General features: G+C 44.2%; 3 protein-coding genes across 6 annotated transcripts; 1 reads left to right on the plus strand and 2 right to left on the minus strand.

Annotated features, from left to right (window-relative positions):
- Positions 1–27,209: 27,209 nt before the first annotated feature.
- On the minus strand, positions 27,210–39,671 carry LOC142786832 (uncharacterized). The gene is made up of 7 exons (XM_075884506.1): positions 38,474–39,671; positions 38,169–38,344; positions 37,653–37,712; positions 37,522–37,581; positions 37,353–37,457; positions 37,184–37,297; positions 27,210–36,888 (listed from the first exon to the last, which is right to left on the minus strand). Exons 1-7 carry the CDS (start codon positions 38,587–38,589, stop codon positions 36,239–36,241), a joined length of 1,281 nt encoding a protein of 426 aa, XP_075740621.1. The 5' UTR covers positions 38,590–39,671; the 3' UTR covers positions 27,210–36,238.
- A 5,065-nt stretch (positions 39,672–44,736) lies between these two features.
- LOC119176369 (uncharacterized) lies at positions 44,737–48,733 on the minus strand. The gene is made up of 8 exons (XM_037427619.2): positions 48,415–48,733; positions 47,770–47,867; positions 47,346–47,682; positions 46,955–47,091; positions 46,223–46,361; positions 46,071–46,145; positions 45,194–45,314; positions 44,737–44,847 (listed from the first exon to the last, which is right to left on the minus strand). Exons 1-8 carry the CDS (start codon positions 48,599–48,601, stop codon positions 44,814–44,816), a joined length of 1,128 nt encoding a protein of 375 aa, XP_037283516.1. The 5' UTR covers positions 48,602–48,733; the 3' UTR covers positions 44,737–44,813.
- A 91-nt stretch (positions 48,734–48,824) lies between these two features.
- On the plus strand, positions 48,825–53,644 carry LOC119185548 (uncharacterized). 4 transcript variants are annotated; one of them, XM_037434523.2, is made up of 6 exons: positions 48,825–49,081; positions 49,376–49,546; positions 49,636–49,812; positions 49,886–49,960; positions 50,261–50,332; positions 50,680–53,644. In XM_037434523.2, the coding sequence occupies exons 5-6, from the start codon at positions 50,330–50,332 to the stop codon at positions 52,864–52,866; spliced, it is 2,190 nt and encodes a 729-aa protein (XP_037290420.1). In that variant the 5' UTR covers positions 48,825–49,081; positions 49,376–49,546; positions 49,636–49,812; positions 49,886–49,960; positions 50,261–50,329; the 3' UTR covers positions 52,867–53,644. The 4 variants fall into 4 exon arrangements, 3 of the variants coding, with proteins under 3 accessions (XP_037290420.1, XP_037290421.1, XP_037290422.1); XM_037434524.2 differs by having other exon boundaries at positions 50,683–53,644; XR_012889196.1 differs by lacking the exon at positions 50,261–50,332 and having other exon boundaries at positions 48,830–49,081; positions 50,680–50,845.
- Positions 53,645–71,755: the final 18,111 nt, after the last annotated feature.

Below are 71,755 nucleotides of genomic sequence, written 5' to 3' on the forward strand. Positions count from 1 at the left end.
TTCTCACACCAAGAAAAATTGTTGTTGATGCTTGATAAGGTCAAAAAAGAAAAGTACTTGCAATGTAATTATTTAATTTTTTCGTTCTTTGTTTTGAATATCTCCGCAGTGAATATAACTTTATATTGTGCATGCATACGTGCCTTGTATTGTTATGATCTTGACATCTGCATTCGTTTGCAGGTAAACTTTGCAGATTTGCACAGCATAATTTTGTACATTTTAATCGGGACATGCACATACGTTTCACACATTATACTGAGGTGTTTGTGTTATTAAAAAAAACTCATTTCTTATTGATTCCTTATTAGCACACATTAAGTATCAAAGGATGTTTATATTTTTAGACACATTACAAAATATATCATACTATTGATTTGCAGTGCATGTTTGATTACAAATTAACTGCATCGTATTTCGCAGGTATGTTTCTTGCTATAGGCCACCACTCTGTCAATGACAGAAATATTTCACTTTTCTCGGAATATTTTACATGCTCAATATTTTCGGAGTATTTTGCATGACTCAATTCTACAAATTGACTACGAATTGAGTATAAATTAGGTTACTACAAATTGACTACAAGTTTGGCAACTGTGATTCGGTTTGTGGCGGCAGCTATAAAAATCCGACGACAGAAACACTCATGAAAACATACGATTGATGACGTCACTGCTGTCTATTCTTATATTTGCTCGAATACAAGTGTTTGCTCAATACTATGCTTTGCACCATGATTCAGAAGCATAGCCTCAGAGGGACGGGACTTGGACAATGTCAGTAAAAGAAAGATACGTATAGTCTAGATAAACTGCATTTCCACTCTGAGTGATGACACCTTCCCACCTAGGATATTTTGTGTGCGCTAAGAGTTTTACTTAGCACACAGTGCTCTAGCATATGCTTCAAGGCCTTCAACGTGCACTTTGGTGACGTTCAGGATGGTAACTATATGTGATTGAGGGGGTTCTGACCCCCACCAAATTTTTTGTAATGCTTTAGCTTTTCGGGTGATACAAAAGTATCTCCACGCCTTCACATCGACCACCGTTGCCAAAGTTAGCTGATTTACACAAACCCAGGCGGGTATGCTTGAATTCTTTCAATTATTTCTTTCTTAGTATCAACTTCCAAGACAAGCACGCTCAATGAATGACGATGGCACGAACGCGAATCAAATCAGCAATTCAATTACACATAGTATAAATCTGCTTCTTCAGGTGCTTATTAGCAAAGCAAAACACATACACACACACACACACACACACACACACATATATATATATATATATATATATATATATATATATATATATATATATATATATATATATATATATATATATATATATATATATATATATATATATATATATATATATACGACGTTTCAGTAAACATTCGTAATTGAACATTTCTAGAAATCGCTTGTGAAAGTTGTGGTCACCAAGTTCCATGACCTGCACAGTACAAGCAGCATTTTAGCAGCCAGCACTACACACAACGCCCCGCCGCGGTGGTCTAGTGGCTAAGGTACTCGGCTGCTGACCCGCAGGGCGCGGGTTCGAATCCCGGCTGCGGTGGCTGCATTTCCGATGGAGGCGGAAATGTTGTAGGCCCGTGTGCTCAGATTTGGGTGCACGTTAAAGAACCCCAGGTGGTCAAAATTTCCGGAACCCTCCACTACGGCGTCTCTCATAATCATATCGTGGTTTTGGGACGTTAAATCCCACAAATCAATCAATCAAATCAGCACTACACACAACATTTTTTATTTATTTTTGCTTTTATTTTGGAGGTCGTTAATTTGTGGAGTGTGGATTCTATAAGCTTAAATGTAAGTATTTTGACTGAAGTCTGTTGGGCTCGGTAGAAGATTTAAGAGGTTGGGAAGTTCGTAGAGAGCCTCGGGTGTCAGCAATGAATTCATAACTTCCTCAAGATCTGTCTGTGTTTGTCACAAAAGCATATTCGTGTCTTGTTTTGCCAAACCTGCGGCTTCCCGCAGTGGCGTAACTAGGGGGGGGCAAGGGGGTACAAGTGCCCCGGGCGCCACTAGGGAGGGGGCGCCAAGCCGAGTCCTCGGGTTGGCGCCCCCTGGAAAGGTTGTCAATGTTTTTTTCCGTAAAACCGCCTGGAAGGGGGGAGGGGCGAGGTTGTAATGTACGACTGGAAGTGGGGATGGTGGTGAAGGAAAGGGTTGCCGCAATGGCTTTTGCATCGGGAAAAGGATCCTCTATTTTCATTTTGCTGCGCTACCTCCGTGCCTTCCCATGACCCTCGGCTAAGCTTTGTTTTGTGCTCCGCAGCACTGGGTTAGATGAGTTTCAGCGAACCCCACCAGCCTCCCAAACCACTTACTGAAAGCTTCCCTGAAACCAACCACGTACGTAAACAAAATAAAATAAAAAAGTTCGAATGCACCTTTTTTGAGTAAGAACAGAAAACTCCAACGAAATAGCCGATCGTCCAACGACTAATCGTCCACGCAGCGGCGGAAGGAAGGGCGAATATAATCCGTGACCTCGGCACCAAAGGCTAAACAAAGGCGTTTATTCGCAGAGTTCTCTGGAGGAAAGACGGAGAAAGCGTGACACGACGGCGACGTTTGTTGATTCCCTGCATCGCGGGCGCCAGCAAAGCAATAGAAGGGCGGGGGTCAACGTTTCCCACATGCCATCCACCGCCATGGGCAGGTTCATCCTTTGGCCCAAAGAACACGCACCTGCGAAAAAAGCGCAGAGCGTAGTGTACCCGACAGCATGTGCCGACTGCCCCGCTTCGTACGTTGGAGAAACCAAGAACTTCCCTGAAAGAATGCGGCCGCACAAGGATGACCTCCATCAATGGAACAGCGAACGGAGCGAAACGGCAGAACACTCCGACCAGTTTAACCCCCATACCAGACCCGAGGGCGCGGTGTCTAGCTGGTTGCTTTGTTTTGTACTCACCCTGCATTCCTTGGGATGCACAAATAGCGCGAAAGCTTAGGTACGAGAAACTTGGGCCTGGGAAGCGCCCGTGCCGTCAAGATTTTTGCAGTGTGGACTGGAAGAGAACAATGACGGGTAAGGGACTTCCGGAAGTTTGAATAAAAAAAGAAAAATACTATACAAAAACGCGGGCGTAGCTCATCGAAATCAGAACTGGTGGCCCTTGGCCTCCGAAATGGCCCGCCGCGCGCCAGTAGGCAATCGCGGAAGCCTACATTAGCGCTAATAATAATAATAATATAATAATAATAATAATATTATTTAATATTATTATTATTATTATTATTAATATTATTAATATTATTATTATTATTATAATTAATATTATTATTATTATTATTATATAATAATAATAATAATAATAATAATAATAACAAACATTATCACGGGCATAATGAGGGGCGCGGAAATATATTTGCCCTGGGCGCCGTCCTATCTAGTTACGCCACTGGCTTCCCGTTTCCGACACGTTTCAAAAGCCGTGAACGTATACTGAGTAGATTGTTACTAGAGAGCGGTTCAAGTTTGTTGGCATGTTGTAAATGTGCGAGGATTCGCGCAAGGACCTCCTTCCGAAATTCCTCTCTGTTTCTAGAACAAAAAAGCTGTAGAAATCGGTCATATGGTCGGGCTGCTGAAGGGCTCAGAAAAAGCACCGCGTTGCACTTCCGCCTTCCTGACGTCGTTTTTAAGTTGGCGTAATCTTAGCGAGTGGGCGTGAAAGTTTATTGCTGCCCGGCAAGATGCACGTTAGTGCTCAGCGGCTGACTCCCACTACTAAGTGGTTCTAAGAGAGAAACGAAGAGAAAAGTGAGCCCCGTAACTGTCTGCTTCAGCGGGTGACACCTCAACAGTAGCTCACAAGTGATGGGGGTGAGGACGGATTAAAAGGGTAGGAATAAAGGTGTAGCGAGAGAGAAAGAGGCGTGAGGTGGTAAGCCAGAGAGTGACGACATATTGAGGGAATAGGAGAGATAGGAAAGATGGAAACACGGTCACAGGAGTCCGAGGACGGGGAACCACTTGCGAGAGCTCTTGTCGGCGTCACGAGGTGGCGTAGAGCAAGTCCGGTCGGTCATAGCTACACTGTCGTCAGAGGTCGGCGTCAGGAGATGACGTAGGGCGAGCCCAGTCCGCCAGAGCTACGCTGACGTCGAAGATCGCGAAGGCACAACCGGTCCGCACGGAATCCAGCGAGCCAGTAGGGAGTTTTAGTGCTGGGTACGCAGGCGGCTTGCGTACGTAGGACGATGGGGCGGCGGTATTGCGCATGCGTGAAGCCCCAAAGAGATGCGTCGCAAGATCGCTGGGGCGATGCGTCTGTGCGGCCATAAACAACGCTGCCACCACTGGCCTCCTAGCGGAGATAAGCTGCCGTGGCGCACATGCTGGCGCATCATGTTACCTTGACGGCGAGCAAAGCTGAGGCTGGCCTGAGCCACCACTTTGACTTTTAAGTTTTAAGCGCAAATATTATAGTGGCTAGCCACTATACGAATAGCATGGCACAAAGTCGCGAAATCTCGGACAGCATGGATCGGCCGCCTTGTAAGGTCCACCTTCGCAAAAATTCACGGTATCCGCACTGCGGATACTCTTGCCGTCGAGTTAAAATAAGCCAAAGTGCGATCACTTATAGCGATTACACGGTTTCAGCCATATTTCCACAGCTACCGTATAATGCGGAATATAGGTCGAGGCGGAATATAGGTCGACCCCCTTACCTTGACCAGCAAAAAAAAAAAAGAAAAACGCGGAATCGTTCACTGCTTCACTTTAGTCAGTCCTCACAGTCCTCCGAGCTGTCGGAGCTCTCCGACGACGACGACTGCTTGTCACTAGCCGCCTCCCACAGCATGTCGTCCTCGGTGCCGTCGAGAGCGTTGCTGATGCAGCACTTCTTGAATGCGCGCACCACCATCTCTTCAGGCAGAGACCTCCATGCCTCGGAGACCCAACCACAAACTGTCGCGAGAGGTGGCCTGCGCAGCCGGCCTGTCGGGGTCCGCGGGTTGTCGCCAGCCATCCATTCGGTGTACAGCGCACGCACACGGTCTTTAAAAGGTTTATTGAGGACGACGTCCAACGGTTGAAGTGTTGATGTCATTCCTCCCGGAATGACGACAAGATCCGTCCTTCCGTCGCGAAGGCTCTCCTTCACCGATGCTGTCAAATGCCCGCGAAATGCATCCAACACGAGCATGTTCCGGCGCTGCAGGAGGGCTCCGGGCCGCCGGTTCCACACTGTGCGGATCCATTCGCGCATTAGGGCCTCGTCCATATACCCCTTCTCGTTGACGCGGACGACGACATCCCGCGGGAAGGCCTCCTTCGGCATCGTCTTCCGCTTGAAGATTATGAAGGGGGGCAACTTTCTGCCGTCGGCCGTGCAGCAAAGCATAACGGTGAAGCGCGAATGCTCGCTACCGGTCGACAAAAGCCTCACCTCTTTTGCCCCGCGTTCACAAACAGTCGTGGACGACGGCATGTCAAACCACACCGGCGTTTCGTCGGCGTTGCCGATCTGGCCTAGCATGTAGCCATGCTGCCGCCGGAGGTTGTTCACATAGAGTTGAAACTCTATCAATTTGTCCTCGTACATCTCCGGCAGCTTCTGGCATATCGACGTGCGCCGTCGAAGCGCAAATCCTTTGCGTCGCATAAAGCGACGGACCCAATAAATGGATCCCTTGAAGTCTTTCTTTGACAGGCCGGCTTCACGGGCGAGCTCGACGGCTTTTGAGCGAATGAGCTCCGCATTCACGGGAAGGGATTTGGCACGGTACTCGCGGACGAAATCCGCCACTTTGTCCTCGAGTTCCGGGTGCACAGCTCGGCGACCGCGAAACGACGTCTTCCTCGCGTTACACACTGACAGTTTGGATTTTTGGTTGCGCCAGTATCTGACGCTTTTCTCGGACACTCCAAACTGCCGCTGTGCCGCCATGTTGCCATTCACTTCCGCGAATTCTATAACTTTTCTTTTAAACGCGGCGGTGAACTGGCGCCGCGTCCCGGTATTCATAGCTGGTCGCAGAGTAAAAGTCGCCACTCTCTACGAACACGAAATGAACAAGAAAAGAAAAATGGCGTCGGCAGAGGCGTCGGCCCATGGAGGCGATGTCGATGCTGATGCCCAAAAAACATGCGACACTCCCTGTTGCCAGACGATCACTTTGTTTATGCCAAGGGCCGGTATATAGGTCGAGGGGTGACTTTTTAGCGAAATTTTTTGGAAAAAATCTCGACCTATATTCCGCACTATACGGTAGAATGGCCTGGAACATAGAACTAAAAATTTGCCATCTCCCGACCAGCTGACTAGGTGGCGCCATCTAGCGAGGTCATAGTGAAACAGACAACCACACTTTTGTTATTGCAGAAACATTGTGCATGGTACATATGGTGCAAAAACTGCGCAGCGACAATATTACAAATGAGTAACGATTTTATTCATTTTCACCTCAGAAACATTACGCGTAAGCTAACATGTTCATGACTGTGGTTGCACGAAGTGTCACAAGATGTCGACACTGCCGTTACATTAACCTTGTCTTTTCACTTTTTTGCGTATACCAGGATACTGTACACAATAAAAAGTGTCCTGATCACTATGTATGTTTAATCTAACATTTTAAATCATAAAAATACCTAAATAATACTTACGCGACAAGACGCTATGGCGCTGCGAGCGCGTGTGACCTTCGTGCGGCTTGCGTTTGCGTGCGTGCCACCGTGGTGCCAACTAAAAGGAATTCCGGTTGGGTATGGGTTGGGCACGCAACGCCGCACGCTCCCAAGCCCGCAAGGCCCCAAGAGAATGCGTACCCAGCACTAAAACTCCCTAGTGACTACCATGTCAGGAACACCAGTCCAAGCCAGTCGGCCACTCCATGGCCTTTCTGAACGGAAACATTCACTTTTGCCTACGTAGCTAGGTGGACACTCTGAACACGGCAACTTGCAGACTACTCGTTGGTGTCTGGTCGAATCAGGTGTCGAGGTGGTTCGCAAGCAGGTTTGCCAACCACCTCGACCCCCGATTTTCCGAGAATCGCGGAGAGCTCTTCACTGGTGCCCGGTACATAAGGGGTGACAATGCGCTTGGCTGGCTTCAACAATTTTTCGCCAGTGGGGTGACCAGCGAGGGAAGGTTGTCGCGTAGTGTCTTTCACGGGTCCCTCTACACGGTTCAGTGATCGTTCTCTACACATGGTGACGCCCACTCATAATAATAAAAATGGAGGCAAAAACGAAAAAAACAAACAAAGGCAATCTAAATGTACAACGCTGGGTAATATTTTTTTCAGTTTGTACCTCTCGAGGGGGCTTCACAAAAGTGTACAGAGAGAACGTTTTTGTTCGTAAATGCAAAAACTTGGTTGCTCAAATGTATTAAAAGTGGCAAGCTAACTGAAAAAAAATGTTAGGAGTGATTTATGCTGTTGCATATCATAATTGACAAAATGCCGTAGGTAGATATTGTGTTACTGTGTTGCTTTCCAGCACTAAAACTCAGCTGTTGCTCCAGTAGTTCGTCACGTACACCTAAGCACCAAGTATGTTACCCTACTATCTGTAAAGAATAATTTAATATGAGCATTTAGTGTGGCAAAAGCCGCTTAAAATTTCTATTGCTTTTCTCAAAAGCTCTGGTACTTTGCAATTACACTAGTCTTCATATTAGGACAGGCAAATTACAGGAGGCTCTGGTGACTCAGACTCAAAAGCTGACAACGACCGATTCCATGAAACAGACCTACCTATACGGTGAACAGTTTAAAAAGAAAAAAAAGGCAGGCTTATCAAAAGAATGCTATTTTAGTTCGATGATGCATTTTATTGTCGCTTCCCTTTGTAACATTTACAAACTAGACCACTTCGGGTGCTTTAGCACTGTGCGAAGAAATGTGAATTATATAGCATTAATATATTAACGAATGTTATTGCTGAGACAGTCTATCGACTCGTTAATCGCGTAGCAATAATATATATATATATATATATTCTTTGGTTCCCGTAATGAGGGACGGGCGAGAACCGGTTGAAGAGCGAAGCCATTTCTGTAGGGAACTCGTCAGCGTCATGGTGGGAGGAGAAAAGAGAGAACGAGGGGGAGGGTTCAACTTTATGCGGCACGCGGTGCACGTTTAAGGAACTAGCCCCTCATGAGCCGGAATCCTGGCCTCATGTCTTGTTCACATTGTTATAAACCTCCCTTAAGAACTGTGATGTCTGGCTTTGTTTCACATATGCAGAAATCATTTTTTCCGTGAACTGGTTTGTGACTTTATCTATGTTTGCCTATCAAATCTAAATGTCTTGTGGGTATGTATGTTCATTGTATCATCTTATATTTACTGTTCTCTTTAGTTGCTCTATTCACTTGCTTTAGCCGAGTTTCATATAACTTGCAGTTTTCTTCAAGCTTAATGCCACAATACAAACACAATTAAAATATGTTTATTGTGTAAACACTATAATATTGTGTTTATATTTCATGTTGTGTTTCGCTTTCGAGAAAATAAATGTCTTGCTTGTAAAATTAGACATTGATTGCGCAAGTCCTAAAAATAACGGTTGCCGATACCTTTACATGCATTGAGATGACGGAGAACACTGCAGAATCAAATTTGAAAACTGCACTGACGTTGCACTGGTGTCAAGCTCACGGCAAGTCACTTGATTCTCTATCTTCTAAACTTCCTAGCTGATATACTAAGAAGTGAATTGAAAGAACTAGTTTTCAGTGCCAGTACACGCTTTGCAGTGAGCCGCAGTGACAGGTAGACTTTGTTATAATCCGCAGGGTAGCGTGAAATATTTGCATCAAAAAACAGCTGATACGCAGGCGCGGGCGCAAGTAGGGGCATCTGGATAGATGGATGGATGTGGCTGTACCCTTTAGATCGAGCGGTGGCTAACGCCACCTAGCCATAGGTGGCGTTAGCCACCTATGGCTAGGTGGCTAATACTTAGTCACCTAGTACTAATACTTAGTACCTAGGCTAATACTTAGTCACCTAGTACTAATACTTAGTACCTAGGCTAATACTTAGTCACCTAGTAGCTAATACTTAGCCACCTAGCCACCTATGGCTAGGTGGCTAGGTGGCTAATACTTAGTGAACTAACCATTCGATTTATCTTTCTTTACCTTTAAATCGTGAGGTTGAGGATTCGCACTTTGCAGTGAAGGGTTTATTTTCACTCGTGCCTTGACTTTAGCCACCAATCAGATAACCTCCTTCTAGTTAATTCTACCCGCTTAAAGTCTATTTTGCCCTCTCTGTCTTTAAACCCCAGTGCTTTGAAAAACTCTGTGCCATCATCCTGAACTATAGGGTGAAGCCCTTTACAGAACATTATCAAGTGTTCGTCACCTTCCGCTTCCTCTTCACACGCACTGCACACTGTGTCTACCCCTTCGTATTTGGCCCGATATGTCTTGGTTCGCAATACTCCCGTCCTGGCCGCGACATTACATTCCAGCACCGTTGCAGACAGTGACTGCAGCGCCACGGCGAGTCATGGCGCCAACTAATACGAGTGGCCATGCCCTAGGTGCTTTTCTGGTGACCGCACGCTGCCTAGGCACCCAAATCGCGAGAACATCCTTAGGTGCTTTAGTCTCTAGCGGTGCGCCGACGTCAACTGTCAGCGCAGGTGTTCTGTGGCTTCCGAATCGCGGTGTTATTCCTTGCGAATCTGGTGATGTGGCAGTGATTCTCGGCCGACCGATCCTTCAGAGGGGGGAGATCGAGCGCCGTGGGTGTTTCGTGCAAGCGGTAGCGTTGAATGACCAACATCCCGCGTCGATGTGATATGCTCAAGTGCTGGCTGTCTTCTGTGTTCTGTGTGGTGGTTTGACAAATTTAGTTCCCTGTACATTTGATTATACCTTAGTGTTGGCTGGTTCATGCAAGCCGTAGCGTTGGATTACACCTGCGTAAGCGTGATCATGTTTGTGCAGACATACTTCCGAATGAGATTTAAGAGCAAACCTTATAAGCGCGAAAATGCACGCGACAGCGACGAGCGATGCTATGAGCGACGAAACAGGGCGTTCGCGCGACGTGTCGCGGGCTCATTTTCGCGCCATCGCTCGGTTCTCCAGATTTGGAAACCGTCGCTCATCGCCCGGAAGTGCTTGGCTCAAGCAGCCAATAGCGAAAAACCGGAAAAGACAAAGACTACATAGGTGCACATGACCGTGCCCGAGTGACGTATGTGCAACAAGAAATGACGCAATGTTTACGCATGTGCATATAAAAAAGTGCTGCAAGGCATTCATAAACACTTTCTGTTCCATTACACAACAATATATCGTATTTTTAAATTGCATACCGCTCACTACGCAGTTTTCTTGGTGCGAGTCGATGGCCTCATGCCAGCAAGAGTGGAGTTCGCTCGCCGTAGCCGTCGCGTGAATGAGGTTTGCCTGCGCGAGCGACTGATCGCGCGAAGACGATGTACGTCGCGTCGCTCGTCGCTGTCGCGTGCATTTTCGCGCTTATGAGGTTTGGCCCTTAGGGTCTTACACACTGTACTGACAACACCACTGTCACACAGGCTCTTGTTTGCTATGCCGTACCCTTTTATATCGCAGTTAGATGACGGCTGCACCGTAATTGATCCGATTAGTTTGGGCAGTTAGCGCTGACTAATACTGGTGTCACTCGAATACTTTTGATCGAGATCGACAGGTCTGTCGCTGCTGCGCCGGATCGAGTTTGGCGCAGACGCCCTAGCTGATTGCAATCAAAAGTGCCCGTGTGACACTGGTATGATCGCACGTGCGAATGCTCAAACCCTTTCTGTGCGATCTTGTGTTCTCTAGCTTATTGGCTGCTGGTTGCGTCAGTAGACGAGCATGCAAGAAAAACAGTTTACTACATATACAAAGATATTCTATCAAAATTATGCGGAAAAGGTGCATCATACTGGGTAGCTAGGTCTGTAATAATGGGACGTCCGCAAATAAGCACACACAGAAGGGCTGAAAGCTGAACCAGTTGGTGACAGTAGTTTAACATCTTTTAACACGGCGCACGACTATGCTGGCACAAGAGCGATTTGTCCCTTCTCTAGTGTCCGTGTAGTCCTGCTTTCAGTTACAATACATAGTGTGTCCGTGCGTCCGGTAGCGCCGGTTCGTCACTTCCGAAATGCGCCACCGGCCTGGGTACCTACTGACTCCGTGGCCGACCGCTGCCGTGTTGTTTATTCGTGCATGCACCAGTTCAGTTTTGCCTAACGATGCAAGTTGGATCAATTATCAGATGCTGGTGAGGCAAGTTGATATAACAGTGCACGAAGAGCGAGCAGAGCGTCAGGGTGTTCTCTTTGCCGAAAGTTATTACCTAAAATTGAGAACGCACATTGCAATTTTCCAAAAAGCACCGGCATGTTTGGCTGGCACAGATTAACAAAAACAACTTGAAGAACCGGTGAAATTTGCGTCTTCTGGTGTAACTTCATTACGAGTAAGTGCTATATCCAAGCACGTACCTGCAAACAGAGATAGGTACTGTATATACAAACTTGCCCGCGACCGCTGCGTGCACAATCAGCGTGTCAGGGAGGCGGTAAAAATTTTAAAGGCGATCGCGGGAATTCGAGTATTGCATTCAAACAAACTGTGAAAATGGATGTGAAACGCTATTCGTTCACTCGCGATTTGAAGTATAGCCGATCGGTTCGAGTTGGGGGGTCAGGTTTTTTTAAAAATTGGTCGATTGATTCCCTAAAACGGTCTGCATCATTTTCAGAGACAATACTGTATGTTAGCGCCCAACAACAAAAGTAACATACAAGGTAAAAAATGATTCAAAACATACGCGAAAAAAAGTGACCACCAGCATCAGCGCGGCACGCACCACGCGATGTCTCTACCTTGCATAATATTGGTTGTTTCCACAAATTCAATCAAAGACGCTTAACATCAGCAATGTTTAAAACACTCGGGGAGCCGTACTGCCACTTCGGTGGTGTGGGCCGCAGCAATATATTAAAATTGTTATTAATAATATATCTCCTGTAAACTTGCCTAGCTCTGCACGATGACTCGTTTTTGATGGGAGCTGTGCGCTTCGCTCATCCACATTTAAAATTGCGGCTCGAGAGACTTTGAGCTTTCACTTGTTCCTAGACCACGGAATTGGTAGTGAAAGCGAGATAATTGGCCCTCGTAGATCGTGGCGGGCAGCCGGTGTATGTGGTGGCTGGTATACGTGTCACGCGTTTTTGATATTCTGGTCTTGTATCGAGTGAGCAAGCGAGGCCTTCCTGACCCAATGAGCTCGTTAAAGCATGACAACGAAAAACCGCACGGCTTCTCTTTAAACATCGCACACCGCAACAGATGACGAGCCCTCAACAAACCGCGCTGCAGCACGCTAACTGCTAGAGGTACCCAGCGAGGTACCCGGGCATGGTGGGAGATGGCGACATCGGCGGAAGTGACATCACATGAACACTATGTATACGTTCAAGCACATGTATGTGTTTGGTCTTGCTAAACAAGTATCACATAGAAAATTGAAGGACATTTCATTCTTTAGGAAGTACAATGTCATTTTGGGTCTTATTACTAGTTTTCCTGCGTGTTATTTTTTAATCAAAAGGATGTGATGTTTACTTCACTGTCAGATTAGTACATTTGTCCACGCTTGGTTATCAGTGCACCATACAAGCTTTTGGTCTTCGTTGGTGCGTGTGCGCAATACTTAGTAGCATGAATTTACATTTCTCGGCTCCTGTATATTATAAATAACTTCATTTCTTGGGATGAGCACACTGATAAAGTAATATGCTCATTGTATTGAGCGAAATTTCTCAAAACGTTGTTGAGCCTTGTAAAAGAAAAGTCCACTTGTCAAAACGTCGTCTCCAGCACCCACCCACCGTTTACAAAATTTTCATGGCTCCCCAATGTGTAGTTTCACTAATAAATACTAATAAAACTTTATCTAGCAAAACTATCTTACGAAGTCTCCAATATAACGAAGAATTTCCATTCACGAGCAAATATCTGTAGAATGTAACAACTTCAGACCGATTTAAGGTTTCTTTAAAACGGCTATGTAAAAAATCAGTGATTTTTTAAAATAATTTTACTGTAACAGATTTGAGTATGCGCTCTGACACTACCACATTAAAGCATTTATGTGCCCTCGCTTTACTTTTATGGAGCTGCATGCCGTAAGCCTGTGCAGAAGAACAATGAATGCAGCCTTTGGCAGGGCTCTTACGTTCCAGATGGTGGCAGAGGTGACGGTGGTTGCTTTTGTTAATTCATGGCTTATGTGACAGAAGGCACTGGTCACTCCTAGCCTTTTTCTAGCTTGGAATGCTCGCACAATCACTGCATTCATTCCCCTCGTCATTGCATATCGGTAACTTGTCATAGCCACATGTCTCCCTGGTCTGCATCGCCCAGACATATGGTGTCCCTCTTCTATGTAAAATTTGCCCCTACGTATTTTAAGACACAAAGGTCAGGCTAGAAGTACTCATTGCTATTCTAATCGGTACATGTTCTTGTAGAAGCCACAAAGATATGGCTGTTTTTAATGACAAAGTAATGAGAAAAGGGGTCTAGGGGAGCTCAAAGTTTCAACAGTTTATTTATCATGTCCTGCATCAAAAATTATAGGCGCACATGTGTGGAGTAAGCTAAGCTCACATTGAGAGCATAATAACTAATCACAATCTGTGAACTTGTTCTCTACCTACCAGAAAGACAAAGTATCACTGATACCTAATGAACTTCGTGATTTTATACAGAATGCCTCCATGCATTCTCGAGTAGTTGTGTCCCTGCTTCTGCCAATAATCCAAACCTTATCCAGGTACGGCTTACACAGAATCGCAATGCATCAGAATATGTGCCCGATCTTTATCTTTTAACAAAAGCTCATGTTTCTGTGCATGCTCATTCACGCATATTCTTGCCTGGCCAATGTTCATCTTTTGCCGTAGGAGAGTGGAAATTCATAAACGACCACGTTGACACATTTTGTGCATGATTGGTGTGCCTCTTGCCGTACCCACCTTTGTTGCTTCCATCAGATAGTATACATGAGAAAGCTGAGATGATTTTCGTGGCGCAGGAAAACGAATCGGCATGCCATCTCTGTTTGCGACCATTTTAGGTTGTGTGCCGCTCGGTGCATACACGGTACAACCTCAGGTCTTGCTGTTCTGCGCTCTTGCTCTACCCCAGTACCGTGGTGTTCTCTCTTGATAGTCTGGTGGAGCAACTCAGCTACAGCGTTAAGAAGCATGTGAAGGAAACCAACCACAGACAACCTGTCCACTTAGTTTAGAAAAGTCTTCTGCATAACGTGTGAGCACGACCCTGCACATGCATACTCTGGGCATTGTTCAGCTATGGCCCTTTTCACAGTTTTGGAATGCGTCGAATCGTATGTAAGCAATTTTTCAGCACACCTAGAGAAAAAAGCCAACAGCCGTGACGACTCTGCAACGTAATGCACTAAGCCAAAAACTGCAAAAAGCCACAAGCCTTCAACTCATGTGTAAACACGTCCTTTTTCAGTCTGGGAAAGCCTGCTAGAACATTGTTAACAATGCGCTAATATGTGACGGTGGTTAGTTGCTTTAAAATAATAAAAAAATTATCGTCATACGTAAGAACTTCCAAAACCTCCCACTAATTAAAATGTCAGTGGAACGTAATAAAAGCGGTTACGGTCAAACATAAGAAATTGCACAACACAGGAGAAACATACGAGCTACCTTTAACATAAAACTTGAGAAGGGCCATAAAAACTTATACAGCCATGCCCGCGGCATTCCTGAAGGCAACCACACCACTCGTCTGTGCAACTTTTTTTGTAGAAAAACAATTCACCGTGCAGAACAGAATAAAATAAGTCTTCAACATCTACCAAGAACAAGTACCCATCGTAGGATTCATTGCCCCGCCGCGGTGGTCTAGTGGCTAAGATACTCGGCTGCTGACCCGCAGGTCGCGAGTTCGATTCCCGGCTGCGGCGGCTGCATTTTCGATGGAGGCGGAAATGTTGTAGGCCCGTGTACTCAGATTTGGGTGCACGTTAAAGAACCCCAGGTGGTCAAAATTTCCGGAGCCCTCCACTACGGCGTCTCTCATAATCAAATGGTGGTTTTGGGACGTTAAACCCCACAAATCAATCATCAATTAATCAATCATCGAAGGATTCTTTGAAAAAAGTGGATGATACATAGGAAATTCCCAGTTTAAAATGGGTCTCTCATGACAACCGAGATTAGCTGCTTCATTAAAAACTGACTAATCATGTTCTGCCAGATATCTCAATGAATCACGATTTCCCTGAATGAAACACCCAGCTTATGCGTCTTGGCCATAAAAAACACAGAAAGGGTGTTCTTTTTGCTAGCTACAGTATGCAATAGACTCTGCTAGTCGTGCAAGTTCCAAGTCCTTACTTAGAGCCACTGCCCTGCTTTTTAAAACTCTTGTTTTGATGAATTTTAACTTGACGAAGCTTATGTAGACTGCTTGTCTTGCCTTGAAGTTAAACAAATCTACATCTATTACTAAGGAGCCACTGCTTCTATCTGCTTGAAATGGGCACAAATTGTTGCACTTGAAGAATGACAACACCCACCAACGTATCCTCCTGAGAAAGAGGGTTTTTCCCCGGTTCTTTCTAGAGCATAGACACTGTTTTGTAAGCAATAGTCCCTAACTGCGACATCGACGTTTGCCGCAACTCGTTGGTGCAATGCCAGTAATTAAGAAGCCAGCAACAGAGGTTCGTGGCTAAATTTTGGGCCTTTGTTGAGTACATAGCATACACTTTCTACTATATGAACATTTCCCAGACCAGTGAGGCCTTCTCAGGTCATGCGAGCAGGCTTCTTCAGTATGAAACAGCGGGCATGCCTCACTTTCAGGTTCCAGTTTGCCTCAGTGATGTTGGCTGCTGAACGCTTGGCATCGCGAAACTTCTTCAGTGCCAGCCACTCCAGGTCTAAACTGAAGCAATGTGCATGAAGCAGGTAAAGAAAGCACACCTGCTGCCACAAATTACGATTTCACATACTTTCGTAACATGACCAAATGAAGGTGTGACTTCCCCAAAAAGAGCACTCACTTCTTGTAGAACATGGCCTTTCGGGGACGTCATGCCTTCATTTGGTTGTGTTAGCAAATATGTAAAATTTTAAAATCCGAATTGTGGTGGCAGGCGCGCTTATTTATTTAACTCCGTGCAATGTGCTTTAATTTGGAACTGGAGTGGTTGGTGCTAAAGAAGTTTTTCACTTCACTTCACTTCACTTTATTTCCTTAAAGACCCCCGAGGAGGTATTACATAAGGGGTGGGTTAACAAATAAATTTCTGTTATTTTTTTTTATTGACACGGGTTTTCATTGCGAAAGACGTGCAGACAGTTGGTCGAAAAATGTTGATGGACAGGAAATGGCCACGACGTCGTGGGGAAGATCATTCCAGTCGTTTGCAGTCCGTACAAAAAAGGACATAGAAAAAGTGGTCGTTCTAATGGGTGGACGGGCAACTTGAAGTGGATGTTTAGTGCGGTGAGATATGCGGGCTGGTGGAACAATGTAGAGATGACGGAATGGGCTGTGAAAAATTTTCTGAAACAGGCAGAGGCTGGAAATGCGACGGTGAACGTCAAGGTTTAAAAGAGCAGATTCTTTTTTGAGGGATGATACACTAATATTATACGAATACGAAGAATGAACGAACCTAGTAGCACGGTTTCAAACTGCCTCAAGTGAGTCGATGAGATACTCTTGGTGTGGGTTCCAGATTGCAGAGGCATATTCCAATTTAGAGCGAATAAGGGATTTGTAGGCCTGTAACTTGACGTCCTGCGGGGCGTGCCGAAGGTGACGTTTCAGAAAACCTAGGGATTTGTTTGCAGATGATATAATGTTGGTAACATGCAGGCGCCAGTTAAGATCATTGCACAGGGTGACACCGAGATACTTATATGATTGCACGTGTTCGAGGGCGACGTTAGCGATTGAGTAAGGGAACAAAGAGGGGTTGCTACGGCGGTGCAAAGAGACTGTTTTACATTTGTTAGGGTTAAGTTTCATAAGCAGCTTACACACCAGTCCTGCACGTGATTAAGGTAATCTTGAATAGCGGTTTGATCTGTCGGGTTTAATGATTGAGTGATAGATTACACAGTCGTCAGCAAACGAACGGATACTGGAGGAGACATGCGAAGCTAAATCATTTTTATAAATTAAGAAGAGAAGGGGACAAAGAACGGAGCCTTGGGGGACACCTGATGTTACTGGAAGGGGGTTAGAGGGCACGTCATCAACTGAAACAAACTGGGAGCGGTTAGAAATTCCTCAATCCAAGCTAAAATATCAGGATGTATATTTAAAGATCTAAGTTTCATTAGCAGTCGCTTATGAGGTACCTTGTCGAACGCTTTCGAGAAATCCAGAAATATTGCGTCAGTCGGCAGGTTAGTATCTAGACTTGTGTGCAGATCCTGGACAAAAAAGGCTAATTGGGTTTCGCAAGAGTAACCCTTACGGAACCCGTGCTGGGCAGGATGGAAGAAGTTATTGGCATCAAGAAAGTGAATGATTTGGGTGTAGATGACGTGTTCCATGATTTTACAGCTAGGGTACGCTTGTTAGAGAGATTGGGCGATAATTTAGGGGGCTGTCTTTCTTACCTGATTTGAAGACCGGAGTGACCTTCTCCACCTTCCAGTCGTCTGGTAAGATGCCTGTGCGAAGTGACTGTGAGAGTAATAATGACAAAATCACTGAAGAAATAGATTTCGTGTTTTTAAGAATTTTAGCATTGACTTCGTCCACACCTGCTGAGGAAGACAGTTTATATTTTTTGATAACAGACAATACACCCGATGGAATAAATGTGATAGGCGACATAAAAGACTGGATACAATTCGGTAACGCAGGAAACGGTATGTGGGTTTCGTTGGTAAAAACACTGCCAACTGTATCATACTTGACCAGGCACAATAACAAGTGCCTAGTCAGGCATGTGTTATCAGTCGAAACTAGTCATCTCTCAGAAGTCACGTGCTGAAAGTGCCCTGAGGAACCTTGCATCTACGGTTAAACAGGCACACATTTCAACTTGGTCACACTTGTGCAAAGCAGCCCTGAATGTCCATTAGGTCACGCGTGATGCTTGGAACACCACGTCAGAGCCCACAACTGCCGCAAGGTACCACGGATTAAGCCTGGCTGCAGATGCACAATACAGAGCCGGGGACATGGCTGTACATGGTTCTGCTAAATGTTCCAGATATGTTTCAACGTTGCTAGAAACATGTCGAAAAGCAGTTGGTAGTACAACTACAACACGTAAGCAGTAGCACTGTGATGTGAGTTGAATAACCTATTGGTATTGAAACCAACCTGCGATGTGCAACAGCTCGATAACACATGCTCTTTTTGTATATCGGCCTTTTTTTATGTCCAATGCTATACAAAGGATTCTCGCAGTTACCTATAATTTTCCCAACCCTGTGCAAGCTTAATTGATCTTATGTGTGCAAATCCCATCTAGCCTTCTGCCTTTCTCAGCTATTTTTCTCATCTTTTCGTAGCCACACAGTCTCTCTAACTGGTCACTTGTCTCTCCCTCACATTGCTTGACCTGCCCAGGTCCACCTTTTTTTTCTTAATGTCAGCTAGAATGTCATCTAGCCCTGTTTGTTCTCTATCGAGCTGTGCTTTTTTAATATCTCTATGTTATGCTAAACAATTTCTGTTTCTATTTTCTGTTCTTGGTCTGTTCTGGACTTTTTTCTTGGTTTTTTTTTTTACTATCATTCAAGTTTCTGCACTCTGCGTTAGTACTCGCAGCATACAATAGTTGACCACTTTCTGCTTTAGGGGCAGTTGTAAGTTGCCTTTTGTGATTTGTGAATGTCTGCCAGTAAAGCTTTAGCCCATCCATGTTGTTTGGTGAATTTCTTTTTCATGAGTAGTGTGTCCTGTGAATATCTGACTTAAATACATATATATTGTAAGGGTTCTAGTGTGCCGTTGCGAACTCTCGCTTTTTTGTTTAGCCTCCTAGCATTAGATCCTTGTCTTTTACTTATTTATATGTAGCCGTACTTGAACACTTTCTTGGTTTAGACCCTCAGTTCATTGTAGTTCAACGGCACCACTGCTTAAAAGCTAAATGTCATTTGCGAAGCGTAAGTACCAAGATATTCTTTGTAAATGTTTATTCATGTTTTTTATCAACATGGTGGCTAAAATGGTTCTGCTAAGCATGCTGTAAATATTGCTCAGATTTCGTCTCCTTGCCAGATCCACTTCAGGAATAAAATTTTTCTGCTCTATGACAGCTCCTCTCCCATAAGTTCATTGTCTGTCTGTCTGCTGTGGACTCTTTGTAGATGTTGGCTAGGGTATTCATGCATGCATTATGCACTAGCTACTCTAAGACTGCTGGTATCTCTACCGAGTCGAATGCCTTTTATTAGTCTCTGCAAGCCAAGTAAATGAATGTATTCCGTTTGGCAGATTTTACAGTTTGACAGTGCATGGCTATGATCCACAGTGGGACATCTGTTGATCTGTGTATAATTCTTCAAATCTTTCATCTCTTGTTTTCTGTATTTGTTTGGTATTGGCATTTTTACGGTTAGGTTGTACATTTGATTCGCCAGTACGTGAGGTATTGTGCATAAAGTGTCACAAACTTTTAAACACTAGTTCTTCATCTTTGATTGGGTCAACAACTTCGCTGCATGATTTTTCGTTGTCATGTTTTGTAGGGCTCTATTTCATTCTTTCAGGGTAGGGTATCTAAGTAAATTCGTTCCTGGTTAGGCTTCTGATTTTATGTTTCTTTCTAACGTTGTTTATATTCACTCATGGAGTTTAAGTGTTTTGTCGAGCTTTGGCTTCTTTCTCTGTTAGGTGGCTTATTCATGAGCTGTAGTAAAAGTTTTCTGCCACCTTACTATAGATGTTGAGACAGCTGATTATGTTACTCTATCCGTTGGAGTGCGCATTTGTAATTAGTTCCCTGTTGTCATGTTCTGTCCTTTCTTTGAATTTTTCATCTAATTATTTGGAACTATAAATCCCTATGTCGGCAATTTTTGTTAATTAGCTCTTTTAGCTTAGTTAATTCAACTTTAGATCTTGAGTGGGTAGCCTTTGTAGATTGTTGTTTTTTTTTCTTTTTTTGTGACTTGTGAGAGTTTGCTTACTTCTTGCCCTAGTGCTTTAACCTAACTGCAGTTGCGTTTTAGGAATCAATGTAGTTATGGTTTTGTTCATTTAATCAAGTCATAATTTTTTTCTTGTTCTAAGGCCTCGCATACGAGTGTTCTAGGGCAGTGCTGAGAATGCTTGTGACTGTGGCTCTGCTCCATTTTCAGAGGTGCCTTGTTATTTCTCTGCAAGTAATAATAATAATAATATTAATAATGACAATAAAAATAACATTTTTGGGTGCCTTGAAGTTCCGCATTCAATTTTCGCGGGCTTACTGGTGATGATGACTTTGGTATTCAAGCATGTGAAGAGATTGTTTTCGTCAAACATAAAATGACAGATTAAAAACGAAAACGTATTAGGCACAAATCACCGGTCATCGCTGCTGTGTCTGAGGTGGTAGCTGCGTTGAATCTCGCTCGCAACAACTTAGGCTTATGTTGGTTCGTTGGCACTGCGTCTGTTTTCCGTGAGAAAAAATGTCGTGGCGGCTTCCGGTTTTGTCGTTGAAACAGCGCGAAGTTCAAGCTATGTGTTTATTTGCGGCAAGCACCCTTCCTCGCGATAAATCTACTCTTGACAATAAAAACAGATCTTGACAATAAAAATAAGACGTTCACTGTTTGCCGTACTTCCGCCGTACGTGTTGTGTATTTCTCTTGTTGCGATACGTGTAATCATGATGTACATTTATTGTGTGGGTCGCTCTTCTGCTGTGTCCGATCTACAGCGGGAGCGTTTCAACCAGGTAAAACCGGCTGCGCTGACACTGAGTGACGGGCGAGTCAGCTGCTCAGTGCTGCATAACAAATTAGGGTGATACGTCACATTTGGCCCACTTTTCGAACTGTTATGCTATTTGAATTAATGAACCACTGAAAAAAATATCAGATTAGCGGGGGGGGGGGAATGTTTTTCACCTTCGCCCAGGAATGAACATTGGTTAGCCAGCACTCATGCCTCCGTCACTTGACATGCTGGTAATAAAATAAAAAGACGCAATTAATAAATATCCTAATTTCGGTGCTACAGTGTAAGAACATAATTCTTTTTGTTTCTTTCGTATTTTCAGTCTTAGTATAATACGTACTAGTCTGTAGGCGCAAGATGGCAGAAAATAAACAAATAAGAGCAATCGTTACACTAACTCAGTCAAATGATTGCTCTTAAGAAACCAAAACAATGAGTGCATTGAAAATCTACTAAAATACAGACAAAAATTAGCTATTATTAGGACTGATTATACAAGGCAGTACCAATCTCGCTATTTTTTTTTAAATCACAAGTGTCATGTTATGAAACCAAAAAACACAGAAGTTGTGAGGAAGACAACCTTAAAGAGATGAAACATTTGTGAACACGGGTTGTCGCTAGGGCCATCGTCTTAACATGCAGACTTCTTCAAGGCTGCAACTGCCAACCTATCTGAATTGTGTAGGGCAGATTTAGCAAGATGAAGGGAATGTGGGATACACTGGTGCTAACAATCAGCAAATGTCCGCAAAACATTTCACATATGTTGTACCAACAAGGCGAAAATTCATCCCTTGCCTACTTTAGTGCATTTTGTATATTCTTCATACCCTCTTCTCCAACTTAAACAAAGCAGGGAAGGCCACATGCGAAAACGGGGAAATGAAAACCAGAAGTCGGCATGCTGAATTGGGTGAGTTAAAAGCCGATCCCACGTAATGGCTTGCACCAGGGTAAAAGGGGCAATCAATCAAAAGCCCATGAAACAGAAATGAGGGGCAGGAGGGAGCAAGGGTTTTGCATGGATGGGTAGAAAAGGAAAAGACATTTTGCTGAATTATCTTTGCCTCGAGGAAGCACCACCTGACAATAGGGATAATTAGCCTTAAAAATTCCTAGAAGAATGGCTTATTTTTTATAGGTTTTCGTTGTGTATATTCATGTAAAGTTGGTTCAAGTGCCCCCTTTGAAACATTTATACTTGTTGGCTGGAATGTATTAAACTTGTGAATAAGGTGCGGCAATTTTTCTTTTTCGAAAATATGGTTACTGTGTTTAAGATTGTTGAAGATATGTCCTGCCACTATAAATTGCTGCACCATTGCTTCCAGGCATTTGCCATGCTTGCTTGATGCCTATTTAATGAAACGTTAACAGGTTGTCCTGTTTGTTCCGTAGGGTTGAGAACTGGACTAGTTGGTGAAATATCATTTTAACATGTGGCGTAGTAGCGCAACTTTGACAGGGACACGGAGGACAAGAAAAGCGAGTGTCGTGTTTTCCTGTACTCTGTATACCTGACGAAGTTGTGCTACTACACCATATTAAAATGTTGTCCTGTTTGTGACAATATGTATATTTAATCATGTGGATAATGTTTGAACTAGTTCAGGTAAAACCAAATTTTATACTATGCATAAATCAATTTTAGTGCGTTTAATTCTAACATAATCTTGAAGGTGTGTGCAAGTCCTAAATCTTAGATGACAACTAGGTATTATGTGTACAAAAAAATGCGGGTTACATTTGCATGCACTAACATGTCGGGGAACATTTTCCGAAGCGGCTTGTGGCTAATTAATGTTGGGTAATACTTGCGAAAGATATTATTTAAGTTTGGAAATGTATTTCAGTATTTGATTGCAAAGGCTAGCGGCTGGTTAGGCTGTGCTAAGGGACATGTTCAGCTAGTGATGATTTCCTCATTTTCAAGCTTCATTTTGGATTTTGTTCAGAGTGTTGTGCAGGTCATTTTGCCAAATGTCTTCTTTGGCTTGCCTAATTGGTGAGCATAGTGATCGTTGTCTCTACAGACGCTTCTTAAACGCTTTGCCTGTCTGATGAATATTTCTTCTTTGCCGTGTCACAGATGATGGCTTGTGTAGTCTATGTATTATAGCTGGCTATTCGTTTGCATCATGTAGAGTGTAACCTTTGATTTCTCTGTAAAAGAAAGAACTCCAAGACAGCCCCATTAAGATGCACATCACAAGAATTCACCACTGAAGATAAAATTGGGCCAAACATGTTAGCAGCAAGAACAACATTGTAAACCAAACCAAGATCTTTGTTTTTCTTCTTTTTGTCCGGTTCGACTGGGGGTGGAGTCCGCTTCTCCTGCACATCCTTCCTTCTCAAAATTTTACTTGGTTCTGCCCTGTTCATTTTTCTTTTATGATTGGCATTGCCTGCCATATGTTTATGATGTGGGCAAAGGATTCGTATTTTTTTCATACCTCCCATTAAAGAATGTTTCAATAGATACCGTCATATCTTGGAAGTTAATTTTGCTGAAAGGGTGGTTCATGGTAAATTTACTGCTAGGGTGAAACTACTTATAATTGCCAATTAATGCAATTGTCATGAATGCATGTCAGAAAGGAGACTAGCAGCAGAGATATTGAATCTATTTTTTAAAATGATTCTATTTTCAATAATATTAGTGTTACCTCAAGACAACTTATCCACTGAAGGATCAAAAAACAATATTTAAACCAAGAAAAATGCACGTGTTAGTCTGTGTTTGTGATAGAGTTGTAAAGAACAAGTGGAATAAATGTCATGTTTTGCCACTATTGAATTTATGTGGTTAAAACTAGCTGTGGAAGGAAACTCTGGAGGGATTTATAAGCCTCTGCTGCTGTAGTCTCGAGCAGTTTGGTTCCCTTCACTGCAGCAATGCGACATGGGTGAAATCACATTGTACCAACTCCGTACCCCCAACACCAGTTTGCTGTGCAGCTTTGCACTTGATTCACAAGTTTCTTGTGTGTATTTTACAAAAGCATTACAAGGATACTGAAGAGAAATAGTGACCTTGTTTGGATTGACAAACTGCCCTATGAGAACTCTAATGCCAATGCCATGTGTTTCACTATCCCAAGTCTATTATCAGTGTAGAAAATTGAGGTTGAAGTTTCACTATCGAAATTTGTGCCGAAATGTCCATGCGTGACGTCAAAAGTTTTTAAATGTATTATTCATAATTTTCTATTGGCTCGGTGATATATTCTAAAACTTCGTATGCTAGGTCTATGACACCCACAGATGACAATGTCCTTCATATTTATCGATTATAAGCTATGTAGAACCCAGTAAATGCCATCAAAATTAATGATGTCATGGTGTTTGGTGAGACATTTTCTTTGCGCGGTTTCGCACTTGCAAAGCGTCGTGTCGTGGTAAGAGTGGTGCAGTGAAATTATACTTCAATAGTATGCGAAAAATTATTTCGCTGTTTAGTGTCTCTTCAACACCCAAAGAAAAAAACTAACAAGAGTGATGTAGAGTAGCTGACCAGCTCATTCACCTGGCCCAAAGAGAAGTGAAAGTCAGTGTAGTTGTAATGTTAGGTGTATCACATCTCAATGCGTATAATCCTAGGAGGATGGAGGATAGGAAGCGTGACACAGAGGACTATTTATCACAACAGACACACATTACATGTACATTTAAACGAGCCCGTGCACAGCTTTTCTCAAACAAGCAAAAAAAATGCAGTCTCACAAGTCTGCAGCACTATGGTACCTCGTGAGGCGACGTTCATACGCCCGAGCAGTGCACTATGAAAATGTTTTTAAACAATTTGTTGTGCGCTCCGTTAAAAAAGGTTTGCCGTCAACATAACTGGGTCATTCGCCACTCATTGCAACAAAAAAATGACAAGTTCAGTTTTTGTGTCGGTACTCTCTTACCATTATTTACTAACTGAATTGGAACAACCAAAACAACTGCAAAACAAAGCACATCGCCTTTTGAAGGCATCTATTGGCAAACAAAAAATGAATTGTGGCCATTGGATAGGCGCTGATAAAAACAGAAGTGGGCACACTTTCTTCAGCTGTAGGTTGAGGTTGCTGTAGCCAGTAACCGCTGAGCGCAGGCCACGTGCTCAGGTTTTCCCTTTCATAAAGGACCACAGTGTATAACCATGCTGACTATGACTGGTAACGTGGAAAGTGTGTCCTCAAAAGCTCAAAGGCTACACATGGCTGAATATTGCCCTCATTCACACAACTTGTTTAATGGACATGCAACTTTCATCACGGTGAACTAAAACTTGAAACAGTATAAACGTATTAGCTATGCTGTGCTTCTTCTCTTTGCGTAGAGGTACAAGCTGCCCAGGTTCTTAGTACTTTAAAGTAACAGATACACACTGGCCCAAGCACTAACTCACACTTCATACTACTGTAAAATCCAGAGAAATCACACCCTGGACGCTGAAAGATGATCTGGAAGGGGGCCCTTGCTTGGTCTCGTACACTAATTCAATATAGAAGTGCCTTTAAGAAAAATGCACACCTGTGTTTCTAATGAAATGCTGTATTGAACACACACGCATTTACTGTTTTACAGACCCGAGGAGAATCCTTGTGTGAAATTTCAGGTGTTATGACAAAGCGGGAAAGATGTTCTACAAATGTTCAGACAATTTGTGACAACTCAGAATGCAGCCCCCAAGCATCACTTTGTAATAGTGTTAAAAAATCTTGCACATATATAAGAACTTTCAGAACTTTGCTTCCCAAGAACTGCTGCTGTAGAATTCCGTAGTGGAGAACAGGTTGAAAAATAATTGCGGGAGGGGAGGGGGCGCTTGCTCTGTATTTTACAGTGCCCACTCGCGATTGAAGTTGGAATGGAGGCACAAGCATGTTTTTTTTTCCATAGCATTGCAAGGGCTGCACAAGAGGCCCATTGAATGTGACTACCCGTACAACCAAGGAATGCTTGCCACCAATTCAGCTGCTCTATCTGCGAGTGTTCTCTTCACACTATTTTAACTGTGCGATACTTTGCAGTAAAAATTCACACCTATTTTCATATAGTGCTTCAACCAATTTTGCCTAAATATCTGCAGTCCGAACAAAGTGGACACTTATTACAGTTTCTTATGAAATTTTATGCTTTGAATTGCAGCCCGAGTCATGCAGTGAAGTTCATGCATGTACAGTTCACTCACCGCCACCTTTATTTAGGAGTGGAAAGATAGGCTGCTGCTTGAATTGTAGAGAAAAATAAAGGAGGAGGTGGGGTAATTCGCCATGTCTGTTACAGGTAGGTGTACTTGCTGCCAAGGACCTCAAAGGAGGATAAGTGACAGTGGTGGAAATGAATCTGCACTCCAGCCAAATGCACAACGAGCTAAGTCAGGAACATTATTGAAACGAACCATAAAATAAGCATTTTAAAATTGCTAATGAAGCATTGTCTTCGCTTCATCATCCAACATGTGGTCGTTTTCATAATTTCTTTATTTTTCCTGCATCAGAAACTTCAAGCTGAGTATTCTGTTGTTATTACTAGCACATATGTTTGCAGGTGCTTATTTTGCTGCAATCTTGGATAGGATATTTAGTAAAAGTGCTCAGTGGCATTAATGTTTATCTGCTCCCTCATTTGGTTTTCATAAAGGACCACAGTGTATAACCATGCTGACTATGACTGGTAACGTGGAAAGTGTGTCCTCAAAAGCTCAAAGGCTACACATGGCTGAATATTGCCCTCATTCACACAACTTGTTTAATGGACATGCAACTTTCATCACGGTGAACTAAAACTTGAAACAGTATAAACGTATTAGCTATGCTGTGCTTCTTCTCTTTGGGCTTCTTGAAGCGTCACCTACGTCATGCACCAAAACATGTGAAGTTGCTAGCATATCAGTCCCTCGTCAGATCGAAACTCGAATATGCCTCCCCCATATGGAACCCGCCCCAAACATACCTCATTAACGACCTCGAATCTGTTCAAAATCGCGCCGCTAGATTCATTCACTCCCAGTACTCATACGACATCAGTATTTCATCCTTGAAAGCACAATCCGGTTTATCACCCCTCTCTGTTCGCCGCCGTATCGCCACCCTTTCTCTCTTTCATAAATTTTTTCATTCTTCTCTCAATGCAGCTCCTTACATCCTCCCCCCGACATACATCTCACACCGCACAAGCCATCCACTTCAAGTGTCCCGTTATCGTAACAGAACTGCCGCTTTTTCCGCTTCTTTTTTTCCCCGCGCCGTCAAGGATTGGAACGACCTTCCCTGCTCCATTGCTTCAACCACCTGCCCATCATCCTTCGCGACAAATCTTACAAATCACCTATGCTGCGAAAACTAACGTGTTCAAATGTTCTCTTTTCCTGTGTATCCACCCCTTATGTAATACCCCAGAGTGGGGTCCTTAAGGAAATAAAAATGAATGAATGAAAGATGCACTTTTTTCTAGATTTTCACTTGTATCTAATTGCAGAGAATTCATATTGATTCTTGAGGTGTGTAGTAAATAACAAGCAACTTTTTAAGGCAATGTTACCTTATCATTTTCGGTGATATGTGGGGTTTAACATTCCAAAACCACCATATGATTATGACAGATGCCTAACTTTACATTTTCTTGTCAGTAACTTTTATTAAACATTTCTATTTGTCCTGAAGCGTTATTTTTTGACAGTATAGCTGCGTGACTGCTGCACAATTATATAAAATTAGTTTGCCTAATGAAGAATAAATTTTGTTGATTTGCAAAAGGTGTGTGTATGGGCCCATTTCAACATATAACCAACTGTTTCATACATCCTCCCATGCAGTAAATGTTCCCTGGTGAACTTGTCTTCTGGTTTGAACAAATTTGAAAAAAAAAAGGTCATGGCAATAGGGAAAGCCTTGAAAAATCGCACTGCTAAATAATGCCATAAATTCTGTGATGAACCACACATTCACATGAAAAAAACTGGGAGAGGAATTTCGCAAGCACTGTGCATCTATGCTAGTTTAGAGAAGAATTCAAAAAATTAAGTTCGACAGTTTCATCACGCAAAACTAAAATCTGGTTATGAGATGCACTGTTTCAAGTTAAAGCTTAATTATTTTGACCTCATAATCTCCCTGATTGCATAGAACTAGGGCACTAGTACATATCACAACAGATATGTACATATCAGAAATGAAATCTAACCTTGACCTACCCAATTTAACTGTCCGGAGGAAACTGGCGCGACTGCATTTTTTACATAAGATATTTTTTCACAATCCATCAATGAAGCGAGACCTCATTTCACAACCGTCATACCACTCATCGCGCATTGATCATCAGCATAAGGTTGCCATTCCGTTTTGCCGCACCAAATTCTTTTCAGCAGCCTTCTTACCGAAAACAGCCGCCGATTGGAACCACCTTCCCTCTTCCGTTGTATCAATAACAGACCCTTTGTTATTCAAGACTGCAATTTCTCAGCAATGCTTGTAACTATACGCAGTTTCCATTATCTATCTTTGTCTTGTATGTGCTTGAATTCTTATACATTTTTAATTGACTTATGTTGCCTTCCTGATTTGCGCATCTGATGCTTGTTTCTTTATTTTGTCTTTTTTTCTTGTGTGTTATATATGTTGTACCCACCCCCTCTGTAATGCCCTACGGGCCCTGAGGGTATTCTAATAAATAAATAAATAAATAAATAAACTATTATATAGAGACTCCTGAGGTTCGCAATCAATCCTGTGATCTTGTGCAGAACTGCACACAGTGGCGGATCTAGAAGGGGGACGCTAGAGGCGATCGCCTCCCACCCCCAAGCCTGTCAGTATCCCCTCCCCCTCTCTTCAGTGCTTGCCGTCTACCTGTTATCATCAATTAGGACAAATGACTGGGATTTCTTTAAGCAAACATTAATAGTATTCATGCTATGATAGAGTTTTTAAGCTAGTAAAAAAACAAAAAGTAATGACCATTCCCGTCTCTCATTTGTTAATTAAAGCAACCCCCTCCCCCTAAAATGATTGGGATCCAACCCTGACTGTACGGTACCATTTCCCTTTACCTTAGGGTCAGATTAGAGATACAGACTTTCTTTCTTTCAATGGACTATTTCATATATAAATAAAGACAACCGTATTTACACTGATGATTTTTAAAGCTACATGTGTAGACCAAAAAAGCATGTATATGCGACCGATGGTATAGCGTCCTGTAAAAACAAACAGTATTGCTCATATGCTCTACAGCAGAATGCTGAATAACGTCACTGCCTTGAACAATAGCTTAAACAGAAACCTCTTCGTGGTGAAAGGGAGAAGTGACATATTAATCTCTTTTTTGGCATCTAGCATCAAATACTATGCTAAGTCAGAGTGAAATATGCAAAGACAGACAATAATAACACGACACTTCCGGTTTGTTCAAATGACTATATTGAAATGCACAGGCATAAAGAAGAGGATAAATTTGGTGCTACTACATGTATATGCAACAAAGTGGAACCTCAATACTAATCACTTAAATTCAATTACCTCTATGACTATGGAGATCACCAGCAATGCTTTTACTGAATGATCTTACTCTCTTCATGAGATACAATAAAACATCACATTTGAATTATACAAGTTTTCTGTTTACTAAGTTGAGGCATTTGTTATTAGATCATTTGTGATGTGTTTGACAATCTGTGCAAATGCATAGCAATTGAAAAAGCACCTGTTAAATCATAGCAAAAAGACTTTATTCATTACAGTGACGTTCAATATGACACCATTATTAATAATCAATAATAAAACACAATATGTTCAATAAGACACCATCCTGACACACTAAAGAAAATTCAAATAAATTGTGACAATCTTGACTTCAGAAGTATTTGAATTTCTAGACATTTAATGTTCAGGTATTAGCAGTTTGTTATAAAAGGATAGGAAAGAAGCTATATAAGAGTAAACACAGAGCTTAGTATAACATTGTTCGGAGGCCAGCAAAAGAGCTTAAGACCTAGAAAAACAGTTGACTTTCCTTCGTGTTAGTGAAGGGCGTTAAAACTCTATTGCCAAAGACTAGCAAAGGCTTTTTTATTCTCAATCAAGAGGAGCCTTGCCTTGGTTTTTCTGCTAAGAAAGCATTTTCTTTTTGACCACCAAAGCCTCCTCAGGGGGTGTATAGCATCTAAAGATCATAAGTACTTTTACCTTCTCAACTAACTCTAACCAGACAAACTTCCTAGTTTAAATGTATAGCTGCAAGAGGTAAATTGAATTTTTTATTATGCTTTTAATGGAGAGCAACGTAGGTTCCTTCTACTCTGCTGTGCATGAGCCTGAAAGCACAGAAACTTATGCGAGTACAAAAGATCTGTACATGGTGACAGACTCCCAATAGTGCTGTGATCAAGTGCTCCCAGCTTATTTTTAACTGCAAATAACCTGCTTAAAGTGCTACAGCTGTTGTTTCGTACCTATTGACCACATATTTTAGACAAATACTATTACGCTGTGCTATAGTCCGTAGGCATGGAGTACCATTTGAGTGCTTTTTAAAAACAAATGAACCAGCTGTTGTCGATCGTAAGGGCATGTTTTCACAACCAAAAGATTACACAGACAAATGTTGCAACAATAGAATTTATTATGCATTAAATATGCCAAGAAGGGATCTTTGAGTTGCAGTTGAAAATCGCAATATGGTAGTGCATTATTAAAGTGTCAAGGCCCTCCATTGCCCTGGTCCTTTTATTAATGTGTGAGATGTGATCTTTTAATAAATAATTTGCATTATGAGGTGAGAAAAAGCAACAAGACCATAACTGATATTTTATGCCCAAAATAGATTACTGCTAGATCATGAAAAAAAGATGCACCGATTGAAATACACCGCACTTAACTGCACTGTGGAATGTACCATAATGTTAACGTTATCTTCTGCCATAAACATATCAAACAACACCTTCACATACAATCAACACCTATACATAGCCTTCATAGAGTACGAGAAGGTGTTTGACTCAGTCAAGACATCAGCAGTAATGCAGGCACTACTGAATCAGGGCATCGAAGAACGCTACATAAACATACTGGAAGAAATCTACAGTGGATGCACAGCCACAATAAAGAAAGCGGAGAATTCCAATAAAGAAGAGTGTAAGGCACATAGATACAATCTCTCCAGTGCTATTCATCTCGTGTTTACAGGAGGTTTTCAGAACCCTAGCTTGGGAAGAGTTAGGAATAAGAAATAATGGAAAGTATCTTAGTAACCTGCGATTCGCTGATGACATTGCCTCGATGAGTAACTTAGGAGATGAATTACAGCTCACGATTACAGAACTGAACATGGAAAGCAGAAAAGTAGGTCTGAAAATGAATGTCCACAAACTAAAGTAATGTGCTACAGTCTCGGCAGAAAACAGCACTTTGCGATAGGTGGAGAGACGCTGGAAGTTGTAAAGGAATATGTATACTTAGGACAGGTAGGAGCCGCCAAGCCGAACCATGAGAGTGAAGTAACTAGAAGAATAAAGATGGGGTTGATCACATTCAGCAAGCATTCTTTAATCATGAATGGTAGTCTGCCACTAACCCTCAAGAGGAAGGTATATAACAACTGCATCTTGCCAGTATTTACCTACGGAGCAGAAACCGGGAGGCTTACAAACAGGGTTGAATTGAGGAAGACCCAGTGAGCGAAGGAAAGGAAAATGATAGGTGTAACTTTAAAAGACAAGAAGAGAGCAGCGTGGGTCAGCGAACAAACCAGGGTTCAGGATATCATATATAAGAATAAGAAATGAACATTGGCCGGGCACATTGCACGTAGGCAGGATAACCGCTGGCCATTAAGGGTAACTGGCTGGATTCCCAGAGAAGGCAAACACATGAAGGGGAGACAGAAAGTTAAATGGGGCCATGAGATTAAAAAGTTTGCATGTATAACATGGCAACGAAAAGCACAAAACCGGGTTGATTGGCAGATCATGGGAGATGCCTTTGCCCTGCAGTTGGCCTAGTCAGGCTGATGATGACACCTTCAATGTACGACGAGGTTTAGATTTAGGTGTTAAGCAAAAAGTGAGCATGCCAAAGTTGCGCTGAAAGCAAAGCACTCGCTTTTTATGCAAATCGCAATTCACAGGTGACCACTTGACACACCAATCATACAATATATGTATAATGCGGTGGTCCACTGCGGCTCATGTCGGCAGAACCCTAACAGCAAAATTTGCCAAAAGCGTGAGCAATAAGCTTGTTTGCAAGACCGAACATGTACATGGGCTTCTTTGCAGACGTTTTATATCTTCTAGAGACTTGCCTAAGTATGATACACCATTTTTGCATAATTTTGATGTAATTAGTGGACTGTTTTTTTTCTTACATTGTCATGCAAGCAGCAGCCAAAGAAGTAGAGGCCACAAAAGTGTACAGAACTGAACCGGTTTAACTTGGTATAACCATTCACGTGTGATCACCGACAGGGTATATCGCAGTCACAGCTTTTTTTTTTTCTTTATGCTACTTGGACTATCTGTGCGAGTAGTGGAAATAATGCGATATTCATACCGCCGGTGTCACAAAGACACTTGTGACCGCGGTTAGGGCATCTGCGCCAAACTCGATGCTGTATAGCGCAGCAGCGACAAAGTTGTTGCGCGCGATCAAAATTTCTCGAGGAAAACCGGTATTAGTCACCGCTACACGGCCCGGATCAAATACAGTGCAGCGGGACCACATGCAGCAAGTACCCGTGTGACAGCGTTCACTAAAGCGCGTCAGAGCGCACCGCGCATTCAGAACTAACGTCCACACTGAACAGTCAGCACTCAAGCATCACCATATTCGCAAGGAATAATATCGCAATAATACAAACCGCCACACAACAAATAGAGGAAGCGCTGACATAACACCATAGCCAGCGGCGCCTTTACATACCCGAAGTACAGAACACCTACCACTGCCCGCACCGCTCCAGCCAGCGCGGGCGCACCTGCCACCTACTAGGACACCTACCACCTACTAGGAACTAAAGTGCCTAGGGATGTTCGCGCAATTTGGCACCAAGGCCATAGAGAAATAAAAAAAAAGGTTAAGAGTGGACACTCCCGTAGACCCCAGCGGCCCAATTGACCCTAGCACACCTGGTGGTTGGTGAGAGCAAGTGGCGTGCGCTTCCTGTTTCGGGTTCACTGGCGCAAATTTTGAATTACTTTGCGTAACCGACGTTTGGCTATGACGAAAGTTCATAATTTTAGACCACTTTTCATCGCCCAAATGGATAGTTTTTGTAGGTCGTTTTGATTGAGCGATTCCCTGTTTTGTTTCGTTCAGTGGTTCGTGCGAATTGGTCGTGACGTAATTTTTATTTCGATTAAGTTATAATAAAAAGATGCAGGTAATGATAATTCACTACGGTTTTATTCATCGCGCTTGTGTTTTTCTTTTTGAACAAGTGATCAATGTATATATCAGTCAAAGAGACAGAGTATCCGCAATGTTTTATTCAAAGGCAAGGTAGAGTCTCAGAATATAAAAAGCACAATATGACAGAGGTAGACAACAAATGCATCTCGCCTTACAAATAAATTGTAACAAATATTGTAACAAATACAGAGAGAACACAGGCAACGCACACATCGCTAGAGTTGGCAGAAGCCGAGAAGCTGGTGAAGTATGACACACCGGACCAGTGGGTAAGTAAGGATCTATGGCAAAAACACAGCGCACAATGCTGATGAAGAAGGAAGAAATGACATATACACAGCAATGAAGTCGCGAATCACGCCTGGGGTTAACCGAAATAATGCATAGAAAAAAAGAGCGCACAGAAACCACATGACACAATATAGCAGAAAGGCAAAGGTGCAGTGTGCTGGCTGTGCTCAAGAACAGCTAGCCCAAAATTAAAAAAAGCAGACTTGATGCCTGCTTGTCCTCAGAATGGTAGGGCTTTGCAGCTTGCTCACTACATGAAAAACAAACTTTATGCTACAACACTGGCAGGTCTTGTGGCTCTTCTTATGCGTCGCCTTCATCAAAAACTTAAGATCCCAAGCGATTTGCGTCTGGGTGTTGCTGTGACGCTTGCGAGCTAAAATAGATTGTAGTCATCACTTATCCAGAATTGTGGATCTTAATTGGTGCTACGAGAGCGGTATTACAGGGCTAATAAATAGCAGAAGGAAACCACTTTGGCTCATTATTTTTTACAAAGGCTCTACATCGTACGTTATCACTCACAAGCTATATAAAAATAAAATGGCAGCGTCCGCAGCCCCATCAAACGCTACAAGTTTGGGTATTCTTTTGAGAATTTTGATGGGCGAGATGAGGAGGTTGATGAGAAGCTAAAATACGAAAAGCGTGATAACGTGAACCGTGCGCACTTCATACTGTGTTCCTTACCCGCTCGAAGACATTTCAACAAGCGGTTTTGTTATCGATATATTACTTGAGCTGGAGAGATAAAGCATACACAGTGACCAAGCGACCCACAGTAAAGTGTACAGTTCGCCCGCATTTGCTACAAAAATACAGACAGGATACCCAACATTCTTTTTAAGGTTATGCAAATCACTTCGAGCGAATACACAGTGTCCCTACTCCTCATAGCGGGTAACCAAAACAATGTATGCAACGAAGGAGTGGTTAGTCCAGTTGAACAGAATATAAGTATATAAGACCATAATGAAGTCTGCTGTAACGAAGTAATAACATAGCAAAGCTATTGCAGGATTCGGCTCAACTCGACTACTTTAAGGTAAACCCGCCGCTAATTGCTAACCTTTGAACTTGTCAAGCTGTATGCCTGAGATTGAAGACTGGAACCTAACCCTATCCAAGTTTCGGTTCATAAAACGCACATGCCAACATAAACGAACCCGGCAAAACATTATCAGAAACTTCGCGCGACACACAGCAGAGCAGAAATGAAAATCGCCAACACTTGACAGATGGTGATACAAAACATCGCACACTTTCAGGTGATGTGCAGTGGCCTCAATTATGGCAAGAAAGTGAGATTCAAGTTGTTGTACGTATGCAAAAGCTGCTTCTGATGGCACAGTGAGATTCCCAAAAAGTTTGCTGGGGACGTGGTATGCTTTGAGCATTGTGAAATACTGGTGGGTGCCCTTAAGCGTCTCACTGTCGTCTTTCAGTAACTGTAGGCAACTGCAACCGTCACATGCATTCCGAAGGAAGTGTTTGATGAGAAAACCAGCTACATAATATGCAGCGGAGTCATCGATAATATGGGAGTGAATGTTGGTCGCAAGTTCAGAGAGATCGTCTAGAGCGGGAAAGTCGTCAGGCTGTGGCTGTGCACACTCTTCATATTCACAAGAGACGCACTGGTGAGGGAGAATGGCGAGAGCTGCTCCTGGAGGAGGTCACATTCATCATCCTCGACATTTCCGTATTGTGACAGCTTGAAGAGTTTTCTTATGCAGATGTGCTTCAGGCCACAAATAAATTGTGCTACATTGGGGTTGGTGTTGCAACCCTGTTTTTGCCTAATGTGACCAAATATGTTCTCCAGAGGATCCTGTTGAAGCCTGCGTGTTAACAGGTATTCAAAATTGTAATTTTTGGAGAGGTCGTCCCATAGTTGACAAATTGCTTGAATTGTAATTTGCCAACCTACGATGGTTTGTGGTTGACGTCTGCCAACAAACTGCCATGATGCAATCCAGGGAAGCTGGCCTCGGAGGAAGTCAATCAGCTCTGAATCATTTTTCATGATTGCATGTCGAAGATTTTGCGAAGTTCTTTTTTTACTCGAGCTGTTCAAGGCATCGAAAATCCTGTCCATACGATCACAAAATTGAGCTGTAGTGATGGCCGAGGCAGGCAGCACCTTCGCATACACCAATGCCGTGATAGCAATCGAAACTGATGCACTGAGGACCTGAGTTGCTCTGCTGACCTTCATATTAGAAAAAGGTTTCTGATGAACGTGCCGTTCAGTCAACTTTGGAGCCAATCGCAACCGCAACTCATGTGAGGATTGGTAAAGGCTTACAATGTGCGACCAGTTAACGATGTCATCCCCAATGTATAACTTGTGTGCTTGGACATTATAGTGCGTTGTTTTAATTAAATGCGGAACATCAAAAATGTAATACACCCGCTCACCATTAACTTCAAAGAAAGGCTTTGCTACAGTTACTCTTAGTTGGTTAGCGAGACTTACATTTGAACTGCCATGATCACAAATGACTGCTTTCACTGCAATATTAATGCTCCTTAGCTCCAAAATGAGTGACACCAGCAAGTTATGCATAACAGATGATGGTGTTGATGTGTGCAACCGGTTGAACCCACTTTCTCGAAACACCAACAAGAAGAAAAACCAGTGCTGGATCAGCGATGGTTGAAGTGCGATGAGTGCCATCATCTGTAAAACCCTGGACAACGTCTCTTGCAGCATGATAGTACAAATTCTTTTTGAGTGCTATTTCGTCGAAAACTAAAGCGCACACTCGGTCCCGTTCATTCCAAGCTTGAGTATTTGTTGCAATGGAAGAAAGGATTCCTGGAATTATGCCTGGAGTCATCTTTACATTAGCTAGCCACCTCCTTAATGAACGCCGGGAGGGCAAAGAAAAATATGGAGCCAGAAATCGGTATGCTCGCGGACCTCGGAAGTTTAAGTAAAGAGCGAATTTCTTGAACCACACGGGAAACCGCTTGCCCTTGCGTTTGGGCCTCAAGCGAACATGTGCAGAAAGAAGTTTAAAAACCTCCTCGGGGACGTGTGGTCGGATAACTCCAAGGACCTTTGAAGTCGATGACGGTGCTTGGTGAGGCTGTCTCCGCAGTCTTTTGATAGTTTTCTGCTGTGCTGCTACTTTGGCTTGCAGATGTTTAATGGTTTGCTTGTACTTCATTGATGGAGACATTGTCGCTGGCACACAGGAACGCACTGCAATAAACAAAAAATGGATGTAAAAGCGAAGAACAACTAATCCCATACGAGCACTTTCCTCGCTCTTTCAGACCCAAGGTGCACAACTTTCTGTGGTGCAAAGTTTTCGATTCCACTACCTAAAAACAAACCATTCACAATGTTGACAATGCACAAAACAAATGAAAATCACTGAGAGCCCACCCTTACATTTTGTAAGTGCACACGTAGTGTCCTTTTGAGGATAGTTTCCTCAGAATGTCCTAAACATAAAATAGCACATTAAAAACAGCTGCAATAAAAGCATAGTCACCATTTTCTCTAGGGCACTCAGGCGTGGAGCTGTTGGCGGAGACGTCTTCTGGAGGGTCTTGTGAAGCTTGTTCAGTGCCTCGGACAGTGCTGTCGGAACAATCTTGTGAGCGGCCTGCGGAAGTCTCTATATCAATCCACTCTGGTGTTGAAGTGAACATACAACTTACCGGTCACACAAGTTCCTTTTGTGACAGCTGAACGACTGGTTAAGGTTTTCTCCGGCAAGACGAAGTCAGCAGAAATTCTTTCACCAGCTACAAGGGAGTTGCCACCTGCAGAGGTTTGGTCAACAGTCAATTTGGGTAAAAAAAAAAGAAATCGCGACAGTGAACGCACCCTGCTCATCGGGGCACCGCAATGTGTAGGAGCCGCTTTTTGAAGCCTCTACCGCAGGTCCTGAAAAAATGAAATTACGACAATGTGTCAGTAAGAGACTTAAAATAACACAAACTGAAGCTCATCCGCACCTTGCAGTGCAGCTTCTGCAGCCATGTCACAGTGACTACTTGAAGCGATGCTCAGAGAACCTGCATATATGTGCAGTTGGTACAAGTTACAAAGCTTGTAGCATGGGGAAACTTAAACAGCTCTTTCAAACGCATAAATTGGTCGAACGTGGAAGAAAAGAGAAGGCGCCAACTAGGAAACAAGTAATTTGTGATTTTTGGAATTATCAACAGTGCCAGCTTTCACTGATGAAAGGTATACGTACATGTGCACTCAGGCTTGAAGATAGCGTGGAATAGTTCTTAAAGTCTTTCAAAACAAGTTGCGCAGGTCCAGAGCATCAAAAAACGACAGAAATGTAAAGCTGCTGTTAGGAAGGTAATAGCCCACAATTCACAAAATTTAAGACTTTCCAAGTGTTACTTCTATAGTGAGGTTTCTCCATCGGCTACAAAGATCTTCGCGGTTAACTGTCGCCACTGATTCAATACAAGTGGCTGCTATTGCACATATTTGAGTTTCAGTCAATCACTTACATGGTGCAGCAGGTTGCACACTGGGAACAGCCATTCTTGTAAGCCTTGTGTGCCCAGGGTCCATGAAACTTTGAGCAGTAAAATGGTCGCTACAAACCCTGTACGTTGCGTACAATAGGCTGGCCAGCTTACTAAGGAGATCATCGCGTCCAGCATACTGCATCCATGCTTTCATCCTGCATTGGCAATGAACTATCATTTGAAAGGGGAAGTGCTTGAATAGTGATTTTTTATTGTTACCCTCATTGAGCAAGTACGAACAGTAAGCCTAAAGACATGCAAACCATACAAAAGCTTTAACACACCTTCCGTCCCGTGGTATGCGGAAGAAACTCGTCCCAGGCTTCTTGTGGGTTCTGCCATTGTTGAAGCACCACGATACACAGCAGTAGCTGCCGTAGCTTGGACCGCCGGACGGCATGGCATCAGCGCGGTCTGAAAATGTTAGTAAGTGGATGCTTCGCTGTCAAATTACGAAAAAGATATGTGCACGTCATAAGTGTACCAGCAAACCCCTTTGAATGATTAGCTAATCGATGCACAATACAAAACCAGTGATACATCTCTGACCTATAAAACTCTGACTTACAAAGATAGACGTCAAGACCACGTACAAAGATCTTCAGAAGTTTCCAGGCCGCTATCCCTTGTAATGCAATGGTATCGCGGCCTGGGAACTTTAGAACACCTTCGTGCGTACGCAGTATCAGCAGTAAATTGGGAACAAAAATCGTAGTTGAAATTCGTGCGGTAAAATTATATTGGAAACGTCAAAAAAATTGTGGGCAGCTTGCACTAGTGGCACAAGGATAGCGAAGAAACGAAGATGATGGCCACTTGGCTAGTCCAGATTTGCCTCCGGCACACCAAGAATTATTCGTGTTCCGAGCCTTCGGGAAATGCGTCGTGAAGCATGCGAGGCCCAGCGAACGCTTCTCAATATTTTGCACCGAGCCACCGAGCCTATGACCTAGCTGCCAAGCTATGCTCAGCGCACAGACGCTCGCGTCCGTGGCAGACGCAGCACGCGTCGCCTCGGCTTGACGCCGTGCCGCCTTTGCTATACTGCATACGTTGCACAATGTTCCCGTCTAGCCGCCGCATAGAGCCGCAAACTTTCTTTTTAGCGAACCTCCCCATCATTACAAGCTTCAGAAAAAGGACAACTGCGTGAATGACACGCCACGTAAGAAACAAACTCGCACACACGAAGCGCAACGTGTGTGTGTGCATCTTTCTATGATTGTTGCATGGTGTCTTATTCGCGCAGGTGTAACCGTTTTCTAAAAAAAATGACCCAACAAGCCCAACAACATGTCATTCAACAAGCTTCGCTTGAAAACGTGCCTCAGCTGTTATCTCACGCACGAAAACGCCGACGCAGCCGACGTTGACGAAAGCGACGAAAGCTTCCTGCTGTCAGTCATGCATGGGCTTGTCGCTGGGTGGATGGTGTTTATGACAGTACGGCTGAAGAAAAATAATCGCGTAAAGTGTATTGAATAAATTGTTTTTATGTATAAAAAACATACCAAATTTGGGCGTATAATTATTATTTTGTAAAAACAATTCTGTTGCATACTGTTTTTTTTTTGCGCTTGCGTCCTCTGACGTTTGGTGAGAGCACTAGTTCCTTACGTAGGCGTGACGCACTTCCTGAGGCCAGGTTTCGCGGAATGTCCTCTCTTGTCTTTTCCTTTCTCTATGCCTAGGCCGCGCGTGGTCGTGAGAAAAGCACCTAGCGGGAAGCTACTCCTATTAGTTCGCGCCATAGCTCGCCGTGGCGCGGCAGTCACCTGTTTAGAAATTAAATATTAAGCAACGTGAAATAGGTAGGCTTGCCTAAGGAGCTCACGGGAATACACCAAATCAATGAGTACAAGGTGATATGGGATGGACATCATTTGAGGGCAGGGAAGCTATCAGCAAGATAAAATTTGAGAAGAGATTGAGAGAAATAGGGGAGGAGCGTTGTGCTAGGAAGGTATTCAGCTACTTGTACATGAAGAATGTCGATACAAAATGGAAAAAGCGAACCAGAAAATCGACTGGTAAATACTTGGAAAGGAGCAGGGGGCCAAACCAAAAAGAATTATCGGTTAAGAAGAAGGTGAAGGAAGCTGAGAACGATAGGTGGAGAATTGGCATGATTAAGAAAGTCCGCACTAGAGATCTAACGAACTTTTAAGCAGGAAATTGCCAAGGAAAGGATCTATGATAATACTCGGGGTAGTTCTCTACTGTTTGAGGCCAGGACAGGAGTATTGCGAACCAAGACATATCGTGAGTGAGTGAGAACTTATTAGAAGGCAGAGAGGTCGGCCTGAGCTAGTTCGCTCTAGCCTGCTACTCTACACAGGGGATAAGGGAAAGGGGAAGGAAAGAGGGATGAAGGGTGATGATGGGGACAAGAAGAGGTGGTGCGTATGTACAGTAGCCACTTAGCATAGTACCCTACAGTCTAGTTTCTAGTCCAGTGGTTTTTATAAAGTCTAGAACAGCCTTTGTAGCAGTTTTTGACACTGTTTGGTCGTTCATTGCTGACAATATGTGGCTTTCACTTAATGGTGTTCGTCCAATGCTTGCCAACGTTGCAGTTAGCATTTTTCTTTGCGCCACGTATAATGCACAGTCACAAAATATGTGAGCTATCGTTTCGAGCACTTGGCAGCGTTCACAATTTGGGCTGTCCGCACGGCCGATTAGGTGGGTGTAGTGGCGAGTGAAGGCGACGCCCAGGCGAATTCGGTGCAGTATATTAGCATGTCTTCGGCTGATTTTATCTGGAAGACGAAAAGTCATACCGGGGTCTGTTTCCCGCAGGCGCTTGTTCCAGTGATCTGGTAGCGACCAGTAAGTGGCAACGCATTCGCGCATGAGTGATCTCAACAATGTGTTGACGTCACCTCGCGAGTAGGGTACTTTGACGTACATAGGAGTGTTGTATATTGCCGCTCTTGCTTCGCTATCAGCTGTTTCGTTGCCAACCAGGCCGCAGTGTCCAGGAATCCATTGGAGTGTAATCAAGGGACCACTCCTGTGTGTTAGGCCAAATGCTTGGACGATTCCTAACGTTAACTCGTAAAATTCGCCTCTTCTTGAGTTAGAATAGATAGCTTGAAGCGCTGATTTTGAATCAGACAGAATCGTCCATTTAAGCGGTGCTTGGTCGTTCACAAATTTTATGGCTTCTTGTATAGCAACAAGTTCTGCAGCTGTCGAAGATGACATATGATCTAATTTGTACTGTCGGGAAATACCGAGTTGAGGGATCACGAAGGCTGCAGCTGAGGCGGATGAAGTTACGGATCCATCGGTGTAAATGTGTACAGAGTCGCTGTATCTGTCATCTAAATGTGCCAAAGTGAGTTGCTTGAGGGCAATATGAGAAACATGCGACTTATACGAAATTCCACGTATGTGAAGGAACACCAGTGGTTTAGTCAATGTCCATGGAGGCACTGCAGGGATTACGGCAGGTGCAAAGCCTGACGGGATCATGTGCCTATGCATATCGAGGCATCGCGAATAGGTACAGCTTGGTCGGTCCACTTGTAGCGAAGACAAAGGGTGCTGTGCATGTCGGGTCAGTAGACGAAGGTGCACTCGAAGAGGCTCACAGGACGTGTAGACCTGTATAGGGTAGGTGCGTGACTCCTCTATAGTGCCAGAGGTAGATGTGCACCGTGGCAGGACAAGACATATTCTAAGTGCTCGTGCCTGAAGGCTCTCTAAAGTACGAAGGCACGTTGCCCGCATGCTGGAAAGCACAGGTGAGCTGTACCTTATATAGCCCACAAATAATGCCTTGTATAACTGCAGAAGACTTTTCTCCGAAGGGCCCCATCTCAGTCCTGCTATAACACGAAGGACATACACAAAACTGATTAGTTTGTTTCGCAGCACAGTCACATGCTTTGACCAGGACAGGTTGCGATCAATGACGACCCCTAAATAGCGGTGGTGCTTAACCACGGGAATCACTGCTCCGTGAGCGAAGATTGGGTACCGCGACATTGATTTCTTCGTAAATGCCAATGCAGCACATTTTGCTATTGAAAGTTCCAGGCCTTGACGACGTAAGTACTTAGATGTTATTGATGTGCCTTGTAGCCTTGCTCGCAGTTGTGGTCGCGTTGCTCCAGATGCCCATATGCATATGTCGTCCGCATATCGGACAAGACATATCGGGCCAAAATACGAAGGTGTAGACACGATATGCAGCGCGTGTGCAGAGGAAGAAGAAACTGCCGAACACTTGATAATGTTCTGTAAAGGGCTTCACCCTATTGTTCAGGGTGATGGCGCAGAGTTTTTCGAATCACTGGTGTTTAGGGACAGGGAAGGCAAAATAGACGTTAAGCGGGTAGAATTAACTAGAAGTAGGTTATCTGATTGGTGGCTAAAGTCAACGCACGAGTGAAATAAAGTACGAGTCCTCAACCTCAACAAAGTACGAGTCCTCAACCTCAACATTTAAAAGAAAAAAATAAATAAAGTTTTTGGTTCATTAGGTATTACGGCTTGGTTGCGCTAGCCACCGCCCGATCTAAGGGTACAGCCATATCCATCCATTCATCCTTCCGGGACGGTGCTGGAATGTAATGTCGCGTCCTGGCCTCAAACAGTAGAGAACTACCCCAAGTATTATCGTATATCCTTTCCTTGGCAATTTTCTGCCTAAAAGTTCGATAGATCTCTAGTGCGGACTTCTTAATCATGCCAATTCTCCACATGTCAGTCTCCATTTCCTTCACTTTCTTCTTAACTATGCATGGAGATGACGAAAGCGACCGCAGCGCTACCGAAAGATCTCGAAAGCGACCGCAGCGCCACAGCATCTTGATTGATTCTTGCTGCTTCTCTGGCCGCCGATGCTGACACCTCTACTTCTAGCCACCATATCTAATGGTAGCATATACAGTAACTCTAATCCAAGATGCGCAGGGGGGGAAACAGCGGTGACCAAAACGGGGCACGTCCCAAAACACAGACTGGCCCAGTGGTGGCTAGAGGTGTGCGCCGACCCAGTCAAAAATATTCAATGGGTCCAACTGGAAAATTTCCATTTAAAATCAATGGGTGTTGGACCAGTAGGATTTTCGCCACCCATTGAACATTATCCCGTTCGAATCAATGGGTAAACCCTTATATTCCAAAGGGGGATCCAAGTGGCTCACCACTTCAATGCAACTGGTTCAACAGGGGACCCCATTGGCTACCAGTTAAGTGTGGCTGGTGCTGAGCAATTGCCAGTTAGTTGCAATGGTGCGCACCATTTGAAATTGGTTGGTGACAAACTGGTAGCCCCTTTGGCCTCACATGGCCAGCCCATGAAAACGAAATGGTACGCTGGTGGTTGTCCAATTGGTGTGAATTGGCTAACCCGTTGAATCTAACTGGTGGTCAATTAAATATCCCGTTGATTTCAAATGGTCAACCCATTAAGACTAAATGGTACGCAGGTGGTTGTCCACCTGGTGTGAATTGGCTGACCTGTTGAAGCTAACTGGTGGTCAATTGGAAACCCCATTGACCTCAAATGGTCAACCCATTAATACTAAATGGTATGCAGGTGGTTGTCCACCTGGTGTGAATTGGCTGACCTGTTGAAGCTAACTGGTGGTCAATAGGAAACCCCATTGACCTAAAATGGTCAACCCATTTATACTAAATGGTATACTGGTGGTTGTCCACTTGGTGTGAATAGGCTGACCTGTTGAAGCCAACTGGTGGTGAATAGAAAACCCGTTGACCTGAAATGGTCAACCCATTGAAAATTAATGGTAGGCACGTGGTTGCCCGGCAGGTCTCAGTAGACTAACCCGTTGAAGCTAACTGGTAATCCTGTGGTTCCAGATGTTTGGCCCACTGATCGTAACTGGCATTCCAAACAGCCCCCAATTCATTCTAGTTGGTAAGCAAATTCAATGTGGCTGGTAACCACATGACTTCCCACATTGTTGCAAATGGTCAGCACTTTGATGGTAATTGAGACTCCAATGATTCCATATGTTTCAATAAAAGGTTGAGTTGGGCTAGTTGATACATACTTGGATACATGCAGCGCGAACTTAGACAAAGAACACAGACAAGCGCTCGTCTGCGTTGTGACTCTCTGGTCTTCGACCAAGCTGCACTGCATGTATCCAGATGATTGGCCCAGTGACAAAAGCTGGTGTTTAGCCAGTCACCATTCTACCTGGTAAGCCAATTTAATATGGCTGGCCATTAGTTTCTGGTAAGCACTTGGTTGACGCTAAATTGCTAACTGCATTTCAGCCAGCCAGTGGTTGGTATACAGAGAGAGCCAACTGAAGCTAAGTAGTAGTGTAGTAATTGCAGTCTCTTGGCTGACCTATAAACATGATTATCACATTTCTGCGGATGCAAGTAGAAAATGACAATCCTGTAGAAGGCTGGCTGTCATCACACTGCACTTCATTAATTGCAATTTCACAACACAGTGGAAACAGCACAGGCTGGATTACCTAGTGTGAATGTGACATTAATGCACACTCAAATGCATGCACATACAAGATAAAAACAATGGTAGAGAAAAAAAAAATATGAAAGAATGAAAATTTATTCACACATTCCATAATATTTACACTATTTAGAAAATGCACCAATGGTCCTCCTCTGTTAAACTTCCGCAACGCCCTGGTTGTCCTTCGCCCTGCAAATGTTTTGCAGAATTTATACATTTAGTCAGCCACACAATGGCTTACATTCTTCCAAGTCTAGATGTGATTTAACATAAAAACATTAACATAAAAATAGCTATGCATGTTGAAGGGGTACAACAGCTGTGCCAATTACGCGAATTTGATACAATTCCCCGCTTTTGCGCCGAGCTGCCAAAACCATATTGCGCCACGCTGCGCCAAAATGCCAGACGAGCCTCCAAATTTTCTCAGTCTCTTTCTGTACATGCATGTTGCAAGCAGATGAATATGGCCAAGTTTCTCTTAAAAAAAGGGGGGGGGGGGAGTCCTTTGACACAAAGAACACACTTATCTTACCGCTTGGCAAGCTTCTCAATATCTGAAAGCTTCTCAACAATGAAGTGGTTCATCTGTTTGACTGCCAACGGCAGTACTCCTGCAGGCACGCCTTGATGCTCCAGACGTGCTCTGTAGCAGTCTGAAACAACAAAAATTATCAATAAATAGCCTTGAAGAAACCAGCTGCTTAAAGAACTAATAGCATCGATATTACTTTAAGAACACAAAAGTTCAAAATTGAACTTTTAGTCATATTTCTTGATGCAATGAAGTGTTATATGCTGAATGGCCTAGAATATGCCTTAGCAGCACAGGCTTGAACAATACAGAAAGCATTCTCCAGTTAGCAAAAGTGTTCCGTTCCAGCATTTATTAGAAAAAGGAAACTGCGAACTTAGCGTGCACATGCACAAAAATAATCTAAAAAAGTAACATTTCACAGCTCTCCACTCGCACCATGTAACTGTGTGGATTTATATAGTGCAGGAAGAAAGCAGAGAACACTATTTCTTTTTTTGTCATTTTTTATGAAAGAGATATAAGTTATGATGAAAAAAATGCTGGCAGTCTACACACTAGCTCTATTGTTGGCTTTTCTTTTTTTCGACTATCTTTTTGAACTACCAGTGCATTTAAGAGACTTAAGACTTTCACCTGCCTGCACTCCTGACTAAAACAAATGAATTTAATAGTAAGTAAGAGGCAAGGTGTTGGGTCACATTTTTACAACTACATAGTTTATGTAAAATTGTGTTCATAACTGAAGTCAAAGCAGACAGTAAAGTTTGTAGTGGCTTCAAAATAGACTCAATTGCAACCGAGCTTTGCTGTGATTTCATGTACTAAGAATAAGATTGGTTCAATATGCATTCCAAGAGACTGTCTGCACACTTACCACGCATTACGTCCAACTTCCACGGTGTTAGGGGAGCCTTGCGTGGACGGTTAGGGTACCGTGGACAATGTTTTCCTGCATAACAGATATCCACAACAACGAATTCCCCCGTTACCAACTGACACACACTATGCTTTTGTATTATAACCAACCATGCAGGGAGCGCTCCTTAAGGTTGTCTTTCGACCAGATGGTGACTAGCAGGTCCTTGACAAATAAGGAATCCTTATGATGGGACTGCACATGTTCCCATGCACCTTTCTTGACCATAAGCCCTCGTCCAATGTCCACCTGCACGGAACATATGCATTCTGAAGGCATCCATGTGCAGTGCAACCTGTATTGCATATCATAAACAACAAAGGTCTATTCATTTCACCAGCACTTTGTCAGCCAGTTTTGTGGTGCTGCACTCTAGCATTCTTTCTATGAACTGCACATGGTGGTGTCAGCACCACAGTATTCATTGAGAGAAAGTGCAGCCTTTGTGCAAGACCAGTTTACAAAGTGCCTGCACCTTCTCAGTGAGGTTGTGCTGAATCCGCGCAGCACGAGATGGCTAAAACAGCAGCAGACAAGGCCAAGTGTATTCCTTAATATTTCTGTCCAACAAGTACGTTAGTGAAGTTGTTTTAGTAAGTTGTGTTGCTGACAACGAAATTCATTTTTTTTGGTTGTTCATAAGTTCTGCTTAAAATTTACACATATCTATAATGATCACTGAACTCTTTTTGGAATGTCTTGCTCAGCTGTGCAGAGACAAACTTCTATGACAAGTAATCTATAATGCTCAATCTTGCTTTATATTATTTTAACATGCTTTCAAAAGAACAGTTGTTTGTAATTTGGACAGCTGCACATTATTGACATTCCAGATAGAATACCATTGTTTCACTGTCATTCGGTTGCGGATTGGATGAACCTGGGCGAAGGGCTCGCTCTGTCAAGGTGTCTTGTAGATCCTCAGACACGGAGGGGCTCGACTGGCTGCCATCCATGATCCTTTTCATAATTCTGCAGCCTGCATTTATACATGAGGTGCCGTGCTGTTTGCATTGCCCAGAGAGGAAAAAGAGCTGACAAAATATTTTCATTAAATTTCATCAAACAGCTGTAAACAATAGCCATTTGCAGTCTAAACTCGAAATATCTTCACTTAAAGACTGCCGAACGTTTTATGGTAACAAGCTGTACACACTGCTAAATGTCAGAAGAATGGCATTAATGCTTTCACAGCACAAAATCAGTACAATGAAGACATTTTCTGCTTCATACCTTTCATGTCTTCCAGTGCAGAAATAACCTTGTCCTGAAGCTCCATGTTCAGTCTTCTGAGTTGAGCCATCTCCCTGTCTTTTTCTTCATTTTGTTTTCGCAGTTGGCGAATGATGGTAGATTTTTTCTCTACCTGCTCTTCAAGGTTATCAATGGTTTCATGAGCCCCCTGAAGGCGCCCACTGTCCATTGCTTCTTTGTGGTGCTTTTTAGAATGTGGCCCATCTTGATTTTTCGCCTGCCTCTTCATATTTTCTTTCTTGCTTTTTAAAAGCTGAAGCAGGCGTGCCTCTGCACCACTTGTTGTTTTGTTTTTCGTTTTTTCTTTGATAGGGCTCTGGGCGAAAATAGAAAATAACTTGTTACACACTGTTTACACAAGTGTTGACAGGACCTTTTGTAGGAGGTTTAGATAATAATTTACCTCCGCTTCATTCTCGTAGTCCGAAGACGCCGGCGAATAAACCCTCTTCGGAATACGCGTTCTCTCTCTGGCCTCTGTCTCCGCGAAGTCCTCCGATTCTGGAAAACGTGAGGGCGGATTGCAACATTAACATTTACTGAGTTAGTGTCACATCATCCTCTGACGCGTGCACATTTCACGATCTCTAGCATGCACTTTTATTAGTTTTATTGCATTGTAAATTAACCATCGAACCTCGTGTGAATGCTTAAGTACCGTTGTAACACAACGTCATATGCCGCGAGCGAAATAGTAGCGTATAGACCTTGTCATTAGGTATAAAAGCTGCAGTGCCACAAACAAAGGCGCGTCCTACCGCAAAAGGGCCTTATATACTCCAGGCTGATATACCCGACGCTGTTGGTATCTCTCTGCGGCCAGGTAAATACCAGCGTCATCTCCGTAGAGTTTTCAGGTATATGCATAAATTAATAATGACACCATACTTATTTGCGATTGCACGCGGTAAATTAACAAAATGAACTATGCTAGTGGAGATTATCGATAAAATACTTTGTAGTTACTAACGGTGAACAGTGCTTAGCAGTCAGCCAGGCCAAAGAGAATGCATTTCGCCGGCAACATATCAAACAAAAGCAGGCTTACCTCCCAGTGCCAGAATCCGGGCCCTATAGTAATCGCTGTCTCCACTGTCGTCCGTCCATTTGACTAAATAGAGGGATTTGGACTTGAAGTCTTGCTGGTGACGGGGGAAGAAATCTTTAACGTCTTCTATTGGCACCGTTCCAATTTTTTTATCATCTTCGTACCGGACTCGAACGTGGGTAATCATCTTGCAATGCTGAAGAAAACATCTACACACGTGCGCTACAGCTGGTCAAACGCTGGTCGCACACAGCAAGCAACAAGGGTCGACCGCAGCTGCGGATCTGATAGTTTGTCAATGAAAATGTTATTCTTCATTATAAGTAAACAAAAAATCAGAATAATTTTAAAAGTATTTTTTTACTTTTATAATGTTTGTTTAACGCTACGCTGTTTCAATCAATTCACATGCAGACTGCTGGCTGCAGGGTGTCTATGCAATATGGCAGCCGCTGTGGCCGCAGGCAGCCGGTGCACATTGTCCTATCGCTTACATCGCCGTTTCTGTACTTCGTGTCCCGGAGTGAAATAAGCCGTCTTGTTGCTTCAAGACCTCGCGATGGAGCGCGGTCCGAAGAAAAGAAAGAGAGGACCCTACAAGACTTATTTAAATCCCAAGTCTCAGTTCCAGCTACCAAGGAGCACCGCACGCGCTTGCCCGCCGACCGTAAGTTCTGATCATTTTCAACATGGATGGGCACTTTCGATCGGGGTTTTAGCTTGATCCGGGCCCTGCTGGTATCAGATCAGCGGTTGTCCACAACATTAATCTGCATGTTGCTCAACGACTTCGATCGTTGCGCCGTGTTTTACGGTCTTCCTTTTTACCACCCTTTATAGTTCTGCCCGCGAATGATCGAATGTGCTCGGCCGTGTTAAATTGCTATTTTTTATCAGTGCATTTTCTTTTTCATTAATTTAGCGCAGCAATTTAAGTCCAAATCTCATTATTTTCTTCTAGGGTGCCAGCCCTAGCATGCCTTCTTCGAGTGATGAGGCAGACAGCGACACTGAAAGGGCAGATCCACCAAGTCGAACAACATCACTGAAGAGCCGGAATAGTCACATAGCTAGTCCGGGCTCCGAACGTCCGGAAAGTGAAGAAGATTTCCCCGAGTCCGATAATGAGCCGGTAAATTGAGCTGGTAGTAGAATGCTACGAGAACTATTGTTTCTATACGATAAACCGTTTACTATATCGGCGCACTTGTTCTATCACAGGTAACGTCAAGTGGAGGCCGGTTAGGCTCGTCAGCTGGCAGTGCTATGGAAGCTCCTGCTGCAGCCCCTGAAGCACAAGAGCAGAGGAACAGCGCTGATCCGTCACAGAAATTTCCTGCACGCGAGCCTCACGCCCCAGCAGATGAAGTTATTTTACTAAGGCTTATCAGTTAATTAGTAAGCATACACATGCTATTTTATGCTTATGTATTACGATGGGAAATTATAAATTTTGGTTGGTTTTTTTTAGGACTCTCCACTTCAAGACGGCATTGCAAGCCTTTCTGACGCAGATGATTCGTCACTGTTTGATAAGGATGAAGAGGTAACTTTTACACACTAGTTGCACTCTACAAATATGTGCAGCTGGAAGATTCACATCCACTAGAATAGCCTTGAGCAAGTGCATTGGCACTGTGGTTTTCTCTTGCATAATCAGTTCAAGACGAGTTATCACTTGGGACAATAAACTCTGGGAACAACCTGCAACAGGTTTTCAGACCATGTTCTTAACACTGTCTGTTGTCATGTAATTTACGTGCTATGAGTGAACTAGCACAGCTAACTAGAATAGGCAGATTGGGTTACTGTGGCACTAAATGCTTCTTTTTTTTTTTCTTCACAGGAAGCTTTTTCAAGTGACCATGCTTCACAGCAAGGTTTCCCTGGAGATTTTCTCACATTAGATGATGACATGGTGTGTTTGTTTTCACTGGAAATAACTAGATTTATGGTCAGGTTTTAAGGGCACTACTTTCACAGGCTCTTTTATGTACTGGAAAATGTCTGTGTAAATTGGGCACTGTTAAGAGGGACACGTAGCGGTGATTTGGTGAATGATTCATTTCAAGATCACTGGCTCTTTCATTTTAAAGAATATCTCACCAGTTGGTCTGTAAAAAGTTATCAGCCTAGCAGGCATGATATTTTGTACTGATCAATAACAGAGTTGTTTGCTCATATTCATTGGGCTTATCACGGTTCACTATAACTGAATTCTGTGATAGCTTCATTGACGAAAGCTTTTTTTTTTTTTACTTTCAGCAGCCTGCTGCAGATCCAGTGACAGAGCCTGATCCATCTTGCAAGGCACGCTTTGGAGACCTTTTTACACAACTTGTCACTGAGAAAGTGGTTCTTTCGAAGGGAGATATTCTCCTAATGGCACTAAAGCATGCTGTGAAGAATAATTTGACTCTTTTGGGTTTAACTAGCTTAATAGATTTAATTAACAGAATTTTTGATAAACCTATATTACCTCACTCACAGTATCACCTACATAAACTTTTTAGCGAAACTGGCACCACTATGACTTTTTTCTTTTTTTGTCCGAGATGCTTTTCGCATATTGGCAGTCTTGAGACAAATTCTTACTTGAAATGCTCGAAGTGCAGTCACACAACTTTTGTGTCTTCCCTTTCGGATGCCCCCTTTTTTGTCACTCTCGATGTGGAGTCGCAACTTCAAAGGCTACTTAAGGACTGTGATCTTCTTGATTTAACAAAGCCCCTTCCGACGAATGGGACATTTTCAGACATCTGGGATGGTACAATGTATCGTACTTTTGTAGCCGAATCTCAACACTGTGGACCAAGAATCAGTTTCTCGTTGAATGCAGATGGGACCCCGCTTTTCAAATCAAGTGGGACATCAATTTGGCCCATCCAGCTAATTGTTAATGAGCTCCCTCCACAGCAAAGAATGTCCAAATTGGTCCTGGCCGCATTGTGGTTCTGGAAAGAAAAGCCAAACATGGCACTTTTCCAAGGTACTTTTGTTGAGAAAATGAACGAGCTGTGTGAGAATGGCGTTGAATTACAACGTCAAGGAAGGGTTGAAAAATATAAGGTCTATTGTATCTGTTCAAGTGTAGATTCTGTTGCTAGGGCACCGATGCAAGGTGTAACCCAATTTAATGGGTATTTTGGATGTAATTGGTGTCTCCAAAGAGGTGAGAGAGCTGGCGGGGCAACTAAATACCCAGTTGAGGAAGTTGAACCCACAGAAAGAAGTGAGCTCCAAATGCTAAATGACATGGAGATTGCTTTGAAAGGGGGGGTGCCTGTGCAAGGAGTCAAAACAGTGTCACCGTTGATAAACCTGCCCCATTTTAACATAGTGTGGAGCTTTGTGCCAGACTATATGCACTGTGTCTTGCTGGGGGTAGCGCGCCAGTTCCTAGAATTGTGGTTCAATTCTGATAGTGCCTGTTCAATAAGCCGACATCAGCACATAGTGGACCGCAGGCTTATGTCTATTAAGCCACCAATGGATGTGAAGCGATTGCCGAGGCCGACAAAAGAGCGGAAATGGTGGAAGGCCAAGGAACTTGAGAGCTGGCTACTTTGTTACAGTGTCCCTGTTTTGCATGGCATTCTTGAGAAGCCATACATGCAACACTGGGCTTGCCTAGTTGAAGCCTTGCACATAATGTTGCAGCGTGCAATCAGCCCAACTGAGCTCACCATTGCCGAGGGGCTATTGTTGGAGTTTCATGTGCGTGCAGAACTGCTGTTTGGCAAGTCAGTCATGACATTCAACATGCACCAACTGACTCATATAGCAAAGAGTGTGCGCCACTGGGGACCACTTTGGGCACACAGTGCGTTCCCATTTGAAGCTGGGAACGGCAGCCTAAAAAAAGCTGTAAAAGCAGCTAACGGAATTCCCCATCAAGTCTGCCGAGTCCTACAGATGGAAAGCATGGTAGTAGAACTTCAACGGCAGGCTATCAGTCCAAGTGTAGCAGAGTACTGCTCGTCTTTTGATGGCACAAAAACGCAAAAAAGCGTACTTAGTAGTGGTGGCTACCGTTTTTTCGGACACGGTTCCCGACGTGCATCAGCAGGTTTGCAGCCATCTTTACATGACACTACCCTTGAGTTCACCAAATACAGAAGAATGTTGGCGAAGGGATCAATTATCACTGATAGCATGTATGCATCTAACAAGAGGACCAATAGCTCTGTTGTTGAACTTCAAAATGGGCATTTTGTTATTGTTGAAGAAATATACCATGGCAGCGACAACAAAGCATATATATCTGCAAGGAAATTAAGCTGCAGTCCAGTGATGTACAACTTGGTGGCCATGTCACATGTGCTGAAAGTAAATCACAAGGCAGCGAATACATCACTGGTCGAATGCTCTGAAATCAGAAAGGTGGTTGTGTTTGTGGAACTCGAAAGAGCTTCCTATGTATGCTTCCCTCCAAGTTCCTTTACATTGTAATGTATTTGAAGTGAAGAACCTATGCTGTGTAAGTTTTAAAGGAACCCTGTTTAGTGCACACTATGCCTCAAAACATGAGCGTTTTTTTATGTGAGTGGCCCTTGAAATGCCTTGAGGCGATCGACGTGAAATCGCCACCCGTGACTAGTTAGCTCTTCTAGTAGGCAAGATGTTTGTCATGATGACTCATACCATTGAAACAATTCCGTTTGAGTATATATAATGTATATAGTTCATCAAAAAGTATATAGTGAATCCAAATGTAAATTAATAAACATTGAGTATGTTATGTATATATAACATTGCCACGTCTATATATGGTAATAGAAGATTTGTACGGAGGATTCGCGGGTGACCTGATCATCTCCAAGCAAGCTCACCTAACATCATTCACTTTCTGGATATGGTGATGATTTTTTGTTTCACGATTATGTTTCAATGCATGGTGACAACATGGTGTACCTCATAAAAATTGTTCTTTAGAGCAGTCATGCCTGTGTAGCTCATGAACATACCAAGAAAATGTTTTTAAATGTGCAGTGAAAATGGTTATGTGTGGGCCCGCACATGAGAGCCTCCCCGGCTGCATATTTGAGACCACTGATATAGAGGGATTTATCGTGCTGTGCAGATTAAATTGATTGACCACATGGCTGTGACAAATTGTGAAATATCTGTCTGTAAGCCAGCTTGCTCTCTAGGTTTGATTGTTTTTGGAAATATTTTTTTTTCGTTAAAGTCTAGTGTTTTGCATATTGTATTAGGTATCTGAATATTACCGAAAAGAGATCGGTGGGTCTGAATTTCTTTAAATTTATTATGTCTCTTTTTGTGTGTATTAATGTTTTATATTTGCATTGTGTACTGAATGTTTTCCTATATTTATTCAGTGGGTGCTGTATTTTTTTTATTCTTACTGCTATTGTATTCTTTATTTTAGTGTGTGTGTCGGGGTACTGCAATATTACATGACGCTTTTTATTCTTTTTCATACAAGTTCAGTCTTGTACACTATGCATAGAATGTGTGCTTGTCATTCATACATAATTCATTGTGCCACTGTGAGCATCCTTAAAGGCCAACTCCAGCGATTTTTCGACCATGTCAAGGTAATGGTGTTTCTGTGTTCCTGAGACACTCTTGTCACGAGCCCAATAGCTGAAATGCTCAGGAAATTCGAAAACAATTTTTAATAAGCAAAAAGGTGCAAAACCGAAACCCGACCGGGCGCCCGGTCTGCATATGATGTACTATTTGTTAAGAACTGGAGGCCGTATACTGGTTCTGCCGGCACGTAGTATGAAAACTGTGAAAGCCAGACCAGCGAAGCACCGGCAAAACACCACAGAGGAAGGAAGAAAGCTCTCCCGTGCTATGGTCGTGCCAAACACCACCGCTGTCGTCTTGGGGCCAGCACAATAAACAATGTAGGGGCCAAAGTAGCGATGCCATCGCCTGCGTCACTTTCGTTGACATGACAAACTTGACATCGCACTGACAGTGTTGCCAATAATTCTGGCAAGCGAGGCGAGTTTTTCGAGGCAATCTTTAAAATTCATTTGCAAATAATCTGCGCATCTCTCAAGCCTGTAATTGGCATAAATGACAGGAATGTGCGTAAGAGTGTACCCAGCGAATTTGATTGAGATTCGTTGACCTCGAAAAACCACCGGAGTTGACCTTTAAGCATCCTTAAATAAGTAAAGACATGCTGTTCACGTGTAAACTGTTAACCTGTATGAAACCTGTTTCTCAGTGCTTTACTGAAATGCCAGTTGTATGGCAATGCCTTTTTCCTCCTTTGGAACTAAAATTCCTTTTATTGTGATTCAATTTACTGTTATAAGTATTTGTAATATTTGAAGTATCTTGTACGCCTTGTGTTGCAGCACTGGCCAAGAAATTTTTTTACACCAAAATATGTTCTGTGCTATTTAAATCCTGTTTGCCTTGAAATAAAATTCTTTTTTTTTCAATGTTATTGTTGCCTTTCATACCTTCTTTCGGATATCTTGTTAGTGAGAACATCTAATTGTTTTCTCTTAGTTGCATAACCTTTTCTATCGTATGAATATTAAAAAAATTCAGTCATATCCTGCAGCAGCATTATATGCAGTGACAGGTAGCCCATAAACACGTGACATCAGGTGCTCACTGGTAGTTAGCCATATTCCCTAGTTTGGGAATAAGACATCGTTGGTACATTGTGATGCTGCAAACAGTAGAAGGTGCGGTTCCAATGTGTACTAGTACTTTAACTGCTGCATTTTCATGATGCATATATGGAAAGCTTAATCAGATGCCCTGATACAGTGGTTGTTTGTAAACCAGGCAAGTGTTGTAAACAAGCTTAATTTAATCCAAGGTTTAAGTAAGTGACCGAGCTCAGGGATTCCAAGCTGAAGCACTAGCTCGAATTCTGTTTGGGTAACACACATAAATGAATTGCTTTATATGGAGGGTTGGATGCATCACCGTAGATTTCCATTTATGACTTTCAATACTGCTCAGGTAGAGAATTGTAAAAAATAAACTTCAAAGTTATGCATGTACTGCAATTGGGGTGTCCTATTGGACTCTCCCATTGCAGCTTGGGTCCCATTGACGTCCATTTGAGTCCCATTGCAACCAACTGGAACCACCTATCATGACAGCAGGTCATCCTGTTAGAACTTCAAATATGCAGAGTTGGTTAAAATGTTAGAAGCCACTACATGGGAAGTCCAATTGGACAGTCCCATTGCAGCATGCACTTCCAATTGGGCACCAGTTAGACACCATTTGAACCCCACTTAGCCCCCTTTGCCACCCATTGCTCCTAACTGGAACATCCAGTTGGACCCATTAACTATTTTTGACTGGGGAGGCGGTTTCGAACAACGTTTCTAGAACTAGGTAAGTTGCAAAACTCCCCGCGTCTTACTTAGAGGTGTGCGCCGAGGTGATTTACCGGCGGCGGCGGGGAGGGGGGGTCGTTCAGAGTCGGCGGCGGCGGCGTTGTCGGCGCACGCGGGTAATTTATCGGCGGCGGCGCGCGGCCAATTTTCATCGGCGGCACCGGCGGCGCGGAAACCGAAACTAAAAATTCCAAAGGTTCTTCTGCCAGAGGTTACTGAATTAGTTGAAATTTAGGAATTTTCATCCAAATAGCACTAATGACACTACACAGATGTGTCGACATCACGATGAATGCTAAGCATTTTGTAAAATAGTTTTTATTTCGCTTTCATAATAAAAAACGCGGATTTCAATCAATGTCCATGTTCTACCACGAATGTGCAGCAGTTTGCTTGTTTTTTTTTTAATTTAAGATGCAGCAGTTTGTTTCTGTTGTTGGCTATGTCATACTTCATGAAACCATCGTGAACTTTCTTACAGCGCAACACCAGAAAAAATACAGGACAGCGAAGGAGTAGAACTCCTTCTACTCCTTCGCTGTCCTGTATTTTTTCTGGTGTTGCGCTGTAAGAAAGTTCACGATGGATCCTAACCAACTGGCCCGACTTACCGTCTTACTTCATGAAACCTTCTTTCATTGAACATTGAGCAAGCACCGACGCACGCCACTCAGTTCGCTTTTTCCGAATTGGATCTCTCTTAAATTGTACGCTGCACAAAAAAAGAGGCACCTCTGCTACGAGTTCTCTTATTGCGATTGCAGGAAACCGCAGTTTTGAGTATCTGTCATGCCTTGAATGTTACTTTCCTTCAAACGAATCGAAATACCTACTTTTCACAAAATGAGAATGTTTTATGTAGCGGTATAAGATGCGGAAGAAAACAAATCTGCGCATTTAGTCAACTAGTTCTCACCATTGTGTTCAATGAATGAAGTGTAGACATAAGCGTGGTGCAAAAGTGGCACTTGACCCCTTCAAGCCACACCAGGACTTGCTACCGACTCTAGCGACAGCATTATGACCCCCTCCCTCAGCCATGATGCAAGTTGAAAGAAGGGTTTTCTTACCCCCAAGACGATAACCTGTCGATGGCCATATGTGAAGATGAGAGCAAATGCAATATTTTCTCATGTGCACAGTTCCTACTGGTCATGACCTGGACGCCCGTTGACCACGCCTGCAGAGAACGTTGACTCCCCGACCCCTTTGTGCTCGGCCATGGGAGGAGGACACCCCTTGCAAGTGGGCCCCATCAAAATTTCTCTTAAAAACGTCACAAATAAGAATGCTTGATAAGTATGTATAAAACATTCAACGTTTTAATGCTTTTTTGTAGCATGTACACGTGCTCGATACCCATCTGATGTGTGAGACAATCGAAATAGCAACTGCCACTCTCGACTTGTTCCGGAAAAGACTCAATAGAAGAGTGCAATTACGAGTGCTGGGAACCTACGTTCGTTTGTCAATTTGATTTCTAGGCATGATTTTAATTCTTATGTAAACAAAATAAAACCTGCAAAATATTAAAACAAAATGGCTGCTATTGCAAGATGTGTGCGCCCCTTCGTAATTTTTCTAGACTTACGCGTCTGCAAGCCACATCTGGTGTCACAAACTTGCAAGTGTCCCCCCTCCTCCCCACGACATCTCCCAATACCCCCCCCCTCCCCAATAAAAAGGCACCAATGTAGGCCTCCATGATTGCCTACTGGCGCGCGGCGGGCCATTTCGGTTACTAGGACCAACAGTATCGATTTCGACATGCTTTATTGAAGGTTCTGAAGGATCAAGAAAAGGCCGATTGTTGTAAATTTCTTGAGAGTTCAATTATAGCTTCTTTGTGAATACCGTAGATTATCGAACCTCACTTTGTGTATAATGCTCCAATGAAAAAAAAGATGGTTTCACCCTGGGTCACTGCAGAGTCTCAAGCCATCAAATGGGCAGGCGTCGTTAAGCTTCTATATAATATTGCTAATTAAGGTTCAGTACATTTGTACAAATAATTCTCGTTAATTGAACCTTGAGTATAATCCTTGATTTGGTTAGTATGTGTGAAACATAAATTTGTGATTTAAAAATTCTCATTGTGGGTTTCTGCAGCAAACACACATTGATTAAAACTGATGATTCCGGAGCTACGACAGAGGTAACATTCGTTATGTTTTTTTCGGTTGCGGAAATGGTAATGCGTTAACTTTTTTGTGTGTACATATAACGTGGACCGTGAAACGTTCCCTTTTTTATTAGAGTAACGAGTAACGTATTTAGTTACTTTTTACTGTAACAGATACAACCCTAAATATATAGGCTTACAGGAGTGATGTCGGCCCACACCGTCAGTTGCGGTCTATAGGCTGGCTGTAAACATTACATAGATATATTCCTTTTATCCAGCACGTGATAGTGAAGGTTCGCTCGACTTTTGAGGAATACACAACAGTTTCTTAATAATATGCATATCATCCAACAGAAGCGTGCACTTCGTTTCGCTAAAATTTACAGTCAACGTGAGTGCTGTCGTCACGCCGTATGTTTTAAGTAGAAACTTAGCCTATTCGAATTACCCAAAGACGTCGATCCACCTAGCAACGCGTGGCTACCCGCTGACGTGGCTACCCGCGTGGCTACCCGCTGTATGAAAATAGCATCCACAGTGGAGCCTGTCGCATCTGCTGAAATTTTATTGCAACATTATTATACTGCCACTTCGCTTGTATTGTTATGTCACTGTCTTGGGCAAAGGCACCGCCATTGTGGTTCAGTAGCTAAAGTGGTTCAGTGGTGGTTCAGCTACTGAACCATTGTGGTTCAGTAGCTAAGGCTGCTGACCCGCAGGTCGCGCGATCGAATCACGCCTGTGGCGGCTGCATTTTCGATAGAGGCGAAAATGCTGTAGGCCCATGTGTTCAGATTTGGGTGCATGTTAAAGAACCCCAGGTTGTCATAATTTCTGGAGTCCTCCACTTCGGCATCTCTCTTAATCATATGATGGTTTTGAAACGTTAAACACCTCATATTAATCAATTGCCTTGCGCAAAGCACGCTTGGCAGTCTGCGAAAATTCTAGATTATTTTAGAATCTTCTGATAAGCTTGAGACACCTACGATATGGATGCTACGTGTATAAATGGCGAGGTACCTTCGCGTAGATCATATTACCAATGACCAATGCTGTGATTACCGCTATCTGTGTAAAGCACGAATTTCTAGTACTTTGTACTTTTCTAGGCACATGTTCACGAAATAAAAGTGTCGTCTTGAGCAACCCAAGTACCATATTCTTTGCCGTCGCAACCACGTGGCAATAAGGTAAGTAAGATGAAAACGGTGAAATGATTTATACAAAACAGTGAGATGGGGCGCAAGTGCATGGCCAAGTTTTACTTAAGATGCGTATACCACAAGCTATTTTCTTCTATAGAACCAATATAATGTGGATTTGTTAAATTACTGTGAAATTGAATGTCAAGAAACGATTGATTGATTGATATGTGGGGTTTAACGTCCCAAAACCACCATTTGATTATGAGAGACGCCGTAGGGGAGGACTCCGGAAATTTTGACCACCTGGGGTTCTTTAACGTGCACCCAAATCTGAGTACACGGGCCTACAATGTCAAGAAACGAAGAACGCGAACTTAGAAAGAGACAGTGGAGGCGAAAAGTGATAGGTATCGACGTAAAGTTTCATCAGTCATTCCACGCCAAACGTCCAAGGTGTTTTGGCGGCTACTTCAGGTGTATTCGAAAAATGTAGGGGTGATTTACTCCATTCAAAGCAGTCTATTGCGAAAGTGTTTTGCAGAGAAGAATATTTTTGGTCCCCTATATGTGACCAAAATACCAGCTATAGTCTGGGCCCTATATCGAGTCCTAAGATAAAAGCACATTTACTGAGCGAGTCTATGTAGGCTCCATTTATTTTGCCGACCCATGGTTCCGAATATTTAAAACCTCCTACTATGGCGTCACTTTTTCTCGTATTGACGTTCCGGTTTGTAAAGCCGAAAACTTTATTTTTCAAATGATAAAACTGTTCATATCTCTCCCTCCCCGGAACTCATTCTAGGTTCTTTGATAAACACCAGTCATATATATTTAAAAATGCTTGGTTATCAACTATTCATAACTCTAATTTAAGGATGTGGAAATGAAATGACCGTAACTAAAGGACCGATGAGGTGAAATAATAACATTAAAAAAGCATAGTAAACGTGACTAAAAAGGTAATTCTACGCTAAAACAATGTAACCCGAAATAATGATGTCCCCACACATCTAAAAACTCATGCAATGTCTATTGCATACCTGGAAGGTGCAGTTATTCAATCGCTTTTTGCAGTGAAATTCGGTCATGGAGTTAATCCCGTTCATGGTGGTGCTATTTTTAAATTTGACGTTTGAATATATAACGAAGCATTAGGAAATATTTTCCGTGAAACCCGTATTTTTTTTTTTTTGCGATGTAATTGAGGATTGTATGCATTGTGCTGGCACGAAGTTTAATGTAGGTGATGTGTTTGTAGAGTACACCGTTCGCTGACTGTGGTGAAATAGAAACAGCAGTTTATGTTAATTCATCAGGTGAGCTGCTCCCAGAGAACAGAATACATAACGAAGTGCGTTACTAACGAACGGAGGAATTAAGTATTTCTCAGTCTTTTAATGTTGTTTCTGTAATCCAATCTACAAACATTTGTATTAAACGAGCATGACGGTACGAAGGGATGGAATTGGGGTTCTGCAGCTTGTTGTGACACATGTGCCACTCCAGGTCACCTTTATTACGTGACATTGGAATCTACACTGAGCTTGATCTATGCCTATGTACCTAATCAACTGAGAAGAAGTGCTAAGCTCCAGATTCATTATTAATGTGGCTTCAAAGACGAGAAAGCAGCACGATTCGTGAGCAATCGAGCACCCGTTCTCTCTCTATACTGCGTTGAACTGCTTGTGTCCTCAGATGCCACTTCAGTTTTTTCTTGAATAAATGTGGCAATTGGGATAGTTGTGAGCGCTAAACAAGACGTTAAGAAGAACGAGAGAGACAGGATGGGTGCTTGTGAACGTCGTGCAGAAGCATTAGTTTGCGCTAAAAATTTCCCGATAGCAATGCGCCATCTGGCTGGGTTTCAAGTTTTGTTAAAATGTACGATGACACAGACCATGGGCTTTTGTCATGTCATTTGCTACCAATTAAACAACGTCTGCGTAATTTAGGGTACCTCGAAAGTTTTCGCGGCCATATTTCAAGAAGGAAGGAGGCAGAAACGCACCGTTCATGCCGTACGTTATCCTTCATCACTCGCGGAAATGAATTTATTCAAGCTGAAACGTGGTCGAAGAATTCTTTTACCTCTCGGCAATCAGAGAGGCTTTTAATTCTCGAGTCTCTTTATAAGATCTTTATAAGATATTGCTGCCATCTTTTTCCAACAGGCCTGCAGTTCTGTTGTACCGACACAAAATAGCAACGCCCGTGTTTTTGTAGATTTTTTTTCATTCCCATTTAAAAACTTTTTCATTAAGAATCATCTTTGAAGCGTGGAAGAACTTCCTGTCGTCCCTCACCCATCATTGCGTTTTTCCAGTCCACACTGCAAAGGCTTGATGGCAAGGTCGTTTTCCACGCTCAAGTTTCTGGTACCCAATCTTTCACGCTCTTTGTGCTCTTCAAGGAATGCAGAAAGACTACAAATCGCAACGAGCTCTACACCGTGCCTTCGGGACTCGTATGGGGCAAACATGTTGCGAGTAAACGTAAACATTTTGACAGCAATCTGTCTGGCTGGGTAGAAAAGTTTAGAAAATTGAAATTGCTCCAGCCACAGTTTAAAAATAGCCCGACGTTTCGAGACCGACTCCGTCCCTTCCTCAGGGGGTGACTGTCTTGGTCATGGAAGTGTCGTCACGTCGTGTTCTCTCACCAGGGCTCCCGCTTTCCCTTTCAACCACGTTTCCGAGACCGTGAACATACACCGAAGGCATTGTTCCCAGCGAGCGGTTCACGTTGGCAGGCGTATGCTGAATGTGCCAAGACTCGAGCAAGAGCCTCTTTCCCAAATTCCGTTCTGTTTCAATAACAGAAGCCCTGTCTAAGTCAATTTTATGGTCGTGCTTCTCGCAGTGCTCCGCCAGAGCGCTACGTTGCACTTCCATCTTCCTGACATCGTTCTTGTGTTGGCGCATTCTTTCCGGGAAACACTTGCTCACGCCTATGTAGCTGGCTGGACACTCAGAACACGACACTTTGTAGACAACGCCCGGGTGTAGCTCCCTCGGAGGTCGGTCTTTCGGCCGCCGTAGCAAGCGAGCGAGTGTCGAAACAGGTTTATGGATTACCGTGACCCCGGCTTTTCCTAGGACTCTCGAGAGCTGTTCACTTATGCCCGGCACATAAGAATGGCGACGCGGTTGTTTGTCGTCTTCGTTTCTCTCGTGTGGGGTGGTGTGGCCAGGGCGGAAAGGGGGTCGGGCGGTGTGTCGCTTGCAGGTGTCTTTCCGCGGTGCGGTGGTTGTCGTCTCGACAAACGGCGTGACGCCCGGTGGAAGAACGCTTCTGTGTAGCCATTCCTTCGTAGCTCGGCGACAATCCTCTTTTCTTCTTTCTTCCTCTCACCCTCCGACGTGCAGATTACTCGTACACGTGAAAGGAGTGCCGAAACCACTGAAGCTTTGTGGGCAGTTGGATGACAGGACGCAAAATGCAAATACCTGCCGGTGTGAGTTGGCTTTCTATACACCGAAAAGGTCATGGGCTCGCCCTGTCGTCTGACTAAAACATCGAGAAACGGAAGCGCCCCGTCTCGCTCTCGTTCCACTGTGAACTGTATCGCTTGGTCGATGGAGTTTAGATGTTCGAGGAAGCTGCCTTCTTTATTGCTACTGCTGCCTTCTTTATTATGCAAAAACAGTCATCCACGTACCTCACAAATACTTTCGGCCTGTCAATAAAGGAGCCCAGTGCCCTCTCTTCTATGTGTTCCATTGTGAGGTTCGGAGCCGTAACGGAGATCGCCGCTCCCATCGCGGTCCCGCTGGCTTGTCTGTAGAAGCTCCCGTTGACGCTGAAATACGTCCCCTTGAGGCAGTATTCCAGTAGGCGACACAGTTCGTCGACGCCCAGGCAGGTTCTTTCATCCAAGAGCTCGTCTTGGTTCAACACTGCTCGTGCGCTAGATACCGCTAGTGCTACGGGCACACTGGTGAACAGGGATACGACGTCGAACGAGACGAAGCACTCATCGCTGCTCACGGTCACATCTCTCATGCGCTCCAAGAAGTGGCTGGCGTCGCGTATGTGGGTTGGAGTTTGCCCCACGAGCGGCGCGAGAGTCCGGTGGAGATACTTGGACAGAGGCCGGAGTGGAGATGTTGTAAAATCCACGAAAGGACGGAGCGGAACTGTGGGCTTGTGGGTCTTGGGAAGCCCGTAAAATCCTGGTGCAGAGCCGTTCCGGCAGATGAGCTGGAGGTATGTGTTTCTCGCCTTCGGGTGCGCTTTAAAGATATCCGCCAGGAGCTTGAGGGACACAACTTCAACACGACCACGACACGTCCGTCACTGCCGAAAATCGTCGCGGCTACGGAGGAAGGCATTAGGCGACTCGACAGCGGCATTCGGGAGAACGTGCGTCTCAAGGCTATCGGCTAACTATCAAAAATAGGAAAACGCCGTGAGCACAACCTGTCGAGAGAGGAGTGTAAGGCGATCCATGCGCTCCGAAATGATGATAAGGTTGTCATCCTCCCGGCCGACAATGGGAACGCAATGGTCCTGCTCGACAGGGAGGCATACAACGACAAAGTGCGAGACCTGCTGGACAGTCCGGCCTACGAAAAGCTGACGAAGGACCCCACACCAAGTGTCCAAAGGGAAATGAACAAGCTCCTGGCGGATATCTTTAAAGCGCACCCGAAGGCGAGAAACACATACCTCTAGCTCATCTGCCGGAACGGCTCTGCACCAGGATTTTACGGGCTTCCCAAGACCCACAAGCCCACAGTTCCACTCCGTCCTATCGTGGATTTTACAACATCTCCACTCCGGGCGCTGTCCAAGTATCTCCACCGGACTCTCGCGCCGCTCGTGGGGCAAACTCCAACCCACATACGCGACGCCAGCCACTTCTTGGAGCGCATGAGAGATGTGACCGTGAGCAGCGATGAGTGCTTCGTCTCGTTCGGCGTCGTATCCCTGTTCACCAGTGTGCCCGTAGCACTAGCGGTATCTAGCGCACGAGCAGCGTTGAACCAAGACGAGCTCTTGGATGAAAGAACCTGCCTGGGCGTCGACGAACTGTGTCGCCTACTGGAATACTGCCTCAAGGGGACGTATTTCAGCGTCAACAGGAGCTTCTACAGACAAGCCAGGGGGACCGCGATGGGAGCTGCGATCTCCGTTACGGCTGCGAACCTCACAATAGAACACATAGAAGAGACAGCACTGGGCTCCTTTATTGACAGGCCGAAAGTATTTGTGAGGTACGTGGATGACTGTTTTTGCACAATAAAGAAGGCAGCAGTAGACAGCTTCCTCGAACATCTAAACTCCATCGACCAAGCGATACAGTTCACGGTGGAACGAGAGCGAGACGGGGCGCTTCCGTTTCTCGATGTTTTAGTCCGAGGACAGGGCGAGTGCATGACCTTTTCAGTGTATAGAAAGCCAACTCACACCAGCAGGTATTTGCATTTTGCGTCCTGTCATCCAACTGCCCACAAAGCTTCAGTGGTTTCGGCACTCCTTTCACGTGCACGAGTAATCTGCACGTCGGAGGGTGAGAGGAAGAAAGAAGAAAAGAGGATTGTCGCCGAGCTACGAAGGAATGGCTACACAGAAGCGTTCATCCGCCGGGCGTCACGCCGTTTGTCGAGACGACAACCACCGCACCGCGGAAAGACACCTGCAAGCGACACACCGCCCGACCCCCTTTCCGCCCTGGCCACACCACCGCACACGAGAGAAACGAAGACGACAAACAACCGCGGCGCCATTCCATATGTGCCGGGCATAAGTGAACAGCTCTCGAGAATCCTAGGAAAAGCCGGGGTCACGGTAATCCATAAACCTGTTTCGACACTCGCTCGCTTGCTACCCCGGCCGAAAGACCGACCTCTGAGGGAGCTACACCCGGGCGTTGTCTACAAAGTGTCGTGTTCTGAGTGTCCAGCCAGCTACATAGGCGTGAGCAAGTGTTTCCCGGAAAGAATGCGCACACACAAGAACGAGGTCAGGAAGATGGAAGTGCAACGTAGCGCTCTGGCGGAGCACTGCGAGAAGCACGACCATAAAATTGACTTAGACTGCGCTTCTGTTATTGAAACAGAACGGAATTTGGGAAAGAGGCTCTTGCTCGAGTCTTGGCACATTCAGCATACGCCTGCCAACGTGAACCCCTCGCTGGGAACAATGCCTTCGGTGTATGTTCACGGTCTCCGAAACGTGGTGGAAAGGGAAAGCCGGAGCCGTGGTGAGAGAACACGACGCGACGACACTTCCATGACCAAGACAGTCACCCCCTGAGGAAGGGACCGAGTCCGTCTCGAAACGTCGGGCTCTTTTTGAACTGTGGCTGGAGCAATTTCAATTTTCTAAATGTTGCGAGTAGTGTCTCAGTGTTCTGCCATTGTGCTCCGTTCGCTGTTCCCTGCGCTCAAGTTGGGTCGACATGCGGCGTCGTTGCAGTGCCATTGGTGTCGTGTTTCCCGTGTCTTTTCTTATACATAGTGTTCTGGGAATAAATGCCTTTGTGTAGCCCCTGGTGCCGAGGTCACGGATTACGTTTTTCCTTCCTTCCACAGCTGTGGTGACAATCCGTGGTTGGATTATCGGTTGTTTATTTATTTTAGTTTTCTCGTTTAGCTAGTTTTCTGTATTCTTGCCCAAGAAAGGTGATCTACGACATTTTTTTCTTGTGGGAACGGCCAAAAGTATGTGCGTACGTGATGGCAGCTCCACATTTCCAAGTCCTACGACTCGGACTGCCCTGCCAACGGCCCCTATTCTCTTTCTGCTCTGGCAGCCATGGCCGTCACGTTCTTCAAAACCTTCTCCTCCTTCCTACTTCTAAGCTCTTTTCTCCACTCCCCCCCCACCCCTCCCTTCAAGCCACTGAGCCCTGCTCTCGCAAGGAAAGATAGCGTCTTTTTCCTTTTCTTCAACCACAGATTCATCCATTCAGGGGAAGCTTGCATGCAGTAACTGGTTTGGAAGGCAGGTAAGGTTCGCGGAAACTCACCTTACCTTGAGCTACCGAGCACAAAACAAAGCTTAGCTGAGAGTCATGAGAAGGCTATAGGAGATTACACAGCAAGATGAAAAGAGAAAATATTTTGCCTAATGAAGTATTGCGAAAGCTACTGGGGCAATCATGTCCTTTACCACCATCCCCACTTCTATTCGTACATTGAAGTAATTAGAAAAGTCCAACCAAAACATATTAAAAAAACGACGTTTTGAAGCCAATCTCTCACCTCTGACCAGCTTCGAACATCTGGTTTTTATTTTCCTTAAATATATTGTCACCGGGTCGTGACGTGGCCGAAAACAGGGGACTTCGTGTTGGGATTTAACTGTTTATTTGGGCGAACCAGTGTCCGGTAAACGAAAAGTCCAATTACAGCAGCAGTCTCGCACAGATAGCAGTCTCGGACTGATAGCGGCGAACGGAGCGTCGGCCTTCGATCAACAACTGACAAGCGGCGAAGCGCGTCGGCATTTATACTCTTGCCGTCGAGTGTTCTAGCGTTATCGCTGGCGGTGGCGTAGGTTCCAGAACAATCTGCACCGTTCGCACAGTGGGCGTGATCTTATCGAAATGATCTACTACAGTCCGGAACCTTCTCGAAAACTGCAGGCGCGTTTTGCGCTGAGAATCGTGTGGTGTTTTGGGACGATAACAAAAACTTGAGAAATGGAACGTGGCATTGCCCCCTCTGAAAAAAGGCATCGTCCCGATGCTTTAACTAAAGATGAAGGCACAATAATAATGCAAGAAAGTACAATGAATAAATTACGATACAACAGTAATACAAAAAACACTGTTTCAGTTTGTTAACGCGCATGAAACGGCTTGAGGCGCGCGACATGGATGACTTCAGGTCGCGATCGGCGTCGTTGAGAGCTCGTGATGCCGTCGGGAACAACCTCATAATCAAGTGGGCCGAGACGTCGAACCACCCTGTACGGTCCGAAGTACCGTCGCTGAAGCTTTTCGCTTAGTCCACGTCGGCGTATCGGCGTCCACACCCAAACACGTTCACCGGGCTGGTATTCCACGAAGCGTCGTCGAAGGTTGTAACGGTGGCTGTCGGTCGTCTGTGGATTCTTGATACGGAGACGCGCAAGTTGTCGGGCTTCTTCGGCGCGTTGAAGGTACTCGCTCACACCGAGGTTTTCTTCGTCGGTGACGTTGGGTAACATGGCATCGAGCGTCGTTGCCGGGCTCCTTTCGTAGACCAATTTGTATGGAGATATCTGTGTCGTCTCCGGCACCGCCGTGTTGTATGCGAAGGTCACATACGGAAGAATGGCGTCCCACGTCTTGTGTTCGACATCGACGTACATTTACAGCATGTCGGCAACCGTCTTGTTAAGCCGCTCGGTGAGGCCGTTGGTCTGTGGGTGGTACGCTGTCGTTCGGCGGTGGTTTGTTTGGCTGTATGCCAAGATCGCTTGAATTAAGTCGGCAGTGAATGCCGTTCCTCTGTCGGTGATAAGGACCTCCGGGGCGCCGTGACGTAGGACGATATTTTCGACGAAGAACTTAGCTACCTCGGATGCACTGCCTTTTGGCAGGGCTTTTGTCTCGGCGTAGCGGGTGAGGTAGTCGGTAGCTACCACGATCCACTTGTTTCCGAAAGCCGACGTCGGGAACGGCCCCAGTAGGTCCATACCAATCTGCTGGAAAGGTCGGCAAGGTGGATCAATTGGCTGCAGAAGTCCCGCTGGCCTTGTCGGCGGTGTCTTGCGTCACTGACAGTCCCGGCATGTCCTCACATAACGAGTGACGTCGGTGGTAAGACGTGGCCAGTAGTACCTTTCTTGTATCCTCGCGAGCGTGCGAGAAACACCGAGGTGCCCTGCCGTCGGATCGTCGTGCAGGGCCTGCAGGAGTTCTGGTCGCAGAGCTGAAGGCACCACAAGGAGGTACTTAGCTCGAAGGGGTGAAAAGTTTTTCTTTTGTAGAATACCGTTTCGTAGAAAGAACGACGCAAGTGCGCGCTTGAATACCTTCGGGACTTCGGCGGTCCTGCCTTCGAGGTATTCTATTAGGGCCTTAAATTCCGGGTCGGCCCGCTGTTGTTCAGCGAAGTCGTCGGTAGTTATCGTTCCCAAGAAGTAGTCGTCATCCGGGTCGTCGGGTAGCGGTTGGTCGACAGGCGCACGAGAGACACAGTCGGCGTCGGAGTGTTTTTTGCCGGACTTGTAAATGACAGTAATGTCATTTACAAGTCCGGACGGGGAGGAGAGTTGTGGCGCAATGCAGCGGCGTAGCTCATATATAGCTTCCGGCTCGGGCAGCGGTGCGTGGGGAATTTGAAGCGATTGCCGAACTTCTTCACGCACAATGTCGGCGATTGAATCCACTTGAGGCTGCGCCGAAGGCAACAGCTTGCGCAGCTCTTCGCGCACGATCACTCGGATCGTTTCACGCAGGTCTCCGGAGTTACTTTCTTGAGCAGCTTGCAGTCTGCGGTCAGGCGACGATTATACTGTCTGGTGCGCATGTTCAGGGTCTTTTCGATAGTAGTCGCTTCGGCTACAAATTCTTGGACGGTTATCGGTGGGTTTCTCATCAGTCCCGCGAAGAGCTCCTGTTTGTGACCCCTCGCATGAGGAAACGAACTTTTTTCTCCTCAGGCATGTCTGGATCAGCGTGACGGAATAGTCGGGTCATTTCTTCTGTGAAAATGGCGACATTTTCATTTGGTAGCTGAACCCGGGTCTCTAATGAAGCAGCGGCCCTCTCTTTGCGAGCGACGCTCGCGAAAGTTTGCAGGAATGCGCCGCAGAAAACATCCCACGTTCGGAGCGTGGACTCCCGATTTTCGAGACAGGTACTTGCGGTGTCTTCCAAATAGAAGAACACACGACGCAGCTTTTCGTCATGGTCCCAGTGGTTGAGGGCGGCCACACGGTCGTATGTTTCTAGCCAGGACTCCGGGTCTTTGAACGATGACCCATGGAAAATTGGTGGTTCCCTGGGTTGATGCATGACCATCGTGGGCTGGGACACTGCGGTTGTCATTGTCGCTGCAGTCGCGGTCATGGCCTTGGTCTTCCGCGCCTTGTCTTGTAGAAGCCCGTACTCCGGTGGTAGCCCTTGCTGTCGGCGACTCTTTCGCTGCTCCTGGTTGGCGTCGGTGTCTTCTCCTCGACGTGGGCTGCGTTCACGGCTTGACGGGGGCGTCCGGTACATGAACGAAGCAGCACCTCCACCAGATGTCACGGGGTCGTGACTTGGCCGAAGACAGGAGACTTCGTGTTGGGATTTAACTGTTTATTTGGGCGAACCTGTGGCCGGTAAACGGAAAGTCCAATTACAGCAGCAGTCTCGCACAGATAGCAGTTCGGACTGATAGCGGCGATCGGCCTTCGATCAACAACTGACAAGCGGCGAAGCGCGTCGGCATTTATACTCTTGCCGTCGAATGTTCTAGCGTTATCGCTGGCGGTGGCGTAGGTTCCAGAACAATCTGCACCGTTCGCACAGTGGGCGTGATCTTATCGAAATGATCTACTACAGTCTGGAACCTTCTCGAAAACTGCAGGCGCGTTTTGCGCTGAGAATCGTGTGGTGTTTTGGGACGATAACAAAAACTTGGGAAATGGAACGTGGCAATATTTTGGTTGGAGTTCTCATTCCTTCAGTTTCTATCCAAAACAGACAGGCTTATGTCGAATGTTCACCTTTGATTCCTGTCGTACATTATATCCTCGCTGCTCCGATAAACCCCCTCACACCGAAACATTTAGAGAAACAATGACAGGTGCGCAACCGTAAACAGCCCCTCTTCCTTCTTGGACGCTTATAGCTCTGGTGTGCGTGTGTGTGCGGGGGGTGGGGGGCAGAAAGAGGAGTACTGAAAGAAAAAAAAATGTTGCATCTTGTTTTTTTTTATTTGTTGCAGCAGGTAGCCAACCACCTAGTCATTATTTTCCTTTTGAGGAAGCAGCATACAATACAACACAATCATGTCCACCTAAAAAGATGCAAACACAGGCGCTGTATTGCAACTGATGAGTTATTGTCGAAAGACTCAGCTTATGTTGGATAACACGTACATGTGCACTAACCACAGGTCCTTCAAATGAAGACAAGTTTTTCTTACAGTGTTTTGCAGGAAGACTTCATGAATAATGAACCATGAATGCACCTTACCTGATACGAAACTCCGGACAGGCAACAGACTTTTTAAAGAACGCGACCCTGTCAAGTCATGGTTCTCAGATTTTCTGCTGACAAAAATTTTATATTACAGCATTCCGCACAATGACCAAATTACAAGCGTGGGCGAATGTATATATTAGCATAGTATCACCAAATTTCAAAATAGCAGAGGTATTTACAGCAGCCAATTCATATGGTACTTAATGTATTTAGTGCTATCAGCGCGCATGTGCCTGTCATGGAAATTGCATGTAATGTTAAGTTTCTCTTTAATATGAATAAGAGGCAGTAGAAATAACTTGTTTTTGTGTGTTGAAAGCTATATTATATATATATATATATATATATATATATATATATATATATATATATATATATATATATATATATATATATTCAGCAGGAAGTTCAAGGGGTCTGGTACGTATAAAGAACACAAGCGAGTACACGTACGAAAGAGCAATACTTTTATGCCAACGTTTCAGCCGTGGCACGGCCTTCGTCAGGGAATGACGAAGGCCGTGCCACGGCTGAAACGTTGGCATAAAAGTATTGCTCTTTCGTACGTGTACTCGCTTGTGTTCTATATATATATATATATATATATATATATATATATAAAATTATCTATCTACTAAAGTATACAGAAAACCCACCGACGCTCACCGATACCTTCATTTCAAAAGCAGCCATGTAAAACATTGTAAGACGAGTATACCCTACAGTCAAGCACTTCGTTTCAAAAGGCTGTGCTCTGAAAGTTCAGACTTTATTGAAAACTGTGATAAGCTTCGTGATGCCCTCACTGTACAACAGTTCCCGCCTCAGATTATCGACAACGCGATCATGCGCGCCGACGCAATGGACCGAAGAGCGCTTCTAAAATCAAATAAAGAACCTGCGCACCAGAATCCCATCAATTTAATTCTGACACATTCTCCGTCAATTCCAAATGCTAACGCGATTCTCAAAAAGCACTACAACATACTAATGCAGTGCAATCGTCTCAAAGACGTCTTTCCGGAGCCTCCACGAGCAGTTTACCGCTGGTCGAGAAACCTAAGAGACACACTTACGTCATCCAAACTATCAACGCCAGCCCATGTGGGGTGTCACCCATGCAACAAGGCACGCTGCAAGGTGTGCCCCCACATGAACACGTCGCGTATTGTTAAGAGCTCTGCATCAAACTTCACTCTCTGGATAAAAGGCGATTTCGACTGCGACAGGAGCAATGCAATCTACTAGCTCCAATGCTCATTGTGTGACCTCCAATATATTGGTCAAACGGAGATAACTTTCCGGTTGCGCTTCAATAATCACAGGTCACACGTCAGGTGCCTGCCTAGCCTTCCCCTGTCCAAGCACCTCGCTACCCCAGGCCACTCTTTCGACAACATAACTGCCACAATACTCGAATCTGGTTTTAAATCGAACATACGAAAGGGAAGTCCGTGAATCTTTTCTTATACCCCTGTCACACGGGCACTTCAAAGTTTTTTAAGTAAGCGGTTTTTTTCCGAAAAGGAGTTCCTGACAGCAGACACACGGCACAGAGCGAACTCCTTTTCAGAAGCGGTCTTTT

Source organism: Rhipicephalus microplus, unplaced genomic scaffold, assembly GCF_043290135.1.
Source record: "Rhipicephalus microplus isolate Deutch F79 unplaced genomic scaffold, USDA_Rmic scaffold_34, whole genome shotgun sequence".
NCBI lineage: Eukaryota > Metazoa > Arthropoda > Arachnida > Ixodida > Ixodidae > Rhipicephalus > Rhipicephalus microplus.

Excerpts from the sequence above, each read along its gene's own strand:
- LOC142786832 (XM_075884506.1), bottom strand. The coding sequence starts at position 38,589 with ATGCCGTCCGGCGGTCCAAGCTACGGCAGCTACTGCTGTGTATCGTGG. Across the intron at positions 37,713-38,168 it reads TGTGCAACCTGCTGCACCAT|GTTCTCTGAGCATCGCTTCA; the intron begins GTAAGTGATTGA and ends ACATATATGCAG. Across the intron at positions 37,458-37,521 it reads GCGGTGCCCCGATGAGCAGG|GTGGCAACTCCCTTGTAGCT; the intron begins GTGCGTTCACTG and ends AAACCTCTGCAG.
- LOC119176369 (XM_037427619.2), bottom strand. The coding sequence starts at position 48,601 with ATGATTACCCACGTTCGAGTCCGGTACGAAGATGATAAAAAAATTGGA. Across the intron at positions 47,868-48,414 it reads CCGGATTCTGGCACTGGGAG|AATCGGAGGACTTCGCGGAG; the intron begins GTAAGCCTGCTT and ends CACGTTTTCCAG. Across the intron at positions 46,146-46,222 it reads TAAGGAGCGCTCCCTGCATG|GAAAACATTGTCCACGGTAC; the intron begins GTTGGTTATAAT and ends TCTGTTATGCAG.